Source organism: Adiantum capillus-veneris, chromosome 4 (assembly GCF_014529385.1).
Source record: "Adiantum capillus-veneris isolate H3 chromosome 4, ASM1452938v2, whole genome shotgun sequence".
Classification (NCBI taxonomy): domain Eukaryota; kingdom Viridiplantae; phylum Streptophyta; class Polypodiopsida; order Polypodiales; family Pteridaceae; genus Adiantum; species Adiantum capillus-veneris.
In genome coordinates, this window is record NC_140934.1 from 166,127,681 (window position 1) to 166,199,769 (window position 72,089).

At 43.7% G+C, this 72,089-nt stretch overlaps 1 protein-coding gene across 1 annotated transcript; it reads left to right on the forward strand.

Moving 5' to 3' along the window:
• The first annotated feature begins 12,740 nt into the window (after window positions 1–12,740).
• On the forward strand, window positions 12,741–55,154 carry LOC147460313 (uncharacterized). The gene is made up of 10 exons (XM_086511396.1): window positions 12,741–12,973; window positions 52,169–52,397; window positions 52,475–52,635; window positions 52,711–52,856; window positions 52,964–53,026; window positions 53,111–53,203; window positions 53,540–53,701; window positions 53,785–53,912; window positions 53,993–54,141; window positions 54,471–55,154. The coding sequence occupies exons 1-10, from the start codon at window positions 12,859–12,861 to the stop codon at window positions 54,803–54,805; spliced, it is 1,581 nt and encodes a 526-aa protein (XP_086367522.1). The 5' UTR covers window positions 12,741–12,858; the 3' UTR covers window positions 54,806–55,154.
• Window positions 55,155–72,089: the final 16,935 nt, after the last annotated feature.

Sequence of the window (72,089 nt, forward strand, 5' to 3'; positions counted from 1 at the left end):
GCTTTCCCGTGGACGTAGCCCACATTGGGTGAACCACGTATATCGTGTGTACTCTATCTCTCTCTCTCTCTCTCTCTACTCTATAATCTCGTGTATATAAATATGTCTCTCTCCATTAAGTAATCTACTCAATTATCTATTTAGCTACGTCTTATTTCCTAACAACTGGTATCAGAGCAAGGTTTGCTCGTAGCTAAATTATCTCAAGGAAAGGATTCCTTGAATTGAGTGGGAGTTATGGCGGAGGAAGGGAAGCTCAAGATTGAGAAGTTCAACGGCAAAAACTACCAACATTGGAAGATGCAGATTGAAGACTATCTCTACCAGAAGGACCTCTATTTGCCACTAGGCGGTCTTGCGAAGAAGCCCGCAGCAATGGCAGATGAAGCATGGATTGTCCTTGATCGAAAGGCACTGGGAACAATCCGGTTAAGCTTGGCGTCAACGGTGGCCTTCAATGTTTCGGAGATGAAGACCACGGAGGACTTGATGAAGTCACTTGACGACTTCTACGAGAAACCATCAGCATCCAATAAGGTATTTCTTATGAAGCGCTTGTTCAATCTAAAGATGGCAGAGAATGGTTCAGTTGCAGAACACCTAAATGACTTTAACACAAACATAAGTCAACTTCGATCAGTGAAAATCAATTTCGATGACGAAGTACGAGCTCTCCTTATTCTATCATCTCTACCGGATAGTTGGGACAGCCTTGTGATGGCTGTAAGTAATTCTATCTCTGGCACAAATACTCTTAAGTTTGATGGTGTTGTGGGTGTTCTCCTAAGCGAGGAAATGCGAAGGAGAAGCACAGGAGAATCATCAAGTGTTGCACTATCAGTGGAAACAAGAGGAAGGCTTAAGGAGAGGTTCAAAAACCAAAAGGGTCGTGATCGCTCAAGGCGGAGCAAGTCACGCACAAAGTCAGTTCTTGAATGTTGGAACTGCGGCAAGAAGGGCCACGTCAAGAAGGATTGCTGGTCCAAGAAGAAGAAGGAGACAGAGTCTCAAGACAACAAGCCAACATCGGAGGCCAATGTGGCAGGTAAAGTAGAGCAAGATGCTCTAATTCTCTCATTAGACAATGTGTCTAATTCCTGGATAGTAGATTCCGGGGCTTCATTCCATGCGACACCACACAAGCAACATTTCCAAGACTACACCAAAGGTAATTTTGGGTATGTATACTTGGGAGATGATGAAGCTTGTGAGATTGTCGGCAAAGGTACAGTTTCTGTCAAAACTGCTAACGGAAATGAATGGAAGCTTAAAGATGTTAGGCATGTTCCTTCTCTTCGCAAAAATTTGATCTCTACAGGACAATTGGACGATGAAGGTCACAACATTGCATTCGGAAACAAACGGTGGAAGATCTCAAAGGGATCTTTGGTGGTTGCCAAGGGTGAAAAATTCGGTACACTTTACTTGTGTACTGTTAGCATGCAACCTTCAGCTTGTGCAGCAACTACAGAAGTTGACAGTGCGGTGTGGCACTACCGACTTGGGCATATGAGTGCCAAAGGAATGCAAATCCTTCAAACAAAGAAGCTTCTACCAGGTTTGAAAGAAGTGGACTTAGAGTTCTGTGAAGATTGTGTTTATGGTAAAGAAAAGAGGGTAAAATTTCAAAAATCAGGAAATGAAAGAAAAAATAAAAAACTTGAGTTGGTTCATTCTGATGTTTGGGGTCCTGCAAGTACACCATCACTTGGTGGCTCATTGTACTATGTAACATTCATAGACGATGCGACTAGAAAAACATGGGTTTATGTCATGAAGAATAAATCCGATGTATTTTCCATATTTCAAAGGTGGAAAGCCTTTGTGGAGAATGAAACAGGTACCAAGGTTAAATGCCTCAGATCCGACAATGGAGGCGAATATTGCAGCCAAGCTTTTGAAAGCTTTTGTGCTAGCAATGGCATTCGGAGGCAAAGGACAACCCCAAGGACACCTCAACAAAATGGGATTTCGGAAAGGATGAATAGGACAATCATGGAACGAGCACGAAGCATGCGGTTACATGCAGGCCTACCGCTTGAGCTTTGGGCGGAAGCTGTAAGTACGTCTATGTACTTAATCAATCGGTCACCCTCAACGGCATTGGATGGGGGAGTTCCAAAAGAGGCATGGACAGGTAAACCGGTGAATTATGCATTTTTCAAAGTGTTTGGGTGTGAGGCTTTCATGCACATAGATAGAAGCCTAAGATCAAAGCTAGATGCAAAGTCCAAAAAGTGTTTCTTCATTGGCTATGGAGAAGGAGACTTTGGGTATCGCCTATGGAATCCTGAAGATGGTAAAATCTTAAGGAGTAGGGATGTAATTTTTAACGAACAAAATATGTACAAAGATTACTTGGAAAGAAAACAAACAAAAGAAACAGGTGATGAGTACATGGAGCTTGAGGACGGTGAAGACTCAAGGACTGCAAACGGTGACAATGTGCAACAACGTCAACCAAATGAAGAGCCTCAACCTATTCCCCGAAGATCTACAAGAGCAAGTAGACCTCCAGAAAGGTTTGTTCCTTCCTTCAACCATCTTTTGATCTTAGATTCTGGAGAGCCAGAATCATACGAAGAAGCTATGCAACATGAATCCAAAGAAGAATGGACGAAGAGCATGCAAGTGGAGATGGACTCAATACATCGCAACCAAACATGGGAGTTGGTTGAGTTGCCTAAAGGTAAGCGGGCACTTCAAAACAAATGGGTGTACAAGCTGAAGGAAGAAGAAGGTGGGAAGAAAAGGTACAAGTCTAGGCTTGTGGTAAAAGGTTTTTCTCAAAAGAAAGGTATTGACTTCAATGAAATATTTTCTCCTGTTGTAAAAATGAACTCAATTAGGCTTGTCTTAAGCCTTGTGGCTGCTCATGATCTAAATCTCGAGCAAATGGATGTAAATACGGCATTCCCCTAAAAGAGGAGCTGTCCAAATCTTTTTCAATGAAAGATTTAGGTGCTGCAAAGAGGATACTTGGTATGAAAATATCAAGGGACAGGACGAAGAAGACAATAAAGCTATCTCAAGAAGATTACATCAAGAAGGTACTAGAAAGGTTTGCAATGCAAAATGCAAAACCAGTTTCTACACCTTTGGCTGGTCATTTTAATCTAACGAAGGATATGTGTCCAAAGACACAAGAGGAGATAGCCTATATGTCTAAAGTTCCATATGCTGCAGCGGTAGGTTCTCTAATGTATGCTATGGTCTGGACAAGGCCAGACATTGCATATGCAGTGGGAGTTGTGAGTAGATTCATGGACAACCCAGGTAAAGAGCATTGGCAAGCTGTGAAGTGGATACTTAGGTATCTAAAAGGGACAACAACAAATGCTTTGTATTTTGGAGGAGCTGATATTTTTCTAGAAGGGTATGCTGATGAAAATATGGCAGGTGACAAAGATACTCGAAGGAGCACTACTGGCTATGTGTTCACGGTTGGAGGCACAGCAGTAAGCTGGGCTTCAAAGCTGCAGAAAGTGGTTTCACTTTCTACCACGGAAGCAGAGTATGTAGTAATGACGGAGGCAAGCAAAAAAATTCTGTGGCTTCACAGATTCTTAGAAGAGCTTGGATTCAAACAAGACAATTGTGTCTTGTACAGTGATAGCCAAAGCGCTATCCATCTTGCAAAGAACGCAGCCTTTCATTCAAGGACAAAGCACATTGAGGTGAGATATCACTTCATACGCACTCTTTTGGAAGAGGGACAGCTAAAGCTAGGAAAGGTGCATACAAGTGAAAATCCTGCAGACATGTTTACAAAGGTGGTCAACAAGGAGAAGTTGAGCTTTTGCTCATCTTCAATCGGCATTCAAGGATAAGAAGCCAGAATGGAAAGCAGTCACAGGTTTGGTTTGGAGATCAGTCTCCAAGTGGGAGATTGTTAAGTATGGAGCCTGATTTACCCTTGTAATTTTTTGTGGTAAAGACGCACATTTGTAAGGTCCCCATTATGAGGAGAAGCCATCGTGCGTGAAGGAAAATCACTCACCGGAAACCAAAATTTTCACGGACAAGAATCAGGGGCAACTTTAAAGACCTCGGGGGTGGAGGCCCCCGAGACTTTTTTTCGCCGGAATATTATGGCCGGACGACGGCCGGAAAGTGGTCGGAAAACAACCGGTCGGGTGGCCGGTGGTCGGAAGTCAATGGCCGGTGGCCGGTGGCCGAATTCAAAAGCGGACTTGTCTTCTCAAGGGCGGCCACACATGGGCGGATTGGAGGGTCCGATTTGGACTTATTCGCACAAGGGCGGCTACACATGGTTGTCTCTCATAAGAGAGGGCAGCCCTTTTGGCCTATAAAAGGAGGCCATTTCTACACACATTTTATAGTGTGAAGTTGATGCAACAAGGTGAGTGTGAGGTGGTGAGAGTGAAGCAAGGCGGGAGCTCCATTAAGGGTATAATCCCTTTGTAAACTACTTCTTGTTTTGAAGTACTAAAGCCATTGAGTGGCTGCTTTCCCGTGGACATAGCCCACATTGGGTGAACCACGTATATCGTGTGTACTCTCTCTCTCTCTCTACTCTATAATCTCGTGTATATAAATCTGTCTCTCTCCATTAAGTAATCTACTCAATTATCTATTTAGCTACGTCTTATTTCCTAACATCCAAGTAGGGAGCAAGAATGGTGCTCAGTATGCTATGGACCGCATAGTACCAGTGAATGCCCTACTTTTAAAGTAAAATTCAATGGGAATTGAAATGCCTGTGGGAGGTATGGTCATCAAGCTAAGGATGTCATAGTATTTAAGCGCGCGATGGCCAATAGACAACCTTAGCATGGACAAACACACCTTGAGTGCCTGCAGTGATGCCGACTCCACCTCTTGAACAAACGTCACAACACATGGTCCCTAGGGCCCAAAATGTTGTTCAAACAACACCCTTATCACCTCCTATGCTAGGACCTCAACCACCACATCCAAGAATCACTTCAGTGAATCAAGTGGGTTGTGAGTCATCCATTGCTTGTTTGGAAGGCTGTGAGGAAGATATAGACCCTAATATTGCCTATGGGATTGATGTGCTTGAAGAAAGTCCACACTACATGGAGGACTATTGGGGACAAGTCAAACCTGTTTATCAAGTAGCTGCTCTTGCTGCAAGAGGCCAAAATATCAATTACACTGCTAAGAGACCACCTCTTCGATGCTATGAGTGTGGAGGTCCACATCGTGTGGTTGAGTGTCATATTAGGCTACAAACGAATGCCACACTAATGCAAACCAATCAAGAGAGCACGTCTACAATGCCGATACTCATGTGTAATCGATGTGGCATAGATCATTTGATTGCCCAATGTCCAAATAATCCAAATACACCAAAGATCACTCCATTAAACTTGATTGAGGTTACCGAGGAGCCATCACAAAGTACACCTGTGGTACCAGTAAACGTACTCACACGATCGATGCTCCAAAAACAAAATTATATTCTTGAGGAAAGAGACACGTCATCAATTGTCCAATCTCAGAAAAAGAAGAAAACACGAAGGAAGAGATCGCAAAAAGTAGCGAAGTCAGACCCCAGTTCAAAGACCAACATAGGGACTGGTGACGACCTCGTATATATGAACGACACTGAAGAGGATTCTGATTCAGGTGAAACCATGGAGACCAAACCGACCACTAAGATAGAAACCAACAAGGAAGATCTTCATGAGCTACAATGGCCAGGATCTAAAAAGAAGATAGGAACTTATCCAAACCCTATGGAGTGACGGGAGCAAAGCGAACCCCGAACCCCCGACGGCCTCTAAAACACCGGGGACCGAATGGCGCGCCTCGAGCCTGTCATGGTAAAGCAAACAGGGGGCACCACCTAGCTTCAGCGGCTAGGACGCAAACAACACACCACCATTACAAAGTTTTCATCCAAGAGAGATGGATGCTTGGGAGTAATGATGAAGAGGAAAGGGAATGAGATCAAGTGAGAGAGAGAGAGAGAGAGAGAGAGAGAGAGAGAGAGTGAGGGAGGGGGTATAGCGGCTTAGTACTTAGGCACCACAAAAGGATGGCGAATCCGCACACCCTTCACACATACACAAGCTCACTCCAAAACACAAGACTAGGTGGCGATTCCGCACACCTCACATGGGCAAAACATTGCAAGAAAACATACTCACAAAACCTCAAGCTTTATTTAGAGAATTAGGCGATGAAATGGGGAGCATAGGGTAGGGGAATGAGAAGGGAGAGAGTGGTAGAGCACATGGCGGATAGGTGGGAGTTGATGGCGAAGACTCGCACGAGGATTATGGCCATCATCCTTCATTTAGTTGCCCTTCATCTTCTATAGCCAAGGGTGTAGAGGTCATGCTCAAGACAAGCATGGTGATTGCGGTGATGGTGATGGTGATGGTGTGGGTGTGTGTGTGCGCACTAGGCACACAAAGTGCATAGTGTGTTCTTTGGTGATGTTGTGTCCTTAGTGTGATGGTGACCCCTCTTTATATAGGGGAGGAGGGGGGAGAAATTCTAGAATTTAGAAATGAAGAAATCATTATCTACATAGGCCATGTGACTGTGGGCCCCACTTGTCTGGCTGTGTGTATATGTGCCAGAACAGCAGTCTCATGAGAGAGAGGCTAAGAGAGAGAGATGGGTTGATGAAAAAAAGTGAGAGGTGACATGGAGAATAAAGTAATTACAAGAGGGGAGAGAGGGGAGTGTGTTCAGAGGTGAATCTGTGTGCAGATGTGTGTGAACACAAGAAAAATCAGGTAACCACCGGGTGGGGATGGGTCTGTGGGCACCTTTTTCAGTGAAACTGAGTGTGTGTGAGTGTGGGGGAGGTTATTTAGCTACAAGACAAGAGACATGGCACCCTTTAGAGAGAGGGGGGGTTATTTGGGTCATGGGATATGATAGGAGAGAGAAAGAGGGGGTGGGGTATACTATTTTGGAAGATAGGGTAAGTTGCATGTGAGTTAGGGTGCATTATTGGTGAGTTATAATGCATTATTGGTGAGAGGTGGGGTAGCTTGAGGGGAGAGAGAAAGGAGAAAGGACAAGGGGAAGAGAGAGGGGGTTGACCTTTTGAGTGGAGGAGAGGAAAAGGGACACACGGCGGGGCAACAGTGAAGAAAAAGGAGGCAAGGTGGGGATGGGCTACCCCGCAGGCATGAGGTGGCCTATTTTACCTTTCTTATATATTTACATAATCATACTTTTTTTTTCTTACTTTTTTCAATGCTTTTTATCACTCCCTCCCTAAGAGGGGGTTTTCATGGGGTGGGGACGAGAGAAGAGGGGTATGGGAGCTTGGCTTGTGAAAAGCCCCCATCAGGAGGAGATTGAGCGAATCAAGCAATTAAGGAGTTTGATAGAAGATACCCAAAGGGATCTAGAGCCAACACCTAGGCATATCCAGATTATAGACACAGTGTTCCCTACGCGACAACAACCTCACCAAGTCGATAGACCCTTAGCCATACCTAGTATCGTTCAAGAAGAAAGTGACTTAAAGTCATGGGAAAGTGGGCGTACTCGCTTCTTGATGGAAAGAAAGTTTACAGAGGGACTACCTGATTCTATCGAAGAAATGGAGATCCCATCTTCCCCACGTCAAGGGACTGAAGCCGAAAAGGTGTCGTTAAACATTACCAAATTGATGGATTTCATGTCTTCAAAAGTTAGAACCACCATGATGTCCAAACTATATAAAGACCCCGAGCTAGTCTCAGCTCTTCGAGCCTTCCTCAATGGAGAACTTAAGTTTGGGCTACCACAATTTGCACAGATGGATGGAGCTGGGGAGATGCCAATAGAGGAGGAACACTTAGATCCACAAACCAACCTAGATGAGAACCTTGTGGTAGAAATACTTGTTAACAAGTTGGGACAATACTTTGGGGGTGATGAATCCAATGCGACCATACCAATCACTACTAAGGGATTAATTGTGAAAGGAATCCTTGATGGTGGCGCAAGGGCTAGCATTCTGACTAAAAATTGATGGGAAACTATGGGGAGACCACACCTTGGAACCACAACCATAGTAGTGAAGATGGCCAATGGGTCTATTGTTAAACCTATTGGGATGTTAGAAGATCTCAAGATCAAGGTCTTTGGACATAAAATAAGAATTACCTTCATTGTTATGGATTTCTCCAAGCACACTATGGCATTGGAGATGATCTTAGGACGTCCTTTCATGAGGGAAGCAAAAATGATGCATGACTGGTCTAAAAACCATGTCTACTTGCAGTTCCAAGATTCTGTCATTCAAGTGGATCTTGTAACTGGTCGAGCACATCCCCTAGGAAACAAGTTTTAATTGATCATAGATCTGACGCCACAGTTCACTCGATCCCATTGCAGTATTGTCACACGTGTAAAGCGCACTGATGTTGGGGAAGATTCTCCTTATATGGATGTACTACATGGGATGACCGAGTCAGAAAATGTGGATTGGATCCACCTAGCAGCAAGCATAGACACTTGGGGAAATAGGGGGATGACCTAGGTAACACCTGAGGGGGATGAAATGCCACCACTCGTATCCTTAAATATGTTAAGCAATGCAATAGCTTCTGACAAGACTCATCCTCATATAACAAAGAAAACATCCAAGTGGGTCCCTAAATCTTCTTTAGTGACCATGGTTGATGCTAAAAAACAGAATCCTTGAAAGAAATATCCACTCGCTCCAAGAAATGTAAGGAAATGTGGCATTGGATTCCTAAACGACTATTAGAAGCCCAAGGCTACCATCAAAGAAATGATCAAATCTGGGTGCCAAAACATAAATTGTGCTCTTACTTGTCACTTGGCCCATGTGAGCCCAATCCTGTGGCTCCAAAACGAATTGAAGATCGCAGAAAGGAAAAAATCACGGAATGCTACACACCCGCTCCAGAGCTAGTTTGGGTACCAAAGAAAGAACTATTTGTTCCACTTAGCTCAAGAACAGGGAAGTCAAATGAAGATTCTTGCTCTATATGTAGTTGCTATATGGATATAGAAGCTTTGACACAACCTCCACCCACCATTGTAGATATCCATACAAACAAGGAGGAGTTTGCACCTCCTGTTGTAAGTTCACCACCTACAACAACGTTGCGAATAAAATCATGGGAGAGTACCTTACCACCCTTGCAACTAGATGAAACGCATAGGGCGATCGAAAACTATTGGTTAAAGCCTTCACCCATAACAACTTGGAACAATTGGTTTCAAAATTGACGACATCTTTCCAAAAAGTATGATCTATCCAAGGAAGGGGGGAGTGTTTGCTGACATCCATCATTCACTTATTTCCCTTTTACCCTTCTTTCCCTGACCTCTCAATCACCAATCTTAGGGAATGTATATATAAAGCCTTATACTCACAAAAAAAAAGAGTAAAGAGCAAGAGCAATTAGCAAACGAGTATGCATAATAAAAGTCAAAACATTGACTCAGACCTACACATTCACATTTGGTACACTGAAACAAAAACCTATGTCATCAAACACCTTTGATTCTCATCACTCGAGTGATGGAGGGTAGGTAGGATTAGTACGATTAGGAGTGTTTCTGTTTTAGAGTTTAGTGATTAGCAAAGTTCTTTCTTCCCACTGATGGGCCTCCTAGAGGTATTCTTTGTGTTTCCTCGTGTGTACAGGAACATATTGTTGTTGTTAGGATTTGGACCTTCATGGGATCTTTCTCTCGTTCACTCTTCAAATCAACGCGACCATCAACACAAACATGTGTTTCTTGTCCATTAGCATTGCCCCTTATTTTATTTGCATCCATGTTTGTCTGCTTTAATTGTGATTGGTAGCATAATATTCAGCGCATTTGCTTAGTTATCAAACATTAAATTCAATGTAATTTTTTTGTCATAATCACTTGTCTAGGTTTAAAAATCAAGCAATCCGACTAAACTAGTTTGACCAAGTTAGGCATTAAAGATCTTCTCTTGATACCGTGGGGAATGCCTTCCTAATAATCAATGGCTACTTAGGTTCTTAATCCGATTTAGGCAGCATTGTGTGCAATGTACTAGGGCTTTCTAGTGGGCTTAGTCCCTATTGACCTTTAGCTTAAGTATTATAAAGGGAGTTTACTAATGTTATGAGCCTGAGGAGGGTAACAACGCTATATGAACCCCTAAAGTTACAACATTAAAATGCTGAAAACGAGCAAACAAAAAAATCAAAGTGCCACAATGTAAAATCTTAAGTTGGAAGAGAAATCTCAACTTGATTTGGTACTTCAGTCACATGTATCGCCTATGGTACTAGAGCCCTAGAGATTCCCAATGTGAGCGCTTTTCCTTGAAAAGCAAAAAACCCAAGGCATACAAAATAAGCACACACATCAAAATGGAATCACTGTGAAAAGACTTTGGGGGGTAAAAGAAAAGGAAATAAGTCAGGTGATGATTTCATGAGTAATTTCTTTTATCGTAGCTTAACTACAAGGTCTTCTAGGTATAGCCTCTAGTCAGCCCTTGGACATGAAATACTTGGCTCTCGCGGTTAAAAAACTTAATTGATCAGGGAAAATTGAGAAGCTTACCCATGGTATTAATAGTCGATCTTTAGTGCCTTTCGATCGTTAAATTAACGACTTTTACCTTTACAATTGTTTATGCGTTTGATTATATTACAATTTAATGTTTATTGCTGACAAATGGTTTAAAATTCTGTTACCAATCAATTTGTGTGACTACAACTGCAAATGATTTTTAATTGTATATGAGAATGCAATTATTGTGCCAATGTTGTTCGATTTTGCAGTGATTGAACAGCGCTAAGGACATTCATCTCAAATGCTCTTCCACCTCGACGACTGAGCTTCAACTCAATAGCTTCCTAGGACAAAATCTACATTAGGAAGGGGGGCATGTTAACCCTCATGCACATTCCTGTCACCTACGACAGACGCCGTATTATTTATTTGGTAGAGTCAGGGACCGGGCTTGTCGGTCCAATAGGAAAAGGGTAAGAGTGATCGCCGATGAGAGGCGCACTCTAACAGGAACATTCAAGGGTTGGTTGGCTAAGTATGGGCACCCAAGTGTGAATGGGGCGATCTCAAATAAAAGTCACCTAAACCTAAAAATCACTAATTCTCTCATTTGTGCAATTGAAGAGTGCTCTTGCTCCATCTCCATCTTCTTCTTCTTCATCTCCTTGTGTGTGTGTGTATGCGAGAGAGAGAGAGAGAGAGAGAGAGAGAGAGAGAGAGAGAGAGAGAGAGAGAGAGAGAGAGAGAGAGAGAGAGAGAGAGAGTGATTGAGCATTGCGACGACGGCAGCGAGGCGGTTGAGCGCGGCACGATGATAACTCCTTCTTCTTCGCGGTGAGGAATCTTCCACGAAGGCGAGCATAGGGCGGTGAGTGACACACCCTTGCTCTCTTGAGCTTGCTACATTAGTCTAGTTGTGTGCTTGGAGCCATTTGTGGCTCGTACACAGTGTATCGGCAAGTCCCTTGCATTGACACGTGCGACAGACGCGCACAACCCTCCTCGACAAGAATACTGCAAGTTAGGGGAATACGAGAAATTATTTCTCATGATGCAACCTCTAAGAAAGAATACAATAATTTAAAGGGACATCCACCTAGGTGCTCTAAATACTATTACTTAAAGTACCACCAAAAAAAAAAGTGTGTAGTCATTTGCTCTATTTGTTGTAGGGTAATTTCTCCAGCTTTTGATTCTACTATTTGTCGAACAATTTTTTGGCTCTCATGTATGTAATTTTTGAGAGTGTCCTTTCATTTTCTTATGTGGTCCACATCAATAACATCATCATACATTTACATTTAATAATTAAACAATTGCATTCATTGTTACACAAAGAATTCTAATTGCACACGTGCTTCTATAACATTTCGGAGATTAACATCAACACCTATGAAACTTGACGATCCATTCCACCATGCTACAATACTATTTGCCAACAGAACTCTAAATTCTCATACTCAAGAAATACATGTACTTATGGACAGAAGAACAAGCCTCACAACTTGGCAATAGTGATACATACTATCGTTACAATTGGTAGATCCCTTACTATGGTACGTAAAACTGAGCTAGTGCAAAGATACATATAAAGGTCAACCGTTTTTGTCATTGCCCCTCTGAAGGAACTTTCTATTGCATTTCACTACCTTCACTAGCATCCATATCCCCTTTCATTTATGTTCTGCATAGATAAATTTTTAGAAATTCCAACTTCTGGCTTCCACCTTGCATTTCCACAACAACGACTTCTTGCCACCTTTATTTTACCATTCATTGTCTTTGCTAACATCCATTCAATCCCAACCAATCAAGGCATACTAGTTTACCTTTTTAGGAGGTTCATGTGACAACTTATAATGAACACCCAATTTAAAACCACATCATCTCGTGTGACAACTTATAAGGCTATGGTCATGTGAGGTTTAGTTATCAGTTATTTGAACAAATAACTAAGCCTCATTCTTGGTCACACGCAAAAAGGAGCACTGAATGAGTTACTAAACCTACCCTTTGTAACTATGTCGATTTTGGCATAGTTGTGAAGTTCAAGGCATAGTTGGGAGGATGAATGAATAACTAAGCCTCGAGTGACCATGCACGAGGCTTAGTTATTCATTTAATGCTTTGTCTGGGCATAGTTGGCATAGTTATCAATAACTGAACTAAGCCTCGTGTGACCATGCTCTAATGAACACCCCGGTTTAAAACCACGCCACACAAAACAGGGCACTATATAAGGGGCTATTCGCACGAGAGGTAAGGCGGTTGGGCATTGCCCAAGGCTTCGGAATCTTTTCTTTTCATTCGTAAAAGAGACTCGCACACATGAGCTCGGGGCGCCTTGATCAAGCCTAACCAAGACGATAGAAGCTCGAAGGGATGGGTCATTATTGCACCCGTTTGCCTCTGTGGATTCTGTGGCTTCTTCTCTTCTTGGGGCCCGCTTACTCCCTTGCAGATTACCACTTTGCAGATTCTCCTCTCCCCATTCAAGGTTTGCCGGACATCCTGATTGATAGTGCATGAGCTTATTTCTTTCACAGTGCTTCATGAGTAGAACTAATGCAGACGTTGAAACTTGTGTTTATGTGTTTTGTGTGGTGAATGTGATGTTGCCTCTACTTTGTCACATTCGTTTTACCGTTAATTTGGGAAGCTTGAAACTGATTGCCACTTCACAAAGAGGCTTTTGAGAATTGGAAAAACTTCAAACAACACTTTATCTGCAAATACTTATCTTTGAACAACACCTACAAGAGGCAAGGGAGGTGTAGTTCCTCCTTGGGTAGGCACCCGTGGAGGTAGTTCTTTCTTTTTCTAGTCTTTGAGATGGTTACAACGGCTTTCTGCTCGAATAGGCCACCCAATCTGGTTTTACAACTGACAATATGGCCACACTTTTATAGCTTTTGATGGACCAGCAACAACTAAAAGCACGTGTTTTTCAATACGACTCTCCAAAAATGTTCCACGTCGGTTAATCACTGCAATTAAAAAACAACTGAAAATATGTGTTACAAAGAAGATTTTGTGCTGTTGATGGAGAGAGATTTGTGGGGAGGTTGCTGTAATATAGTTGACGTAGATTAACTCATTGGCATCTTGGGGATCCACCTTGATGCACGGGGATGAGTGTTCGTGGCTGTAATGGTTGATTGGTAAGAGAAGGTTGTGTCTTTCTTGGGTGTCCTTGCACAATTGGAGCAAAGCCAGCAGAGCACTGAAATCTGGCACCGAAATCCTAGCCCAGGTTTTGTAGATTCACAGTAATTTGTGGGCTGTATGGTTGCTGATGTTATGGCAAGATGTACGGGCCTGTTGACGTGGCAGTATTCGTGCTTTGGGAATAGTTCTATTGCAAGTGCTTGTAGAAAAATATTTTTTAAATAGCAGAGCTTTTTATCTGCTTTTGGGCAAAAAAATAGGTTCGGTGTGCCAATATAGCCCAGCCTAGACAATATGCAACAACATACCCTCTATGAGATGCATAGGGTGGTCAACCAGGTGTACACTAGCCATATACAAGTATGCCCTATCCTAGGTGAAGCAGCACAGTAGTGTAACTCCAACAGTAAGGAGAGAGAAGGAGAGAGCTTGAGCTTTTGCAAGCACACATGTGTACAATCAAGAGAGCACAGACAATCAAGATGGAGGACTGTTTCTTGTTTACTATTCAAGCGGGTGATAAATTCTACAAAACATTAGTGGGAAATACAACGTATGAAGAACTATGCACAACAGTCAATGTGAAATTATAAGTGAGTGAGTTGGCAAGATAAGTTGCCATCACTCCCGGTAGGTAGACCATGTCGGTGAAGTCCAATTGTATTACTAGTGGCGATGAGCCTAGTGTTCGCTTTCTCGTGCTGGTGATAATTGTAGGCACGAAGTCATCCAGGGGTACCATGTGTAGAGCTTGATATCTCAACACTCCCTCTCAAGCTCAACACCATCTCTCATACTCCAAGCATAGCTTGAATCACCTTAGCTTCTTTGCTCTTAGGGCCTTCGTGAAGATATCTACTATAACGGGAGGGCACCATGTGCCAATAATAAAGAATGAGAGAGCAAACTTTTAAGCACTTCAATAACAATTGAACTGAAAGAGAATGCACGACACACCAGGCGTAGTGACTGAGTTCCACCCCAAGAGAGCACTTGTAAGGTGCAGTGGAAGTGAATGTTGAACTTTGCTCAAGATTAGTGCTCCGAACTGTGCTCAAGGTTCCTTTTACTTACGGAAGGGAGAGCCTTCTGTTCTTTAATGAGAGAGTGCAATGGACACAAACAAAGTGAATGGACGCTGTGAGTGAAGGTGCTGAGACTGAGAGATAGAGAGAGAAGAGAATACGACACCGGAAATTTGTCAAACCCTCCTCTGAGGGCCCCACTCTCGATAGCGAGAGTGGTCTACTATTGATAGCACAATCTGATACAAGGTTTTGATGCAAGTCGGGAGACTATGACCATGACGCAAGGTAGATCTAACTTGAAGACGATGGCGACGACGACGGCTGAAAGGGCTATCTGTTGCGATTTCTATCTGCTGAATTCTACTGCTGCAATCGCTGACTTGCTGCTGTACCAAAACGCTGGTATGCTGCTGCTGAAAACGCTGTCTTATGGTGCTGAAAAACTGCCCAAAAAAACGTTGTCTTGCTGCTGTGATACTGTTGCAGAAAACGCCAATGCAGTGGCTGCAAAACGCTAAGTGCACGCTAAGTGCAGAGGTTCTTTCTTGCTGAATTTTCTGGCTGAAAACGCTGGCCTGAGATCGCCAAGGGCAGGGCTGAAATCACTGAGTTTCCCTTGCTGAAAACGCCAGGTCCCTTGTGTTGGTCTTACTTGAGAAGTTGCCTGTTGAGCAATGCTCCTGTTGCCTCTTCTGCCAGAAAGTGCTAACTCTGGTTTGCTTTTATATTATCTTAGCGAAATTGCCCTACCTAGTTCCCAACAAAAGTCACTTAATAAAGAAGTGAAAAATGTCAAAAATAGAGAAAATAGGTTTAATGCACTGGAAAATTTGCCTGATGGATTTTGATGGTAATGTTGACGATCATGCTGTGTGCAACCGGAGGATATGCATCTAATCTAAGTGTTTGGTCATGCACGGTCTACGAACAAACTCACAAAAGTGCCAGATCAATTCCTATTCTAGACTGACTTGACTGAACTAAACCCTTGTCATGCTGTAGCTTGTCCACGGACACATAGGGTTGGATGTGTCACGTGACATCCCCTCCTTTTCAAAGTGAGGTACTGATACCGAACTGTACGGCGTCGAGGGAGATCGCCAATTGTATCCCGAATTCTAGAAAGGTGTAAGGTGCAGCGAAATGAATGTTCTTCTTTCTCAAGATGAGTGCTCCATAATGTGCTCAAGGTTCCTTTTTGTTCTTATGGAAGGGAGAGCCTTCCGTTCTTTTTTTTTTTTCGAGAAAAAGATCCTTCTATTAGTTACTGAAACTGCCCATAGGGCTACAACCACCTCTTCAAGGGAGGGCTACAACAACCATGATGGGAGACTCTCCCAATGAAAAAACCAGTATATGTACAATGGGGCTGAATCAAGAAATGGGGGGAGGGAAGAACCACACAGGTGGTCGGTACTGCCATCGGAGTACACCCTGGACCATGGTGTAAAAAGGCCCAGGACGCCAGAGTCGAAGGAAAGCCTCTTGGTGCTCCAGCATGCGGTCGGAGCTGCCCTGTAGTCCCTCAAGCTCTCCTCTTAGAGTATGGATCAACTCTAGCCAAAAATCGCGAACAGTCTCTGCTGGTGGCACAGGGCGAGCCTCAAAGATGTGGAAGCAACGGGCCCACCAGATGAACCAGAGTGTCAGGCCACTGATGAGCTCCCAACACTCCTCTCTCTCACTGCACCACTCTTGTGGAGTAAGCTTTGTAGTAGCAGGCTTGAGTGTAGGTTGCCCCTCCTGCATCACTATCATCCTGCTAGTGGAAGATAGCTCAGACTGAAGTGCCGGGCCCGTGAGGGTGGACCAAGCCGCTGCTCCCCAAGTGTACTGTCGAGCCGTGGAGAGAGCAGGCACCAGTCGAAGAACTCGTAGCCACACCTGCTGGGCCGAGGGACAGTCCCAAAGACAGTGACGTTGACTCTCCACCAGATGGTCACAAGCTGCACATGCGGCCGAGAGACCACTACGCACTAGCCAGCTCCCAACTGCTGTAGCTCTGTGTGCGATCAGCCACTGAAACAAGGTGACTCGCCTCGGCTGTCTGGAGTCCCACAACCTCTCCCAGAAGGCTGCCAAGAACTCAGCTGTGAGACCCTCCTCCTGCCAATGAGGTGCTACAGCGGGGGGGGCCTCTCTCTGTGCTGCTAGTATATGACATCCCAGTCGAACAGTGCACTGAAAGAACGAGACTCCTGGGTGGTCTGCAGAAGAGAAGGGATCCCTTGGTGGTCTGCAGAAGAGAAGGGATCCCTGCAGAGCCACTCACCAGGATCCCACTGTACTCGTGCCAATGGACAACACTCCCAAGCCCACAGTCTCCAGTGTCCAGTCTGAAGAGTTGTTAGGTCAGGATCTATGACACAAGTCCTCCCACAGATGCCCAACCACTTGGATCCTCTGAAAACAGCACTCTGCGACCTGCGGGGCCTCTACTGCAACTCGCTGTAGGCGTCCCCCACCCTGAAGCTCGAAGAAAAGGGATGGAACAGTCTCTGAGCAGGCCCTGACTGAGATGAGAACCTCTAGTCGTGTGAAGGCTCCCATCCACCTAGGTGCTACTGGCTCGAGAGGCGTGAGCCACTCAGCTGGAACTGCCTTTGAGATGTCCTGGCACATGCTCTGCACCCCTCTCATGCTCTGTAGCTGGAAACCCTGCACCTCCTCTGACAAACCTGTGAACTCTAACCAGTCACCTAAAGAGCGCGCTGGACCGCTGCCATGAGACCCCAGGAAACATGAGGCCGACTACCAACCAAGTGGCCTCTGTGAGTGCTAACCATGGGGTTCCAGACAAGGGGCTACTGTAGGCGCTCCTCCGTGCAAGTAGGCTGTCTCTGCTCTAGGCCTCGCCGCAAGAGCTCCCAAGATCGAAGCAAACTCACAGCGAAGCGGTCCTCCCGTCTCCTGCTCAAACCAACTCTGCGCATCTCTGTAAAGATCCATCTGGTCGAAGGTTGCCAAGGGCCTCCTGCCTGAAACACCCTAGCACGAATCCGCTGTAGCAAGAACTCCTTCCAGGGCTCCTCACCTGGAAGAAGTCCTCTGACGATGAACTTCCCAAGAAGGGCTCTGTTGTGCTGTGCTGGGTCAATGATCCCAAGCCCTCCCTGTGAACAAGGAAGAGTGATGACCTGCCAAGCCACTTTGGCTCGGGCTATCTGAGTGTCACGTCCTGACCAAAGGAAGTTCCTGATCAGTCTCTCTACCTGGCTGATACAAGAACTTGAGAAGATCCAGCAAGAAGTGATGTACCACATAGCTGCCAACAACACCTGGTTGGCCACTACTACTCTGCCATCCAAAGAAAGTCGTGTTGAGCTCGAATGTAACAACTTTCTCCTGATAGATAGTAGAAGGGGAGTGTTACAAAGTGATGACGTGGCGAACAACAGAAACCCTAATTTCTGCCAGAAACCCTAATTTTCAAAAATCGCGGAGGCTGAAAATTTAAAAACAATAAAAATAAAAAAATTTTAAATGATGAGCGATGCAAATTTTTCTTTTTTTTATAAAAAAAGAGAAAAGACTCTCTAAGAGAGAGAGAACTGATGCTTTTTATTTTAAAAGCTTTTGGGGCTCTGCTTTTGGGCATCCCTTGTATCTTTAAATAAGTGGTGAGCGCTTCACTTCTCAGAGCATCTGGACGCAGAGTCTGAGAGTGAAACCCTAGCCACTCTCTTGTACTTTGATCCGATTAATATAAAAAGAAATACCGAAAGGGGCACTAGTCTTTGGGGCCAATATCTCTAGGCACGGAACTCTGCCGGGCTAGTGCAAATCTATTGTGATCTGTGAATTGTTTTGAAGTGGTTATTTGGTGCTGTCGCGGTTGATTCTTGACTTGGAGTGTCCAAGTCTGTTACAGTGGTATCAGAGCACGGCCGATTTCTCTTCTACGGGAAATCCGATCCCCAAATTTTTTTTCCGTGGCACCTATGGCTTCAGGCAATGATTAGTCGACTCCGTTTGCATGTGGAGATGCGGGCTAGGATCACAACGAAGATTCAGATAGAGAGTATGGCCCGCCTCGGCCTACTCAGGTGGAGCAAAGAGAGACGAAGCGTCGTCAATTGATTGGCGATGCAACAAAGATGATGCTCAATTTTTCCAAGGACCCGTAGATGGCAAAATATATGAACCAGACCTCTTTGGAAGAGGTACAGATGGAGTGGCAAAGAACCACAACACCACTCCCGAAACCCGCTCTCAAGAAACCTTTTGTCTCCAAGAAATATACGGAGAAGGAACTGGAGAACGTGGTTGATGCACGGATTGCTCAGCTTTTCGACATGCAAAAGAAAGGCAAAAAGCACGGCAAAAAGCAGAAGACAGGCACTGACTTCCCGGGATATTTGGGTCGTAGGCACGGAACTCCGCCGGGCCAGTGCAAATCTATTGTGATCTATTTTGAAGTGGTTATTTGGTGCTGTCGCGGTTGATTCTTGACTTGGAGTGTCCAAGTCTGTTACAGGGAACAATCTGCTGCTCGGGAGACAAGTCCAAACCAACCTGACAGCCCAAGTACCGGATTGCAGGCCCTGGGGGAATCCACCTAAAACCCTCTCTTGGCATCCAATCGGGCACAGGAGCACTACCAACCGAGAAAGCCACTGCCTTTCTCCAGTTGATCAGTTCGCCCGATGCACAACAGAAGGTCTCTAGAACCTGCTCACACCTGTGAAGGTTTGCCTCCTGGCCATCTAAGTACAAGGCTGAGTCGTCGGCAAACTCAGCGTCCAGAAGCTCATCTCCCCGAATAGAAAGTGCTAAGCCCCGTAGACCAACCTGCTGCGACACCAAAAACCTGCTCATCGCCTCAGCATAGAATAGAAAGAGGAAGGGGGCAAGAGGACAGCCCTGTCTGACCGAGCGTGTGAGCATGAAGCGATCACCTCTACCTCCTGCCAAAAGTACTTGACTGTGAGCCTGTCTGTACAAAGCTTACACCCCTCTGATCCAAGCATCTGAGAAGCCCATCCTGCGTAGAGTGCCCTCTAGATAGTGCCAGTCAACTCTGTCGTATGCCTTATCAAAATCGAGAAGAAGAATCACTAGGTCCTCACCACGGAGCCGTGCCAAGTGCCAAGGCAGAAGCCTCCCAAAAAGTAAAGATGTTGTCAAGGATACTGCGTTCCTTGACAAAACCTGTCTGAGTCCCATGTATAAGGCTCTCTAGAAGCGGTGAATCCTCAAACTCAGAGCCTTGGCAAGAATTTTGTAGGCTGAGTTGAGGATGGTGATGGGGCGCCACTGTCGAATCTCATCCAAGGAGCCACCCTCCTTGGGAATGAGGTAGATCAGGCCCTCACTCATGCTGTCAGGCATCACTCCTGTGTGCAAAATGTACTGAAAAGCACTACAGAGATCTGGGCCAAGCAGGTCCCAGTACTCCAAGAAAAAACTGGGAGTCAGCCCATCCTCACCTGGACAGCTACCACTGGGGAGGGCCCTAAGAGCCGTGTGCAGCTCCTCAAGCTGAAGTGGTAGCTTAAGCCTCTGACGCATCTCCTCAGTCACAAGACAAGGCATGTGTGTCCAAACCTGCTCCCTGCATGCATCCTGACGCTTTGATTGGGACTTTGCAGATAGTAACTCACGGTAAAAGTCAGTAGCAACTGCACGCATATCCTCGGGCTCAGAAGCAACTGACCCGTCGGGCCTCCTCAACTGACTGACCTTGGCAAGCGAATGCTGAGGTCCCACTGCCTCAAAGAAAGCACCAGTCACTCTGTCGCCCACCTGGGTCCACTGAGATGCCTGTCGGTGGCAGGCAAACTCATGTCGCCTCTCCTCTGTGCTAACAAGCTCCTGTCGAGCCTGCTGTAGCTGCTCCTCCAACCAAGGACTGTCTGGATGCTGCTCCTGCATCCTCTGTAACGAAGCAATACCCCGTCTGAGACACTGCTCCTCCTCTCTCGCTGCAGCCCGGTGAGCCAGAGACTCCTGGAGAAAAAAACGGCTAATCTGAGCGAGGCCTGAGGCCACTCTGTTAGCAGGAGAATCCTGCCTATCCAAGCTCTCTGTCCAGATAGCCTCTACCCGCTCTCTGAGTGCTGAGTCCAACAAGACCCTCTCTGGGATGCGAAGCATCGTGCTCCCACTCCTCTGCCTGTCTGCCCCACTGTGAGGATCACTGGTGCATGGTCTGAGAAGGAAGTCCTTGCCAGAATGCCCACTGTCCTTCCCAAGTCACTAAAATGGTCACTAGTGTAGAAACGATCTATCCGCGATAGATTCACTCCTCCCACTATGCGGTCCGAACGAGAGAAGGCAAGGTTGTCTGGGGGCCTCACAAAACCAGAGTGCTGCCAAACATCCGAGACCCTTAGAGTCATACAAAACCTCTCCCAAGCTGCCAGCTCAACTCCATGCACAGTAGCATGGCTACCACCAATCCTGTTAGAAGGGTCCTCCAACATGTTGAAGTCCCCTCCTATGCTCCTATGCACCAGTGTTCTGCCTGCGGCAGAGACTCAACTATCTGTGACCAAAACTTTGCTCGAGCACTCGCGACATTGGGCGTATAGATGTTCATGAAGCCCACTAGGCAACCCTGAACCTGCATAGTAATCCACTGAGCCCTGCCTAGCACAATAATCCGTTTGCCCACAATGGCGTGCTGCTGCAAAGAGTTTGCAATAGTCATACATACCCCACCCTGGACGCCTCCAAGTCCAAAAGCAGCTGACCAAAAAGTATCATATTGTCCGTGCAAGAGCTGACTACAACATCTAATGTGCCTCTCACACAGATGGTACTCCTGAAGCATAAGGAGATCAATCTCTCCTCCCACAAGGAAGCGCTGAAGCTCCTGACGCAGTCGGCTCCGCTGACGTTGAAACTGGGGCCCATCTAGTCCCTGCACATTCCATGAGACAATCCTCATGGGGAGCGAGAGAACAGATGCTGCCGTAGCAGCTAGACGGGCTATCTTTGAGGCCGGCTTGGATGGGGAGTAATTCGCATCCGAACGTCCTCTAGATAGGCGTGACTGCAACGAGTGCCTAGCCCAAGCCCAAGCAAAGCGAGCCGTACGTAAAGCAACCTACTCTGTCCCGGAGTCCTCATGAATGTATACATAGCATGGCAAGCACTGTGTATCGGCAAGAAGTAAACCACAATGTGTCTACATCTTGTTGAATTTGGAGGTGTCGCCGCAAACTTGGCCAGTGGCCACAAAGTCTGAAGCATGTCTGTAACTCCTAGTTCTCCCATGTGGTGAGAGAACTCTAGGACCTGTGTGTGCAACCATCCCAACAGTGAGTTGAGAGTCTACTCTGTCTGGTCCCTGCCGCAAAGGGGAAAGGAGAAGCCAACTACTGAGTCCAAGGCCTGTGTCCCCCTAGCTGCAAGGAATAGAACATGGACCCTGAAGCAGGCTGCCTCATGGTCTGGTGAGGGGTCGCGGAGAAAATGAGTGAAGTCATAGTCGAAGAAGTCCCATCGGCGCCGGATGTCAATGCTCGTCAGACCACGAGGGATAGCTGCAAGGGGAGACGTCTGTACCTGCAGAGGGGCCGCAAGAAAGGCTGTCCCTCTCTCGCTAAGCGACTCTTGGCAGAGGAGATCTCCTAGCAGCCGGAGAAGGCCTTGCCCCCTGGGTCGACTGTGGAACTGAACCAGGAGGGGGGGGAGAAGGAGCAGGGGGAAGCGGTGGAAAAGAGAGGCGGGAGCAGCGGCAGAGGTAGAGGGGCGGGGGGAAGAGGTGGCGGGGGGAAGGATGAGGAAGAGGGGGGGAACTCTGGGGGGGGAGGGGCTGTCGAGGGTGAAGCTGAGGTGGAGGCTGGAGCAGGGACCTCATCCTGCTCAAGAGGACCAAACCGGTTCCTCGTGGGAACCCATTGCTGCTGAGTAGGCGCCTGAGGACCACTCTGAGTGCCAGGCTGTCGCTGTGGCCCTTGTTGTCCTCAACCACGGGCCTGCTGCCATCCCTCCTCCGCTGGAGCCCCAGGCTTAGAGGGTGGCTTTGCATGTGTGCGCTGTCTCTGTCTGTGTCTGCTGGCCAGCCCTTGCAGGCCGGGGCTGAGGCTGTGGTGTAGGTCGAGGCCTCCTCCATGGACAGGCCTTCGCTAGATGACCCATCTGTCGACAAATGACGCACTGGTTTGGGAGGCCCGAATACTCCACACTCTGTCTAAACCAACCCCCACTCACCCGAGGCAGAAGAATAACCTTTGGGAGCGTGTGAGTGTCTCTGACCAAAACGCGAACTGAGGGAATGCCAGCCGCCTTGGCAGCTACTGAGGCTGCCGTGCGAGGTGTCTCCTGGACAGTCCCAATGGCTGAGCCGATCCTGGACAAAAGTGGTAAGTACTCCCTCCGCAAACCTGGAAAGCAGACGAAGATGGGGATGCTTGCCTCCTCTACTAGAATATCCGAAGCAGGGTCGAAACCATGTCTCCACTGTCGAAAGTGGGTTCGTGTTGCTCGGATGGTCAATGGACTCATGGCGATGACCTTGGATGCCATCTCGGAGGTCTCAAACTTGATCTGATAGTAACCTCGTTCGAGTATCTGCCGTCCAAGATCTTGCCCACCTCTGCGAGAAGGCGGGCTTGGAGAAGGTCACGCAGCTCTCCTCTGCTAGGTTGGGTGCCGAGAATCTTGCAGATGATAGAAGTCGCCTGCAAAAGCGCTCTACCTCTGCGGCTAGGCTCGCTTGCTCTGTCGGCGAAAGAGCAAGTCGAATGGTGGGCTCAGCGGGGTCGAGCGAGGGGGCTTCGGACGAGTCCCTCTGTCGCGGAGCTGGAGCCTCCATCTGTGTCTACTGCTGTGGCGAAGAAGCGGGCGGTGAAGAGACTCTGCAACCGAGCGCGCCGAGCACTGCCCAAAGAAACAGTGCTACTAGAGCCAATTGCAGGAAGCTTCAGGAAAGAAGAAGACCGGGGGGGGGGGGAGCGGATAAGGCGGGCAATGTGCGGGTTCTCAAGAGGCAGCGGTTGGGGGGGGGGGGGGGGGGGGGGGGGGAATGGCGGTGCGAGAGGGAGGCAGCGGGCGGGCTGGGGGGCAGCGCGAAATGGGGGCAGCGGGCGGGTACGCGTAGCAGGGGGTTTTGCTTTCAAGTTTTGACTCTCTGTGAGAGAGAGAGAGAGCAATTGCTTTTGATTCGAAGATTTTGGGGCTCTGCTTTTGGGCATCCCTTGTAACCTTTAAATTAGTGGTGAGGGCCTCACTTCTCAGAGCATCTGGACACGGAGTCTGAGAGTGAATCCCGACCCACTCTCTTGTACTTTGAACTGATCAATATAAAAAGAAATACCGAAAGGGGCGCCAGTCTTTGGGGCCAATATCTCTAGGCACGGAACTCCGCCGGGCCAGTGCAAATCTATTGTGATTTGTGAATTGTTTTGAAGTGGTTATTTGGTGCTGTCGCGTTTGATTCTTGACTTGGAGTGTCCAAGTCTGTTACAGTGGTATCAGAGCACGGCCGATTTCTCTTCTAGGGGAAATCCGATCCCCAAATTTTTTTTCGCGGCACCTATGGCTTCACGCAAGGATCAGTCGACTCCCCCTGCATCTGGAGATGCGGTCTAGGATCACAACAAAGATTCAGACAGAGAGTAGGTCCGCCTCTGCCTACTCAAGCAGAGCAAAGAGAGATGAAGCGTCGTCAATTGATCGGCGATGCAACAAAGATGATGCTCAGTTTTGCGAAGGATCCGAAATTGGCAAAATGTATGAGCGAGACTTCTTTTCAGGAAGTGCATGCACAGTGGCAGAAAACCACTACACCCACTCTCAAGAAACCTTCTGCTCACAAGAAATATTCAGAGAAGGAACTAGAAGAGGTGGTTGATGCACGGATTGCTCATCTTTTTGACGCACATAAGAAAGCCAAAAAGCACGGCAAAAAGCAGAAGAAAAACACTGACTTTCTAGGTTATTTGGGTCGTCAGTCGACTTTTGACAAGGCAAAGAAGCAGAAGAAGCGTGTTTGATTTGAAGGAGTACCCAGTTCTTCTTCTTCTTCTTCTTCTGACAGTTCTTCTAGCTCCTCGGATTCGAGCAAAGAAGACAAAAAAGATAAAAAGCGAAGCAAGAAGCAACGCTTCGGAAAGGGCAAGAGAAAGGCAAAGAAGGCTAAATCTCGCCCAGAGACTGACAGTTCTACTGAGGACTCGTCTACAGACAGCTCAGATTCTGATCATGGAAACTTTTATGCGAACAAGAAGAATTTTTACAAAGCCAACGAGTATGACTTTCTCGAAGATAAAAGCAAGAACGTCCGAGAGTTTAAGGAAGGTGGCCACTCGATCAAGTTTGATACTTTTTCAGGATACTCAGATGCTTCGAAGGCTTTGTCTTTTATACAGCAGTTTGACATCGCTTTCGCGGGAGGACGCTATTCAGAGCAGTCCAAGATTTGGAGAGCTACCTCTTACCTTAAGGGGAATGCTCGTACTTGGTGGTCCACGCTTCTTTTAAACAAGAGTGCGCCAGTTAAATGGCTGAAATTTAAAAAGCTTTTTATTTCTTCTTGGTTGACGCAAGAATATGAACGAGATATACGAGCTGCTTGGAACCATCTTCGGATGACCAAGAAAGATACAATCAATGCTTATTGTGAAAGATTCTGGAGCTCTTTTCTACCCGCCTCTTCATTCAAGAAGATCTCGTTCAGAGAACAGATTGAGCGGTTCACCTCGGGTCTACCTATAGAGATCTGAGATCACTGCTTGGAACAGAAGTCAGCTTCTATTCAGGAGTTGATGAGTCATGCGAAGCGGGGCTTTGCCATTCACTCTGGCAGTCTGACCTACCCCACAGATGAAGCCATGACACAACGAGCCGAACAAACTTCTGGGAATGAAAGTAGAAGTAAAAAGAGCAACCCAGAGAAGAAGGATGCACGACCCAAGCTTACTCCTCTGGAGAAAGCTCGCTTCATTAGAGAGGGGAAGTGCTTTGGATGCGGGGAACATGGACATATCTCCGCGAAGTGCCCTAAAAAGGCACAGAAAGAACAAAATGATAAGAACGACGACAGGCCTGAGAGTTCGAGAGCAGCTGAGGAACGTGGCAGAAAAGGCAGATAGAAAAGCAGAACTGGTACCACATGGCGTGGGACGTGCACCGAATCTAATGAATGGAAGTACAAACTTTGCCGCTTTTGGGGCAAAGTGAAGGATCAGGAAGCTCTTTTGAAGGAGCCAAGGCCAACTTCTTTTCACTTGGAATTGGCGGCTCGATTTGGAATTACGCCCGACAGACTGACGCCACAGGCGGAGGTAGTTCGACTGGCACCCGGATGGGATGTTGCCATTACACCGAGCATTGGCAAACTTCGTCTGCAATGACAGGGGTGTTCAGGGCACGCGAGTGACGTTCTACTCGGAATCCCTTGGTACCACCAGAACTACGCCGTGGTTGACTACCGGGCCGAGAAAGCGACTTTGACAAATGAAGGGCTGAGAGATTGTACTTGATGAACTTAAGTTTCTTTACTCATTCTTTTGGGAGAGAACTGAACGATGGATAAAGGTTGAATATGTTTTGACCTGATCAAAAGAACGCCAAGATTTTTCTCCACACTCATGCCGATTGCTTTTTTAGAGGGCGTGAAGATGAGACCATTGACCTGATATCTGGAAGCACGTCACCGAACCGGCCACCTTACCGTGTGAGCCGAGTACAGATTGAAAAGATTATGAACCAAGTGAAAGACCTCTTGGAAAAGGGTCTTGTCAAGCCAAGTACTTCACCGTACTGCTCTTCACTGTTGTTGGATTTGAAGAAAGACGGATCTTGGAGAATGTACATTGATTATAGAGCTCTCAACAAAATCACCATCAAGAACAGATTTCCGATTCCTAGGATCGATGATATACTCGACAGGTTATAGGGATCCTTGTGCTTTAGCAAGATTGACTTGAAGAATGGATATCATCAGATCCGAATCGCGCCGGAAGACGTCTACAAGACAGCTTTTCGGACGACTTTTGGGTTATTTGAGTTTTTTGGTGATGCCTTTTGGTTTAACCAATGCTCTTGCGACATTTAACTGGATGATGGACAGGATTTTTCGAGAGTACATGCTATTTGTTGGCACTTTCTTTGATGATATCATTGTTTTCTCCAAGAATGAGGCAGAACACAGAGATCATCTGCTTCAGAGATACACTTTTTGGGACACTTTTTCTCAGCAGGAGTGCAAGTGGATTCGGCCAAGATAGAGACTATACGTGATTGGCCCGATTGGAAGAATGTCCATGAAGCTGGAAGCTTCTTGGGACTGTATTCGTACTACAGGCGGTTCATACGAAAGTTTGCAGAGGTCGCTTCCCCTTTGCATATCTTGACACAGAAAGGAGTCCCTTTCTCATGGGGATCTACAGAAGTGACTGCCTTTCAGACATTGAAAGAGAAAAGATACACTTTTTGGGACACTTTTTCTCAGCAGCAGGAGTGCAAGTGGATTCGGCCAAGATAGAGACTATACGTGATTGGCCCGATTGGAAGAATGTCCATGAAGTTGGAAGCTTCTTGGGACTGTGTTCGTACTGCAGGCGGTTCATACAAAAGTTTGCAGAGGTTGCTTCCCCTTTGCATATCTTGACACAGAAAGGAGTCCCTTTCTTGTGGGGATCCACAGAAGTGACTGCCTTTCAGACATTGAAAGAGAAATTGACTAAGGGACCATTTTTGACTTTGTCGGACTTGCAAAAGTCATTTGAAGTATATTGTGATGCTTGTGGTCGTAGTCTGGGTGCGGTCTTGATGCAAGAAGGCCATGTCATTGCTTACGAGAGCCGATTGTTCTCTAGGCCCGAGATGACAGCACAGATATATGAGAAAGAGCTTTTGGCAGTGATCCATCCTCTTACTCAGTGGCGGCACTACCTACTCGGAGCGGATTTTACTGTCTTTACAGACCATCAGAGTTTGCGCTACTTCTTGTCACAAAAGCAACTTTCGGAAAAGCAGATGCGGTGGGCGAACATCTTGTCACAGTTTCACTTCCAAATTGTCCATGAGCAAGGACAGAAGAATGTGGTGGTAGATGCTTTGTCTCGGAAGCCGTTGGATTTGGCTATTTCCGCGATACATCATAGGAGCTTCGAGGATATGGTCGATCAGTATACCACAGATACGTATTTTGCAAATATTTTCACACAGATACGGGATGGGGAGACAGTAGCTGGATACTCCCTTCGGGAAGGCTACTTGATGAAAAAGACTATGTTGTGCGTTACACAACCGTTGAGGGAAAAGGTTATGACTGAATGCCACTGTCCACCTTTTACGAGTCACGGCGGCATTGCTACCACCATGAAGGGGTAGAGAGATACTTCTTTTGGTCGAGACTCACCTGAATACTTCTCCCCTCCGTGTACGTGTAAACATACAGGTTTTTACGGTCATTGAGTTCCTTGATGCGGGGTTCGTCACATCTGTAATAGAGTATTTGTTCTCCATTATTGAACTTATATAGCCCCACATACGTGTTGTCTGTATTAAGGCGCTTTGTCTCATTAGTGCGTTTGAGTACCGCGTTTTGATTCTCCATTTTGGGTGGCTCATTGGCCAGCTCGTTATCTACCTTGTTCTTGGTGCCAGTCATTCCCCATTTATCCACAATAAAAGGGTTATGAACCACTAGATACATCATTCCCTCTCGGTTGAAATATCTATCCCCGTCATAATCAACATCTAAAAGGTCTCTGAACTCGCTCGGCTTATTTTCCAACTTAACACAGTATGCCAGAAGGTCAAGTTTGACTGGCATAAGGCACAGGAATTGTTACAGCCTTTACCCATACCCACCCAACCCTGGAAAAGTATTGAAATGGATTTCATTTTTGATCTCCCGAGAACACAGAATAATCACGATGATTTTCCGATTACATAGCACGTCTGAGACGATTGTCTCCGACAGAGACCCCAAATTTATGAGTTTGTTTTGGAAGGCAATTTGGGAGAACATTGGCACGCAGTTGCAGTTCTCGTCATCGTTCCACTTGCAGACTGACGGGCAATTTGAGATTGCCAATTCAGTGATTTTAGATTTATTGAAGTCTTGTATCTCGGATCAGAAGACTCAATGGGAAAAGAACTTACCTTTGGTGGAATTTGCCTACAATAACAGGATATACTCTTCGACGGGGAAGACGCTATGTGAGATTGTTGAAAGTGCTGCGAAGGTTCCATCCTTCCTGAGCACGAAAGATTAGATATTTGAAGCGGATGAATATTCGCGAGATTTGGATACGGCTTTTGCCAAGGTTCGCGAGACTTTGCAGGAGTCTCAAGAACGACAGAAAAAGGCAGCGGATCGCCATCGTCGCGACTTGAAATTGAAGGAGGATGATTGGGTGCTCTTACGTTTTGAGAAGGCACGCCTACGAAAGAAAAAGGGAAAGGAGAAGCTTTTTCCAAAGCTTAGTATGCAATACTACGGACCTTTCCAGATCACTGACAAGATAAATGATGTCTCCTTTCGATTGAAACTGCCAGATACTTGGAGGATTCACAATGCATTGCATGTGAGTCTCTTGAAACCTGTTAAGGGTGATGTGCCTGATGATGGGGAGCCTGATGAGCAATCCGAAGTGGAAGAAAACGAGGAGATCCTTGTTTCTGAACAGATTTTGGCACATAACGATACGAAGAAAGGTAAAGTCCGAAGGCGGTTCTTGGTTAAGTTCAAGAACTTTCCTGCATTTGATGCGAAGTGGATGGAGGAGGAGGACCTAGCAGATACTCCTCGGATTGTGAAAACTTTACCTCGATGTTTTTGTTTAGCATAGTCTACTCTAAACGGAACCCAGAATTTCAGCTTGGCCGAAGATCTGGTGCAGTGGGATGCACAAGAGGGGAGTTACTCCGCTCCTTTGTCAACAGATGCCTTGATTTTGATTCTAAAGTCACTGATGTCTCTTTGAGCTTCAGGGATATTGAGAGCTGACAGTATTCTGCTAGATGACTTTATGAAATGGAATTCCTGATAATGATACTGATTTGTTCTTGACTTCTTTTGAGTGCAGGAACTGATAGCCGAAATGATTGCAACATTTTGGTCTGATTGATCTCGAATAGACATGGTTGCAATAGGGGTTAGTCAATCGGACATCGATGAGGTCCCGATTGGACTTAGATGTGATTGCTAGCTACATTGCCGATAAATCATGGTCTAAGATCCGAATGAATGTTGAATGTCTGGTGATGTCCTGTGATGTGACTGTCGATTTTGTACATGTGCTAGATGTGTGTTCCTAGTACGTAGGTACTAACAGTCAGTGTCTGCTAAGACGGTTTATGGCTTTTGTCGGTTTTGTAGGCGTAATCGCGGTCGATTACAATGCTTTGAAGAGGGGGATATGTCACAAAGTGATGACGTAGCGGACAACAGAAACCCTAAAATTCCTGCAAACCCCAATGTTTGCCAGAAACCCTAATTTCCGAAAATCGTGAAGGGTGAAAAAAAAAAGAAAAAGAGAAGCGACGCAAATTTTGCTTTTTCTCTACGCAATGAGAAAGAGAGAAAGAGTGCTTTTGCTTTCAAGTTTTGACTCTCTCTGAGAGAGAGAGAGCAATTGCTTTTGATTTGAAGCTTTTGGGGCTCTGCTTTTGGGCATCCCTTGTAACCTTTAAGTTAGTGGTGAGGGCTTCACTTCTCAGAGCATCTGGACGCAGAGTCTGAGAGTGAATCCCGACCCACTCTCTTGTACTTTGAACTGATTAATATAAAAAGAAATACCAAAAGGGGCGCCAGTCTTTGGGACCAATGTCTCTAGGCACGGAACTCCGCCGGGCCAGTGCAAATCTATTGTGATCTGTGAATTGTTTTGAAGTGGTTATTTGGTGCTGTCGCGGTTGATTCTTAACTTGGAGTGTCCAAGTCTGTTACAGCAATGATCGTAACAAGTGAATGGACACTGTGCGTGCAAGTGTATGAGACAGAGATAGAGAGAGAAGAGAAATACGACACCAAGATGTTGTAAAACCGTCCTCCGAAGGCCCCACTCTCGTCGGCGAGAGTGGTCTACTATTGATTGCACAAACTGGTACAAATTGAATGCATGTGACTGATGCAAGTCTAGGCTAGGTCGATGTTGACGACGGGGATGACGAGACCGACGCTATGGCTAAAATTTGCTACCCTTTATCTTCTGTCCTAAAAATGCTATTGCTGAAATCTGAGGCTGAATGGCTGAATGGCTGCTGTCCTAAAAAACGCTAATGGCTGAAATGATCTGACACCAAAAACGCTGATGTGGGCAGGTTCTTAATGGCTGAAAACTGCAGGTCTTTAGGGCTGAAAACTGATGGTCTTCATTTGCTGAAAATCGCCATGGCTGATGCTGCAAATTTGAAAACGCTAGGGCTCTGGAAAAGGCCAGGGGGCTGAGGTTGTCTTGCGGTGTAGCCTTGATGAAAAACGCTAGATGGGGGATCTTGCTAGGAGAAGAAAATGCCACCAAGGTTCTTGCTGAGAAGTTGCCTGTTGAGCAGTGGTGCTCCTGCTGCCTCTTCTACCAATTAGTGCTAGTCTAGGTTTGCTTACATACAAACTTACTCAATTTGCCCTACCTACTTTCCAACAAAAGTCACTTAAAAATAATAAGTGAAAAATGTCAAAAATAGGGAAAATAGGCTAAATGCACTGGAAAAATTCCCCTGAAGGATTTTGATGGAAATGCTTATGATCATGCTGTGTGCAACCAGAGGATATGCATCTACACTAAGTGACTGGACATGCACGGTCTACGAACGGACTCACAAAATTGCCAGATCACTTCCTATTCGAGACTGACTTGACTGAAGTGAACCCTTGTCATGCTGTAACTTGTCCACGGACACATAGGGTTGGATGTGTCATGTGACATCCCCTCCTTTTCAAACTGAGGTATTGGTACCGAACTGTATGGCGTCGAGGGAGATCACCAACAACATCTGGAATCCTTGAAAGGACTCCTCGCCGGCTCACTCTGAGGTGTGGGTCGTGCGATACTTGAACTTCATAAAGGTTGCAATGCTTGCTTCTTTGGACCGCGCCGAAAGCGACAAAATTCTACTTCGTCGAGTCATATTTCCTTCTTCCTCAAGAATCTACATGGCTGAAAATTCCTGAAACCACTTCCAACACAAAAACATGAACATACCCATTCCATGTAAAGTGACTGGAAAAAATCCGGTCGTCCTAATAGAGTGTGCATGCAATGTAGATAAACAAAGAGATGGAGTGCCAAACCGTTCACCACACACACACAAACAATGAGATCAAATCTTCTCTTATGATCTAAAGCAATCAACTGTGGCAATTCACATCGGAAATACTCATGCTTGGTGCTCATACTTTCATGTGCTCTTTCTACAAATGTGTCATGCCAAGGAAGAGACATGGAATGTGACTTCCTTGAATGCATACTTTTCAGCTTTTCATGAACAATCCGCATACATTCGTGCTCATTCATGAGTGAAACGTGCTCAACGTACAATATGTCATGCCTAGGAAAAGGGATCACATAAAGACGCTGACGAAAATATAGGAACCGATCACGAATGAAACACTCGAACAATGCGTGCGTATGAATCATGCGAACACATAATACTTCCTGTGAGGGTTCTTTGGACCGAGGCTTGAGAGCCAAGATCGGTTCTTCCTGAGGGGTCGAATCTTCTTATGGGGGTTCTGTGGACCTCGACTCGAGAGTCAAGATCGGGTTTGCGTGATTGATCGAATCTGCAGTGAGGTTAGCTTCACTAGAAGAAGTATCCACTAACTCATCCTTCTTGGGAAGAATCACATCTTCTTCATGCAAATCATCATGCTTGTGAGATCATGCAAATCATCATGCTTATCATTATCATTCAAATCATCATGCTTATCATTATCATTCAAATCCTTATGCTTATCATCATGTAAATCCTGTGTATCATGCTGTGGAGAAGAAGAGACGGAGAGAGTCTCCTTTTCCCGAATCTCTTCCATCTGTGCCTGCACAATAGAAAAGAGTCGCCACAACTCTTTCATGTTTTGGTCGCCCTTCTCTTGTCTTGCTTTGTTCTCGCGGTTATATTCTGCTTGTCGTTCCTTGTTCTCGCGATCCAATTTGGCTTGACTTTCTTTGGCTTCCAAGGCGTACTTACGCTCTATGGCTGCCACGCTTTCTTTGTAGTCACGATGTATGGCTGCCATTTCTTCTTCGTAGGCCTCTCTTTCTGCTTCTCTTTCTTCGCGTTCTAACTTTCTTTACAGAAACAACTGCTTCGAAGCCTCCATAGGAGTTAGTGCAATCCTTGGCGTTGATGGGGAAGAGGGGGGGGGGTCGGAAAAACCTCGTGGTGAGGAAAATTCTTCTTCGCCTCTCTCATGCTCATCACCTCTAAGCGAAGTATCCATTTTGCTTCGAGTGATGACCATCCACTGAAGTCTTGGGTTCTTGTGGTCTTGGGTTCTTAAGTTCACGAGGAAGTTGGGTTCTTGGGAGTCTTGGTTCTTGGGGTTCTTGAGTTCTTGAGGTTCTTGCGGGTCTTGAGGTTCTTCTTTCGCTTGCAATCTGTGTTAGAGAAGGATCTTCTCTTCACCCTAGTTCTGCTCTTTTCCGCGGGCGCACCCCTTGGCGGCCTTGCGCTCACATCAAGGTTGCTTTTTCCCACCTCACGTTGATTGGCCGGCCGCTAAGTGCACGGTCCGCTCTCAATGAGTGAAAAGAGGCACAAGGGGAGGCTGGACAAGCCCTTCTTTCCTGGGATTCCTGTCACTCTTCAAAAACATGATTAGGAATCGACACGCCCAAGTGAACTTGGATTCGTGCGACCTCAACAAGCAAAAAAAAGTTCTTGTGATTCTTGTGGTTCTTTCCTTGAGTGATACAGAACACTTCCAAAGCTCTGATACCAATGTAATGTGCAGCGGAATGAATGTTGTTCTTTCTCAAGATGAGTGCTCCATAATGTGCTCAAGGTTCCTTTTTGTTCTTATGGAAGGGAGAGCCTTCCGTTCTTAATGAGAGAGTGCAATGATCATAACAAAGTGAATGGACACTGTGCGTGCAAGTGTATGAGACTGAGAGATAGATAGAGAAGAGAAATACGACACCAAGACGTTGTAAACCCCTCCTCGAAGGCCCCACTCTCGTCGGCGAGAGTGGTCTACTATTGATTGCACAAACTGGTACAAACTGAATGCATGTGACTGATGCAAGTCTAGGCTAGGTCGATGTTGACGACGGGGATGCCGAGACCGACGCTATGGTTGAAATCTGCTACTCTTTATCTGCTGTCCTAGAAACGCTATTGTTGAAATCTGAGGCTGAATGGCTGCTGTCCTCAATTCTTAATGGCTGAAAACTACAGGTCTTTAGGGCTGAAAACTGATGGTCTTCATCTGCTGAAAATCGCCATGGCTGAGGCTGCAAATCTGCAAACTCTAGGGCTCTAGAAAACGCCAGGGGGCTGAGGTTGTCTTGCGGTGTAGCCTTGATGAAAAACGTTGATGTTGAAGTCTTCTGGCGACGCAATCTGTGATGAAAAACGCTAGGAGATGGGGGATCTTGCTTGGAGGAGAAAACGCCACCAAGGTTCTTGTTGAGAAGTTGCCTGTTGAGCAATGGTGCTCTTGCTGCCTCTTCTGCCAATTAGTGCTAGTCTAGGTTTGCTTATATACAAACTTACTCAATTTGCCCTACCTACTTTCCAACAAAAGTCATTAAAAAATAATAGGTGAAAAATGTCAAAAATAGGGAAAATAGGCTAAATGCACTGAAAAATTTCCCTAAAGGATTCTGATGGGAATGCTTATGATCATGCTGTGTGCAACCAGAGGATATTAATCTACACTAAGTGACTGGACATGCACGGTCTACGAACAGACTCACAAAATTGCCAGATCACTTCCTATTCTAGACTGACTTGACTGAACTGAACCCTTGTCATGCTGTAGCTTGTCCACGGACACATAGGGTTGGATGTGTCACATGACAAAAGGACTCTTCGCCGGCCCACTCTGATGTGTGGGTCGTGCGATACTCAAACTTCATAAAGGTCTGCAACGCTTGCTTCTTTGGGCCGCCCGGAAAGCGACAAAGTCTTCTGTGGCTCCTTCGATGCTTCAACTTCGTCGATAGTCAGGCGTCTACCTTCTTCAAGAATCTCTGAGGTTGAAAATTCCTGAAACCACTTCCAACACAAAAACATGAACATACCGATTCCATGTAAAGTGACTGGAAAAATTCTACTCCTTCGAAAAAACTGTGCATGCAATGCAGATGAACATATAGACGGAGTGCCAAACCGTTCATCACCCAAACAATGGGGTCGAATCATGACTTTCTGATCTAAGTCAATCAATTGTGGCAAATCACAATGGAAATGCCGATGCTTGATGCTCAATCCTTCTTGTGCTCTTTCGGAAACTGTCATGCCAAGGAAGAGACATGGAATGTGACTTACTTGAATGCATACTTTTCAGCTTTTCATGAATAATCCGCATACATCCGTGCTCATTCATGAGTGAAACGTGCTCAACGTACGATATGTCATGCCTAGGAAAAGGGATCACATAAAGACGCTGACTAGAATACAGGAAACGATCACGAATGAAACACTCGTACAATGCATGCTGACTGACCATTCGAACACATAATACTTCCTGTGATTGTTCTTTGGACCTAGGCTCGAGAGCGAAGATCGGTTCCTCGTGTTTGATCGAATCTGCCTAGGGGGGTGCTGTGGACATCGACTCGAAAGCCAAGATCGATTCTTCGTGATTGTCTGAATCTGTAGCGAGGTTAGCTTCGCTAGAAAAAGTATCTACTAATACATCATCCTTGTGAACAATCACATCATCTTCATGCAAATCATCATGCTCGTGAGAAATCACATCTTGATCATCATGCTTGTGAGAAATCACATCGTGATCATCATGCAAATCATCATGCTTGTCATTCAAATTATCATGCGAATCCTGTGTGTCATGCTTGGGAGGAGAAGAGACTAAGAGAGTCTCCTTTTCCCGAATCTCTTCAATCTTCGCCTGCACATTAGAAATGAGAGAGGAAGAATGAACAACGTTCTTGCAATCCAATTCTGTTTTTCTTTCTGCGTACTTGCGATCAAATTCCTTGGCCTCCAAGCGTAATTGCTCGCGCTCACGCTCCATGGCTTCCATCCTTGCTTCGTGCCACGTTGTCATCATGTCCATCATCGTCTTGCACCAAGCCTCCATAGGATCTGGTGTAATCCTTGGCGTAGATGGGGAAGGGGGAGGGTCAGAAAAACCTCCTGGGTGGGAAAATTCTTCTTTGCCTCTCTCATGCTCATCACCTCCAAGCGAAGTATCCATTCCCCTTCGAGTGATGACCATCCACTCAAGTCGAGGATTCTTGTGGGTTCGTGTGGTCTTGGGTTCTTAAGTTCACGAGGAACTTGGGTTCTTGGGGTCTTGGTTCTTGGGGTTCTTGAGTTCTTGAGGTTCTTGCGGGTCTTGAGGTTCTTCTTTCTCTTGCAATCTGTGTTAGAGAAGGATCTTCTCTTCACCCGAGTTCTGCTCTTTTCCGTGGGTGCACCCCTTGGCGGCCTTGCGCTCACACCAAGGTTGCTTTTTCCCACCTCACGTCGATTGGCCGGTCGCTAAGTGCACGGTTCGCTCTCAATGAGTGAAAAGAGACACAAGGGGAGGCTGGACAAGCCCTTCTTTCTTGGGTTTCCTGTCACTCTTCAAAAACACGATTAGGAATCGACACGCCCAAGAGGTCTTGGGTTACGTGCGACCGCAACAAGCAAAAAAAATTATGTGGTTCTTGTGATTCTTTCCTTGAGTGATACAGAACACTGCCAAAGCTCTGATACCAATGTAACGTGCAGCGGAAGTGAATGTTGAACTTTGCTCAAGATGAGTGCTATGAACTGTGCTCAAGGTTCCTTTTACTTATGGAAGGGAGAGCCTTCCGTTCTTTAATGAGAGAGTGCAATGGACACAAACAAAGTGAACGGACACTGTGAGTGAAGGTGCTGAGACTGAGACTGTGCTCAAGGTTCCTTTTACTTATGGAAGGGAGAGCCTTCCGTTCTTTAATGAGAGAGTGCAATGGACACAAACAAAGTGAACGGACACTGTGAGTGAAGGTGCTGAGACTGAGAGATAGAGAGAGAAGAGAATACGACTGTGCTCCGAACTATGCTCAAGGTTCCTTTTGTTCTTATGGAAGGGAGAGCCTTCTGTTCTTAATGAGAGAATGCTATGATCACAAACAAAGTGAATGGACACTGTGCGTGCAAGTGTATGAGACTGAGAGATAGAGAGAGAAGAGAGATACGACACCAGAGACTCTTGTAAAGCCCTCCTCCCAAGGCCCCATCTCGTCGGCGAGAGTGGTCTACTTATGATTGCACAAACTGGTACAATGGGGATGCATATGACTGATGCAATTCTAGGCTATGTCGGCGATGACGACGGTGATGACGAGACCGACCTAAGGGTTGAAATCTGCAATCTTTTATCTGCTGTCCAAACACGCTATGGGCTGAAATCTGCGACTAGTCCAAAAACGCTGATTCTGGGGGCTGATTTTGTAGGGCTTTGACGTTGAAAATCTGCAGGTGTTAGGCTGAAAACTGATGGTCTTTCCGGGCTGAATCTGCTACTTCTTTAGGGCTGAATTTGCAAGTCTTTCATTGCTGAAAACACTGCAAAGTGTCTGCTGAAAAACGCCATGCTTACACCTGTCAAAAACGCTAGGTCAATGGTCTTCAAAAACGCTAGCTTGCTGGGTTCTGCTGGCGATGATGTTGATGCAAAACGCTAGGTTTGAGCTTGCTTCCGTCGCGGTGATCTGCTGATGAGAAAACGCTAGGGGATGGGAGGTATGGCGATGACCACTTTGATGGAAATGCCAAGGTGCTGAGTCCTTTGCTTGGAGGGGAGACCACCGAGTTCTTGTTGAGAAGTTGCCTGTTGAGCTTGGCTCCTGTTGCCTCTTCTACCATTTAGTGCTAACTTTGGTTTGCTTATGTATTTTCTTACCCAAATTGCCCTACCTACTTTTGTTGGAAAGTCACTTAAAAATAATAAGTGAAAAGTGTCAAAAATAGGGAAAATAGGCTAAATGCACTGGAAAATTCCCTTGAAGGATTCTGATGGTAATACTGATGATCATGCTGTGTGCAACCAGAGGATATGCATCTACACTAAGTGACTGGACATGCACGGTCTACGAATAGACTCACAAAAGTGCCAGATCACTTCTAATCTAGACTGACTTGACTGATTGAACCCCGATCATGCTGTAGCTTGTCCACGGACACATAGGGTTGGATGTGTCACGTGACAGTTTTGGCTACAGATCAGCCTAGCGTTTTCAGCAGATAGCAGATCAGCCTTGGCATTTTGCTCCGGATCTCTTGGCGTTTTTCAATTGCAGACCTTGCCTAGTGTTTGCAGTTTCCGGCTTCAGATCATCAGTGTTTCAATTTTCAGCACTTAGCCTCGCAGAATCAGCCCTTAGCCTCGTAGATCTCACCTACCTACAGCAGATCCTCGTCGTGCGGTCAGATCAGCCCACTGTCCGCAGATTTCAGCATTTCAGCGCGTCGTCACCATCGCCGTCCTCGCCGACAGAGTGTCAGTATACAACAAAAGTCAGTGTTTTTGCTTGCAGATCTCAGCCCTAGCGTTTTCAGATTTCAGCCCGTCCTCGTCGCCGTCATCATTGTCGTCGACATAGTCGGCAATTCTATTGAATTTAGACCATTGTACCAGATTTGTGCAACCAATAACATAGACCTCTCTCGCCATAGAGAGGGGGGCCCTTGGAGGAGGGTTTGAGAACCGTTTGGTGTCGTTTTCTTCTCTCTCTCTCTCTCTCTCTCTCTCTCTCTCTCAGCACCTTCATTCACAGTGTCATTCACTTTGTTTGTGATCATTGCACTCTCTCACTAAAGGAACGGAAGGCCCTCCCCTTCGTAAGTAAAAGGAATCCTTGAGCACAGTTTGGAGGACTCATCTTGAGCAAAGTTCAACATTCACTTCCGTTGCACCTTACATCCAAAAGCTTATGCCCAAAAGCTGACAGAACGATTTGCGGAAATCTGTACACTTTTGCCATGTCAGTAGCGTGAAACGCTGGCGTCTATATAGTGTGCCACGGTAGCATGTCAGTGTGTTTTCGTGGTGGTCCGTACAACTGCCTCGTCGTCAGTTTTTACGCAAGGGGTTCTCTCTGTGTGTGTCTTGCTTTATTTCTAATAATTTGGGCCCCATCGAACGGGCAGACTTGGACACTCCAAGTCAAGAATCAATCGCGACAGCACCAAATAACCACTTCAAAACAATTCATAGATCACAATAGATTTGCACTGGCCCGGCGGAGTTCCGTGCCTAGAGATATTGGCCCCAAAGACTGGTGCCCCTTTCGGTATTTCTTTTTATATTAATCAGATCAAAGTACAAGAGAGTGGCTAGGGTTTCACTCTCAGACTCTGCGTCCAAATGCTCTGAGAAGTGAGGCCCTCACCACTAATATAAAGGTTACAAGGGATGCCCAAAAGCAGAGCCCCAAAAGCTTGAAAGCAAAAACAGAATTCTCTCTCTCTCAATGAGAGTCAATAAAAAGCAAGTTCTCTTTTTCTCTTTCTTTCTCCCAAATCAAAGCGAAAAGCTGAGATCTGCGTCGCTCAAAATTTTCCAAATTTAAAAAAAAAATAAATTTTTTTAATAATAATCCGTCTCCGCGATTTCCGGAAATTAGGGTTTTTGGTAGAAATTAGGGTTTGCAGGAATTTTAGGGTTTCTGGCAGAAATTAGGGTTTTTGCTATCCGCCACGTCATCACTTTGTGACGTACCCCCTCTTGAAAGCATTGTAATCGACCGCGATTACGCCTGCAAAACCGACAAAGCCATAAACCGTCTTAGCAGACACTGACTATTAGTACCTACGTACTAGGAACACACATCTAGCACATGTACAAAATCGACAGTCACATCACACGACATCACAGGACATCACCAGACATCACAGGACATCACATGACATTCAACATTCATTCGGATCTTAGACCATGATTTATCGGCAATGTAGCTAGCAATCACATCTAGGTCCAATCGAGACCTCATCGATGTCTGATTGACTAACCCCTATTGCAACCATGTCTATTCGAGATCAATCAGACCAAAATGGTGCAGTCATTTCGGCTATCAGTTCCTGCACTCAAAAGAAGTCAAGAACAAATCAGTATCATTATCAGGAATTCCATTTCATAAAGTCATCTAGCAGAATACTGTCAGCTCTCAGTATCCCTGAAGCTCAAAGAGACATCAGTGACTTTAGTATCAAAATCAAGGCATCTGTTGACAAAGGAGCGGAGTAACTTCCCTCTTGTGCATCCCGCTGCACCAGATCTTCGGCCAAGCTGAAATTCTGGGTTCCGTTTGGAGTAGACTATGCTAAACAAAAACATCGAGGTAAAGTTTCACAATCCGAGGAGTATCTGCTAGGTCCTCCTCCTCCATCCACTTCGCATCAAATGCAGGAAAGTTCTTGAACTTAACCAAGAACCGCCTTCGGACTTTACCTTTCTTCGTATCGTTATGTGCCAAAATCTGTTCAGGAACAAGGATCTCCTCGTTTTCTTCCACTTTGGATTGCTCATCAGGCTCCCCATCATCAGGCACATCACCCTTAACAGGTTTCAAGAGACTCACATGCAATGCATTGTGAATCCTCCAAGTATATGGCAGTTTCAATCGAAAGGAGGCATCATTTATCTTGTCAGCGATCTGGAAAGGTTCGTAGTATCGCATACTAAGCTTTGGAAAAAGCTTCTCCTTTCCCTTTTTCTTTCGTAGGCGTGCCTTCTCAAAACGTAAGAGCACCCAATCATCCTCCTTCAATTTCAAGTCGCGACGATGGCGATCCGCTCCCTTTTTCTGTCGTTCTTGAGACTCCTGCAAAGTCTCGCGAACCTTGGCAAAAGCCGTATCCAAATCTCGCGAATATTCATCCGCTTCCAATATCTAATCTTTCGTGCTCAGGAAGGATGGAACCTTCGCAGCACTTTCAACAATCTCACATGGCGTCTTCCCCGTCGAAGAGTGTATCGTGTTACTGTAGGCAAATTCCACCAAAGATAGGTTCTTTTCCCATTGAGTCTTCTGATCCGAGATACAAGACTTCAATAAATCTAAAATCACTGAATTGGCAATCTCGAATTGCCCGTCAGTCTGCAAGTGGAACGATGACGAGAACTGCAAATGCGTGCCAATGTTCTCCCAAATTGCCTTCCAAAACAAACTCATAAATCTGGGGTCTCTGTCGGAGACAATCGTCTCAGACGTGCCATGTAATCGGAAAATCATCGTGATCATTCTGTGTTCTCGGGAGATAAAAAATGAAATCCATTGCAATACTTTCCCAGGGGTGGGTGGGTATGGGTAAAGGCTGTAACAATCCCTGTGCCTTATGCTTGTCAAACTTGACCTTCTGGCATACCAAGCAACTGCGCACAAACTCTTCCACATTCTTTTTGAGTCTCGGCCCAAAGAAGTATCTCTCTACCCCCTTCATGGTGGTAGCAATGCCGCGGTGACCCGTAAAAGGTGGACAGTGGCATTCAGTCATAACCTTATCCCTCAACGGCTGTGTAACGCACAACATAGTCTTTTTCATCAAGTAGACTTCCCGAAGGGAGTATCTAGCTACTGTCTCCCCATCCCGTATCCGTGTGAAAATATCTGCAAAATCTGTATCTGTGGCATACTGATCGACCATATCCTCGAAGCTCCTATGATGTATCGTGGAAATAGCCAGAACCAACGGTTTCCGAGACAAAGCATCTGCCACCACATTCTTCTGTCCCTGCACATGGACAATCTGGAAGTGGAACTGTGACAAGATGTTCGCCCACCGCATCTGCTTTTCCGAAAGCTGCTTCTGTGACAAGAAGTAGCGCAAACTCTGATGGTCTGTAAAGACAGTAAAATTCGCTCCGAGTAGGTACTGCCGCCACTGAGTAAGAGCATGGATAACCGCCAAAAGCTCTTTCTCATAGAATTGTGCTATCATCTCCGGCCTAGAGAACAAACGGCTCTCGTAAGCTATGACATGGCCTTCTTGCATCAAGACCGCACCCAGACTACGACCACAAGCATCACAATATACTTCAAATGACTTTTGTAAGTCCGGCAAAGTCAAAATAGGTCCTGTAGTCAATTTCTCTTTCAATGTCCGAAAGGCAGTCACCTCTGTGGGTCCCCACGAAAAAGGTACTCCTTTCTGTGTCAAGGTATGCAAAGGGGAAGCAACCTTTGCAAACTTTCGTATGAACCGCCTGTAGTACGAACACAGTCCCAAGAAGCTTCTAACTTCATGGACATTCCTCAAATCGGGCCAATCACGGATAGTCTCTATCTTGGCCGGGTCCATTTGCACTCCTGCTGCTGCTGACACAATTTGTCCCAAAAAAGTGTATCTCTGGTAGGAAAAATTCACTTTTCTTTTTGCATTAATCACTAACGTGTGATCTCGTAATGCCTGAAAGACTTGAAGCAGATGATCTCTGTGTTCTGCCTCATTCTTGGAGAAAACAATGATGTCGTCAAAGAAAGTGCCAACAAATAGCTTGTACTCTCGAAAAATCCTGTCCATTATCCGATTAAATGTCGCAGGAGCATTGGTTAAGCCAAAAGGCATCACCAAAAACTCAAATAACCCAAAGGTCGTCTGAAAAGCAGTCTTGTAGACATCTCCTGGCGCTATCCTGATCTGATGATATCCACTCTTCAAGTCAATCTTGCTGAAGCACGAGGATCCCTGTAACTTGTCGAGTATATCATCGATCCTAGGAATCGGAAATCTGTTCTTGATGGTGATTTCGTTGAGAGTGCTATAATCGATGCACATTCTCCAAGATCTGTCTTTCTTCAAAACCAACAACACTGGAGAGCAATACGGTGAAGTACTAGGTTGGACAAGACCCTTTTCCAAGAGGTCTTTCACTGGGTTCATAATCTTTTCATTTTGTACTCGGCTCACACGGTAAGGTGGCCGATTCGGTGGCGTGCTTCTAGGTATCAGATCAATGGTTTGATCTTCAGGCCCTTTGAAAAGCAATCGGCATGAGTGTGGAGAAAAATCTTGGCGTTCTTTTGATCAGGTCAAAACATATTCAACCTTTATCCATCGTTCAGTTCTCTTCCAAAAGAATGAGTAAGAAACTGAAGTTCATCAAGTACAATCTCTAAGCCCTTCATTTATCAAAGCCGCTTTCTCGGCCCGGTAGTCAACCACGGCATAGTTCTTGTGGTACCAAGGGATCCTGAGTAGAACGTCACTCGCGTGCCCTGAACACCCCTGTCATTGCAAACGAAGTTTGCCAATGATCGGTGTAATGGCAACATCCCATCCGGGTGCCAGTCGAACTACCTCCGCCTGTGGCGTCAGTCTGTTGGGCGTAATTTCCAAATCCAGCCGCCAATTCCAAGTGAAAAGAAGTTGGCCTTGGCTCCTTCAAAAGAGCTTCCTGATCCTTCACTTTGCCCCAAAAAGCGGCAAAGTTTGTACTTCCATTCATTTGATTCGGTGCAAGTCCCACGCCATGTGGTACCAATTCTGCTTTTCTATCTGCCTTTTTTGCCACATTCCTCAGCTGCTCTCGAACTCTCAGGCCTGTCGTCGTCTTTATCATTCTGTTCTTTCTGTGTCTTTTTAGGACACTTCGCGGAGATATGTCCATGTTCCCCGCATCCAAAGCACTTCCCCTCTCTGATGAAGCGAGCTCTCTCCTTAGGAGTAAGCTTGGTCGTGCATCCTTTTTCTTTGGGTTGCTCTTTTTCTTTTTACTTTCATTCCGAGAAGTCTGTTCGGCTCGTTGTGTCATGGCCTTATCTGTGGGGTAGGTCAAACTGCCAGAGTGAATGGCAAAGCCCCGCTTCGCATGACTCATCAACTCCTGAATAGAAGCTGACTTCTGTTCCAAGCAGTGATCTCGGATTTCTGTAGGTAGACCCAAGGTAAACCGCTCAATCTGTTCTCTGAACGAGATCTTCTTGAATGAAGAGGCGGGTAGAAAAGAGCTCCAGAATCTTTCACAGTAAGTATTTATTGTATCGCTCTTGGTCATCCGAAGATGGTTCCAAGCAGCTCTTATATCTCGTTCATATTCTTGCGTCAACCAAGAAGAAATAAAAAGCCTCTTAAATTTCAGCCATGTAACTGGCGCAGTCTTGTTTAAAAGAAGCGTGGACCACCAAGTACGAGCATTCCCCTTAAAATAAGAGGCAGCTCTCCGAATCTTGGAGTGCTCTGAATAGCGTCCTCTCTCGAAAGCGATGTCAAACTGCTGTATAAAAGACAAAGCCTTCGAAGCATCTGAGTATCCTGAAAAGTATCAAACTTGATCGAGTGGCCACCTTCCTTAAACTCTCGGACTTTCTTGCTTTTATCTTCGAGAAAGTCATACTGGTTGGCTTTGTAAAAATTCTTCTTGTTCGCATAAAAGTTTCCCTCATCGGAATCTGAGTTGTCTGTAGACGAGTCCTCAGTAGAACTGTCATTCTCTTGGCGAGATGTAGCCTTCTTCTTGTCCTTTCCGAAGCTTTGTTTCTTGCTTCGCTTTTTACCTTTTCTGTCTTCTTTGCTCGAATCTGAAGAGCTAGAAGCACTGTCAGAAGAAGAAGAAGAAGAAGAAGAAGAAGAAGAAGAAGAACTGGGTACTCCTTCAAATCGAACACGCTTCTTCTGTTTCTTTGCCTTGTCAAATGTCGACCGACGACCCAAATATCCCGGGAAGTCAGTGCCTTTCTTCTGCTTTTAGCCATGCTTTTTGCATTTCTTTTGCACGTCGAAAAGCTAAGCAATCCATGCATCAACCACGTTCTCCAGTTCCTTCTCCGTATATTTCTTGGAGGCAAAAGGTTTCTTGAGAGCGGGTTTCGGGAGTGGTGTTGTGGTTCTTTGCCACTCCATCTGTACCTCTTTCAAAGAGGTCTGGTTCATATATTTTGCCATCTTCGGGTCCTTGGCAAAATTGAGCATCATCTTTGTTGCATCGCCGATCAACTGGCGACGCTCCATCTCTCGCCGCTCCGCCTGAGTAGGCCAAGGCGGGCCATACTCTCTGCCGGAATCTTCGTTGTGATTCCTGCTCGCATCTCTAGATGCAGAGGGAGTCTACTGATCCTTGCGTGAAGCCATAGGTGCCGCGGAAAAAAAAAATTTCGGGGATCGGATTTCTCGTAGAAGAGAAATCGGCCGTGCTCTGATACCACTGTAACAGACTTGGACACTCCAAGTCAAGAATCAATCGCGATAGCATCAAATAACCACTTCAAAACAATTCACAGATCACAATAGATTTGCACTGGCCCGGCGGAGTTCCGTGCCTAGAGACATTGGCCCCAAAGACTGGCGTCCCTTTCGGTATTTCTTTTTATATTAATCAGATCAAAGTACAAGAGAGTGGCTAGGGTTTCACTCTCAGACTCTGCGTCCAGATGTTCTGAGAAGTGAGGCCCTCACCACTAATTTAAAGGTTACAAGGGATGCCCAAAAGCAGAGCCCCAAAAGCTTGAAAGCAAAAGCAGATTCTCTCTCTCTCAATGAGAGTCAGTAAAAAGCAAGTTCTCTTTTTCTCTTTCTTTCTCCCAAATCAAAGCGAAAAGCTGAGATTTGCGTCGCTCAAAATTTCCCAAAAAAAAATAAAAAAAAATAAAAATTTATAATAATCCGCCTCCGCGATTTCCGGAAATTAGGGTTTCTGGCAGAAATTAGGGTTTGCAGGAATTTTAGGGTTTCTGGCAGAAATTAGGGTTTCTGCTATCTGCCACGTCATCACTTTGTGACACGGGGTCCCATAAGTTGGCTGGGGGTTAGGGTTTTAATTCTAACCCTTTCTTTAATAATTGGGCCACTCGGCGAGGATCAGTAAGTTGGTAAAGACTTCTTCTTCTTTTGCTAGGGTTTAGGCCCCTCAGCCGAGATATGCAGGTTGGCTAGGATTAGGCTCGGGGAGCCCTAACCCACCAGGTCTTCGGTGGCTTGATACTCAGCAGCTCGTGACATCAAGCACCTACGTAGGGACACATAATTTAGATAAGACACTCTTTATCGGCATAAAATTTTTGAGCAGTCAGGTTTTATTGAAATGACATCAAAGATCAGCAAGTCCACAACCACCCCAAAAACCAGCAAATCCACAACCTGGCACACATAATTGAAACACAAATCTGCCTCTTACGCATTCTCTCAATGAAATCCATACACGTCACCGTCATGTCAAAGATTATTAATAGCTTCAATGAGAAATCAAATGCATCTAAAAGAGGCCCTTCAATGAGAAATCAAATGCATCTAAAAGAGGCCCTTCAATCGAGATGCCAATAGGAACATCTAAGTTACTTGTTTCCAACCTGTTGCAAAGGTTCCTCTTGATAATGTTGTGCACATTGAAAGCCCCTTTCACATATGGCGGTACTACAACATTGAAGCATTGCTATTTGAGGAAGGCACCAAAGATCAAGATACTTTTCTTTCCAATAATCACTTTTTCCTATCAAACACCATGTATTTCTCTGGGGTTTTGCCCTTCCAATCAGAAGCTCCTTGAATATTAAACATATGAAACTCTCTTTGTTGTGACCTTTCATTTACAAGAGGGCCTACTTGCATATCACCAGTTAGGACATGAGATTGTGCAAAATGCTTAACAAGAGCATCCATTTGAGACCCTTCATAGTTTTCAATTCTTTGCTGCATGGAAACATGACCGGAGATAAAGTTTCAAAATTTTGCATTAAAGAAGCATTACCAAACGTGAAGAGAATCTGCAAGATTTTTGTCCTGATCACACATCTTCGAGTACACATGCTATAGTACATATCTCCCTTCGTTTTTTTTTTTCCCGAGAAAAAGATCCTTCCATTAGTCAATAAAAGTGTCCATAGGGCTACAACCAATTAGAGAGGGCTACATCAACAAAAGGGGAGACTCTCCGAGTGAGAAAACAAAATATGTACAATGGGGGCTAGATCACGAGATGGGAGGAGGAAAGAGCCACACAGGTAGACAATAGTGCCATCTGGGTGCCCCATGGACCATGGTGAAGAAAGGCCCTGGGTGCCAGAGTTGCAGGAAAGCCTCTCTACACTCCCGCATGCGGTCGGAATTGCCTTGGAGTTGCCCTTGAGAGAGTGAATGAGCTCCGACCGAAAATCACAAATAGTCTCTACCGGTGGGACAGGGCGAGCCTCAAAGATGCGGAAGCAACGGACCCGCCGAGTGTCAGGCCACAGACGAGCTCCCAACACACCTCTCTCTCATTGCACCAATCCTAGCGGGTAAGCTTCGTGGCAAGCTGAAGTGTAGGTCGGCCCCCCTTGGTCACTATTATCCTGCTGGTGGAAGCCATCTTTAAATGGAGCGCAGGGCCCGTGAGAGTGGACTAGGCTACTGTCACGTGCACATCTAACCCTATGTGCATGTGGGCAAGCTACTTCAGGTCAGCTTAGGAAGTGTTGTGACACCTTTGTGAGCCTGTAAGCAGGCCCTGCATGTTTAGGCACTTAGAGTAGTTGCATATCCTCTGGTTGCACACAGCATGATCATCAATATAACAGTCAATACCCATCATGAGCTTTTTACAGTGCACAGAACCCATTTTCCCTATTTATCCATTTTTTACTTATTATTTAATAAGTGACTTTTGTTGGAAAACTGGGTAGGGCAATTTTGCTTAGTCAGTATATAAGAAACCTGGCGCTAGCACGTTCTGGCAGAAGAGGTAGCAGAAGTTCCAGCAACTTGCAGTGCACCTTCTCAGCAAGACTGGCAGGAGACTTACGTTTTCAGCCATAAGACAAGCCTAGCGTTTTTGGACTTCCCAGATCAGCCAGCGTTTCCAGATCCCAGCACTTGACGCCAGCAGATTGCAGATTAGGCCTAGTGTTTTTGCATCTTGCAGATACCTCTAGCGTTTTGCAGTTTCCGGCGACAGATCAGCCCATTGCATCAACGTTTTCAGTTTTCAGCACTTGGACACTGCAGAATCAGCCCCTAGCCTCGCAGATCTCACCTACCCGCAACAGATCCTCGCCATACCGTCAGATCAGCCAGGGTTTTCAGTTTCAGCCCGCTGTCCGCAGATTTCAGCATCTGCGTTTTCAGCGCATCGTCGTCGCGGCGTAGCCATCGCCGTCCTCGCCGACACAGTGTCAGTATTCAGCAGTTAGCAGATTTGCAGATTTCAGCCCTAGCGTTATCAGATATCAGCCCGTCCTTGTCGTCGTCATCATTGTCGTCGACATCTACGGCAAGTCCATTGCATCTAGTCCATTGTACCTGATTTGTGTAATCAATAGCATAGACCTTTCTCGCCATAGACAGGGGGGCCCTTGGAGGAGAGTACCGTTTGGTGTCGTATTCTTCCCTCTCTCTCTCTCTCTCTCTCTTAGCACCTTCATTCACAGTGTCATTCACTTTGTTGTGATCATTGCACTCTCTCACTAAAGGAACGGAAGGCTCTCCCTTCCGTAAGTAAAAGGAACCCTCGAGCACAGTTCGGAGCACTCATCTTGAGCAAAGTTCAACATTCACTTCCGTTGCACCTTACAGCTGCAACACCTCAAGTGTACTATCTAGCTGTGGAAAGAGCCGGCATCAGTTGAAGAACCTGAAGCCAAACATGTTGTGCCATGGGACAGTCCCACAGACTGTATCGCTGACTCTCCAAAGGATGGCCACAAGCTGCATAGACTGCCAAAAAGCTTGTAACAAACTTGGGCACCCCAAGTCTAGATTCTTTTGTGACACAAGAGAGATTCACTTAAAACACTTAACTATTTGATTGAGTCAACACGGCCCGGCGTAGTTCCGTGCCAAGAGAGATTGGCCCCAAAAACTTGGCACACCTTTCGGTATTACTTTGTTATATTAATGCTTGAGCAAAGTACAACTTTTGAAGGGGTCCTCTGCTCTCAGACTCTACGGCTAGACTCTAGATGCTCTGAAAATTGAGGCCCTTGGGCTCCTTTTATTCTTACAAGGGATGCCAAAAGCAGAGCCCCAAAAGCAGTAAACTCAAAAGCAACTGGTTCCAAAAGCTGCCATAAAAAGACACCAGTGAAAAAAGCGGATTTCCGTACAGTTCTGCCACGTCAGCATACAGTCAGCGCGTTTTTTGGGTTGCCACATCATTAGCCCATCAGCGCCATTTACAGGCATCCGTATTGTTGCCATGTCATCAGATTGCCGTACTGTCTATCCACAACAACAGCTCTACCGCAGGTGGTCATCTCGGGCAGGATTGCCATGTCATCATTTTGTGACAAAGCCACTGTGGACTAGTGCTGTAGCTCTGTGTGCAACTAGCCACTGGAACAAAGTGACTCTCCTCGGCTGTTTGGAGTCCCACAACCGCTCCCAGAAACCTGACGAACTCAGCTGTGAGACCCTCCTCCTACCAATGAAGTGCTGCATCAAGACAAGCCTCGCTCCCTGTTGCCAGTATGTGGCGCCCCAATCGAACTGTATACTGAAAGAATGGGATCCCAGGGTGATCCACTGAAGAGAAGGGGTCTCTCCAGAACCACTCTCCAGGATTCCACTGCACTTGTGCCAGGGCATCTCTCCCAAGCCCAAAGCTGCTAGTGGCCTGTCTCCATATCTCCCTTCTTTGCGTAACGTCCATAACCATCCATTTTCGACACCATACTCAAGAAACCAGAGCCATTGTGGCCGTGCAAGTTCATACCAAATTCCTCCATTGGACCTGTAAACTCCATTTGCATTTTAGTGACAGTAGATGATATCAAGCTGCGTATGCTAGTCACATCGACAAAAGACTTCTGGAGGGTTAAGCTTAGAGATGCAAGATGTTCCACAATATTAACTAAAAAGTGGAGGACATAAACAAACTTGAAATTTTCTGCCTTATTATATAGGACAACATTTTCTTCCTGCAAAAAACCTAGGAGTGGCTTAAGCTCCTCAAAAACTTTCACCAAGGCTTTGTAGCAGCAGGCTTTGTAGCGGCTCAACTATCTAAGCTTATGGATCCTTTCCATTTTCAATGGAGGACAGTCATAAGCTTCTTGCAATTCAGCTAGTCTTGCGGAGTGCTTAGATGATTTTTTGAACATTGCACCAAGCTCATTAAGAACTCCAACATAAATTGCAATTTCATTACCTTGAAATGCATTTGAGACGTATAAATGGGTTCGATGGGCTATGCAGTGAATTGGTATCATGTAGGAACTTCTCTTCTCTAAGAGTGAGGCTCGCCCGTTGCGCACACCCACCATCACAGATGCTCCATCTGAGCAAAAGCTCACCCACCATCTTCTTCTCATCAAGCCCATAAGTTTTAAACAAAGAGACCAATGCATTTTCTAACCCCTTTGAAGTCCGATCTTTGACTTCTACTAGTTCCAAGAAAGACATGTCTGGTTCATTATCATACATGTGGTTCATTATCATACATGTAAGTGGCATACACAATCAAATGCTCATTAGTAGAAATGTTAGTAGATTCTAAATTCCCAAAGAAAGGAGAAGAGGTCAACTTTTGCAAAATCCTGTTAAAGATAGACTCACTAATGTATGAAGCAAAACTTGCAGCAGCCTTATCATTATGATATAAGGATAATGGGCTCAATCCACATGCATCAATTAATTCTAACAAAGCTGGAAACTTAACAAACGCAAGGTCTTCCTTTGGGATCTAATAAGCACACTGACGAAGATTCAAAATCCCTACATCCATATTCCCTCTGATCTTCTCAATGCCATGTTGCAAGGCTTTTTAACCATAGGCCTTAGAGTAAGAAGCCCATTTATGTTACCTTGATGCGGCATGACACCTAATTGCACTAAGCTGACTATTCACGGAGCCCCACGTCTTAAATTCACTACGACATTTTTTCATGCATTCACAGATTTTGCAAAACATTCGCGCTTTCACTGCATCAAAATATACCCAATCAAATGAGACAGCCCAAGCATCATTCCATGCTTAACATGCATTTTTTTTTCTTTCTAGTTCGTAAAAATTTGAGGTACTGGAAGATATCGCATTTTCAGAAGACAAATCAACAGTTCTAGCGTTTGAATGCTCATTTGAGCTATGTATCTTAAACTTTTTAATGGAGGGGATTTGAATCCGAGTGAAATTATGCATAGTCAACAGGGATGATTGCTTGTTAGCCATTTTGGATTGCTCGTGCGACATCTTAGTGGCCTGAATACCCTGCATCAACAAATATTCAATGCCAAAAAATAAGCTCTTCATAATCTGCAATAAATCCCTTTTCAATGCCGAACAATAAACTCTTCATAATCTGCCATAAATCCCTCTTCATAATTTGACTAAAATTCATTCTACAAGGCAAGACACGAAACCCATTGTCTATCCCAAAGATTAGAAAATGATCCATGACAATGGTGCTAAACAGAAATCATATTAACTATGATGCAAACCGACTGTCTACCCCAAAGATGAGAAAATGACCCATGACAGTGGTGTTAAACAGAAATCATATTAACTATGATGCAAACCACTGGCAGAACAGCACATGAGAAAAGTTTATACCTTTTACTGGGTCCAATGTAGTTTTTCGGTTTTGAAGAATACCATACTTGCAATAGCACATACCCCTTACTACAGCTTGCAAATTTGTACTATGATACCACACTTATCTCATGCAATCACTCAGGAGTGAAAACGCAGCTCGCAATTAAGTCTTGCAGATGTCACATGTGAGCCACTAAGCTACTCTGGCAACTCAAAGCAGGCAGCACAGGGAGCCAATGCAACATAACTCAAGTTGATAGGCAGACCTTAAGAGGATTGAGGACCCAGTGCAACACAACTCACGTCAAAGGGCAGAACTTGCGATGACTTTACCTGCTGGAGCCATCATGCGATCACTCAGAGTCAATTCGAAGCAGCAGGTCACTGATGTCCCATTAGGGGGCTGGGCAAGTGGTACACCACCTGTAAGGGCAGTTGAGTGCGCCATATTGCGCTGGCAAGGGTCTACCCTACACGCAAGCAACGGCCAACACACTGGCTGCGATGAGCAACACATGCACGCATCATGCATGGGGACCCAACCTGCTCGCAATCAAATGCAGTGCACACTCATCCTTGTGCCCCTGGCGGGCATGATGGCACGGCCTCTTTACCTGCTTGGCAGTCGGTTACTGAGTGCAATAGGTTAGAGGTCACAGTCTCACAGAACTACCAAATCGAAATGCTAATCTTAGCCTACTAATATAAATGGTGGGGGTGTGTGCATAAAATTGCAATGCTTTTGTCAATAAAATTAAAAGAACATATCAACCATTACGCATTGTATCTGAAAGTTGGCTCACTTTGCCAGCATTTATATTCAAGCTTGAACATTTTGAACTTACTTTGTGTACAACACATACTGACTGTTTGTATACGTTTCATGATCTTGGTTTGGTGCAATAGGTTGATGTGACTGATAGGGCATTTTACATGCTTTTTTCCTGTATATTGTTACCTAAAAGCATTTATCTGTAATCTTCACCAGATGTGACAGTTGGCAGGCCCATAACTGTGAGGCGCTCCTCTGGGTCATTTATTGAGACATCTCCTGGAATAAAGCATGGAGACCTGATTTCAAGCGTTCGGTTACGAATTCCAAGTGTCTCCAGAATTCGAAACATAAATAAATATGCAAATTCTTTTTGCGTCAAGGTTGAGTTAATAGAGAAAAATACTTTGCATGCTTCTCAAAAAGCCGATGTTTGCTTCCATGGGTACGGGCTATCAGTATCTTAAGCTGCTTGTTGCAAATTTGTGACTTTTCCTAAATGACAGCATCGATATTTGTTAGAAACGAGTCACTTGGATTGGGGCAGTGCTGCAAGGAAAGCTGGCAAGCCCTTGAAAAGGATTCCTGGAATGGAATTGCATCTCCCTTTGAGACAAAGTACCTTGATTTGAGGATACGTGACTCACTCACTGATGTGCGCTTGACGGTATCAGTGGAAGAAGGTATAACTTTTAAAGGCTTTAGAGTGTAATTGGTGATTGTTCACCTGAATTTTGCAATGTTTCATGTTTTTGCAGAGTTTTGGCCTTTTAGGCTGGTCTTCTTGACTTGTGGGCTAATTCTTCTACTTGTTGCTCCCATCGTGAGCAGTTGGGTGCCTTTCTACTACAGCAGTGCAATGGTGCTTGGAATCTTTTTGATTGTGATAATACTTTTGTTTCAGGTAAGACGGTTGAGTACATTGCACAGAGTTTTTCTGAATTAAGTTCTTCATGTGCATGTTTTGCAGATTACTGCATTTTCTGCTAACAATTCTTTATGTTTACTTAGGGTATGAAGCTGCTGCCTACAGGGCGGAAAAGCACTCTTTACATTGTCTTGTATGGCTCTGTGGTACGATATTCTATCTCAATTCTTTTCAAGATTCTATATGATGAGGTTAAAAGGAGATTTTACCCTCACTACGGTGTTTTGCAGGTAGGCTTAGGAACTGTGATTTTACATTACTTCAGCGGGCTGGTTGCATCTATTTCGAAAGAGCTTGGAATTAGCAGTCAAGCATATAATCCTGTACTGTTTGTACACTTTCTTTTAGTGGTAGTTTTTGTTGAAAACTTTGCTGTGATTTGGATGCATTGTAAAAACTTTCTTGCTATGTACTTAGACTGCTTAAGGGTTGGCTGTGGAAGCTCACCTTTAACCCTTGTCAACGAGGCAGGACCTTGTTTTTTTGCAGTCCCAACATTTAGGCGAGCCCAGAGCAGCCCTCCATTAGCTTGCACATTAGATAGTATTTTCCTTTATTAGGACCGGCATTGAGTTTCAAACAGCATGTAGAGGTGTTGCTTTGATCTGGCTTTGTAGTCAGGGAGTGAACAGCTGTTTTGGCTAACTTGCTTTTGATAGGTTGCAATTTTTGTAGTATTGGGGATTGGACTCATGGGCTCATGGTTGGGCTATTGGGGAGTGCGCAAAATGGTACTGCTGGAAGATGGCTCTGTTGACGGTGGAACAGCTAATTTTGTCAAGTGGGCTATTTACATCGTTGGATCTGTAATGATATTGCAGGTGTGTTTAACGTGTCTAGTTATTTGCAGTGTCCGAGCTTGTCGTAGTAACTGATGCATTCTTTGCCCTTTATGTTGGAACAGAGCTCCCATGACCCTTTACTGGCTGTTTTGGCTCTTCTTACAAGTTGGATAATCTGTTGGACAGTTAAGAAGGTGCATCTGCAAGATCTCGTGGATACCTGGGATCTTACATTGTCTTTCTGGAGAGAGTAAGCTTATTCTCTACGAGTAGCTACTGAATTTGTCATTTGATGTGTCATGTTAGGAATTTATTTTTGGTTGAGTGCAGGCGATTCTTTCATAAGATCGTGTATAATATTCAAAGCAAGAGAGCAGTTACTCAACAAAGTCCAAAAACGGAGTTTCTACCAAAGAATGACACGGCTTTCTTGAGATCTCGAAGGGGATCATTACATCAGGCATCTCCTTTGGCTTCAAGTAAGAATTCAAAAGACTCGGGAAGTGTAATGTCTGTGTTACATTGTCTGAGATGCACAGGGCTTCAAGTTGTTACTATGGACATGTAGATAATGAAATTCTTTTTCAGTATTCTCTGAATGGAAAGCTTGTTTATGTATCCTCCTTCATGTAACCACGAAGGTGATTCATCAAATAAAATAAGTTTATTGGTGAAGACAAAAAGTTTTCTTAGAGATTGTATACTTGGCCTTATATTGTTGTGCTTCCTTTGATTTCCACTGGATGTATAGCTATGCTTTGCTCTCTCCGTCAGCAAACTCTGAGGATTAATGTTTGTGGATTTCTAGAGAGATTACAAGGCAGCCCTGTTCCGAGTTCCAACGGAGACATTACTGAGCAAGAGTACCTCTCGACCTTTCACAAAACACCGACAAGGCGTGGAATGAGCCAAAGTGAATGGACTCAAGTGACAAAACAGCATACACAAGTGGCCATTCAAGAGCTGGCAGCATCCCCAAAGTTTACTGACTGGTTTGCAAAGAATGCAGAGAGGGTGATGATTGTTCCAAATGAGCATAGAGAAGACAGGTCGCTGGAGGAGGTTCAAACAACTGCGTATTTGCCACAAGTTGATGAAGGTGTTGCAAGTGGTAGGTCACGATGCTGGGGATTTTTATTCTGATTCAGAGCATCTCTTGTACAGATTAGATTTTAGTCTTTTCTAAGAGCTCAACAGCAACTTGTATACTGTTTATGGCCACGAATCATTCGCTACAGAAGTTCAAAGTCGTGTTGCTTGCTGTTTTTGATATGCAAGGGCTACGTCAACTTCTGTCATTGAAAATGTCTAATTTTTTCCATCACCACCATTTAGCGAAATGGTGTGTGACCAAAGAGTCAGAACTAAATAGTGTGCCCTTATTCATGACAATTGTGACGTTGTACAGACCTGTGACGATCATTGCCACCCTTTTTATCATATTTGTAAGTATGCACAAAGCTAAATAGAATTTTATCTTTGCTTTTGTGTATACTCAGATTTCATTTGGCATCAACTTCTTTGTGAAGTTGTTCTCATCTTCTTGTTTCGTGGGACAGTGGCAACGGAAGGGGGATCACAAGTGGCTTTTTGGGGTGGAGGGTGTAGTTTTACGTTTGGAGGCAAATGTCCATGTTATCTTGAGCTGACATGTATGCTAAAGCTAGCGTCGAACCTTGAGTAAAAGTTTCTCCTCTCATGCATCAAGTAAGGATGATGTTTAATCTCAAGAGTCATGACAGAAACTCAGTACGCTGAACTTTGTGTTGATGTATGCTCATGTGTGTGCATGTGGTGTGTGTTGTGTTGGGGAGCATATGTTAGTACCTAGTTCTACACCCACTATTGGGCACTGACGACGTTAGTGGGGATGTCGTGGTATTTAGTCAATGCTATGCATGATGGAGCTGATGGTTATATCGTCTTGTGGGTGACTACCATGGGTCTATACCTTGCACTTTCCTTCAAGGGTGAATCTGGGCTTATCCTGGATTCATCTAGGTATATGATGTTTAAGCTTGGTAAGTTGGCAGAGTAGCAGAGGCTTACAGGATGCCCTTGGTATATGTGCATTATAAGATAGTTCTGTGAGCAAGTGGGTTTTTGTGACTTGCCAAGCGCGAGATGGTTGATTGCTCAAAATAACAAAATGTTTGAACATTGTTTTGCTTGAGGGAAGTCATTGTTGCCTCTTCTCCTGTTGTGAAAGAGAGCACAATCCCTTAATACTTCATGAAGTAGCTTCCTAGAGAAGCCCCCTTGTTTTGTGTGTAGGTGGTGGATCCCCATGGACCTGAATCATTTTGCATTTTCTGTAGTCGGTTGTTCTTTGTAGGTATTTGATGAGAGCATATAAGGCTTCGAGGCTCTCCCTTAGACCTGCTAAAGGTGCTCTTAGGGGCCCCTCTAAAAAAATAATGCGGGATGAATAGGCTGCTTTTTAAAATAAAGAGCTCTTCAACTAGACCTTCTCGACAGCAATATTGAGTGGTTCCTCAACCACCCCCTAGATGAGAAAAACATAGAAGGTGTGTGTGTACTTTGAACTCAGTAAAAGTAGCTTAGTAGACGAGAAACGTGTTTTTACTGGAGTACACGGGCCCACAAGAGAGACGCGTTACGGCCCCCCACACTTAAGCGGGTGACTTGTTGTTTGTAGGTACCGTACAAGCTTGAACGTTTGTTGCTTCTCCTTTTATGAACCATGGTGGGGTTACTTAAAATTTCAAAGGGCTTTAAGCCTGTTGCACCTTGCGCTACTGTTGAACCACGGTGGAGCTTTGGCATGTTAGCATTTGTCTTGAGATATTTGATATTTTGCACTGCGACCCGGGCTTGGGTTTGGCTATATTTTCCATCCTCTACCCGAGTTTGTGGTTTTGGCCTGTAGTGAGGGTGCAGGGTGCACTAGTGACGTGGAAGACACTAATGGTGCTTGAGATGCCCCCTCAAAAGGGGCATTGCCATGCCATTTGTGGCATTGGGACCATGGAGCATAGGTAGCATATGCGGATGGTTGCATAGAGCACACCACAGTTGCATAGAGTTTAGGGATGCAGTCCATGATAGGGCTAGATGGCCACATCGGATATTAGGACGCCTAGGACGGCCACATAGTTGTAGAGTCACATGCTTGGTCATGTTTGGCCAATGTACGGCCGGGCAGGATTATATAAGCATGTGACTCCTATAGTTGGGGTGGATAGTTATGAGTAGTGCTCTTACGCTAGAAGCTTGTGGGGAGAGCTCCTCTTGGAGGTTTTACGAGAGGAGAAGATAAGAGAGTAGGGGGCGATCTTGGGTTACCCTTGCAATAGCCCAAGTGTAAACTCTGAAGGCAAAAGCTTGGCAACCAATCAAGAGCTCAATGTAATTCTTAAGGAAAGGGAGAGGAATCATTTTGATCTTTAAATGGACTTTCAAACTTGATATTATTTACGAGGATGACACTCATAATCTACGGTGAGTATTCTTAAAGGGAGAAAAAAAAGTTAATAAGGTGACACTGAGTGACATTTGCCTAAGCAAGAAAGTGAGTGTATTATAGATACATACATGGAAACTAGCACTAGGTACGAGTGCAATTAAGCCCGTTGTAACTAACTCACTTGGGATGTGGAAGCAAAGCAAGGTCTATAACTTAGACCCTCGGTCAAGACGTTAGAGTTAGAACGCCCATTGGGACATTTTAAGGTACTTTGGTAACAAATTAAAGGTAGCTATGGTTACCTAAGGGTATGATATAAATTTTGGTTAAAAGGTGGATTGTGCACATGACCACTTTGGTCCCTTTGTAGGCTCACATGTAGGAGACAATTATACAGCCACCCATCTAAGTTAGTCCCCAATTAGGCCCTCGCTTATGAACACTCAGATGATGGATGCGTTTTAGATTGTCGTCTTAGGGCGAGCTTGGCTCTATATTAAATAAAATTACCAATAAAGAATCTTAGCACAAATGTATATGCTACCAAGTTTTAATTGCTTGGGATACTAGTCTCAATGAATAGGATCTCTGATCCTCAAAAGACTTTGTCAATAAAGACAACTTGAAAAAGGCCATAGGGTATGGGACACATGGTTTCATTTGAGACTCCTTTGTATATATTATTGTGCTTAGCTTCCAACATAGAGGTAGAAAGTGAAGTCCAAGAGGTTGCTACACATGACAATGAAGTTCTATTTGAGGACAGAAAATGTCCTTAAGGGAGAAAGAGTAAAAAGATAAGAGAGTAAGGGAAGCTCTTGAGTTACCCTTGTAGTAGCCTAAGTGTAAATTCTTAAGGCTAAAGGTTGGCAACCAATCGTGAGCTGAATGTAAGTGTTAAGGGAAGACGTTACTCTACCTATTGACACATTGTAAAAGTGAGAGACTTATAGATATAAATTCCCAACTAAAAAGAGAGCTCATTTGTGCAAAAAAGGAAGACTATTGGCTTGGAAAGACGAGAAAGTTTATGGGTAGATGACCACAGATGCCAAGTCAACAATAGTGACGTTTTGAGCAAGCGTTCTATAATCTTTGGAGGTCTCACCTGCAATGTTTTAAGATCTCTAAAGCTAAGTAGATGAAAATTACCAAAGAGGGGACATATATCGTCCAGCCAAGTAGTATGGAATGCTTGGGTTATGTCTTTACGGCACTATAGTGCCAAAGGTAGTTGTGTGTCTCTAAGAACCTAAGAAGTTAGGGGTTGCCATCAAAATCTGAGAGTAGGTTTGCAACACCAAACTCTCAAGATAACTAGGAGTTTTCAATGACAAAACTTACTTGAAGAGGGAGTTCTAAGTTGAGCTCAGTTTGGGAGAGCCTTTCACCTTATGGTTTTCCCTCCTTAGGGTCTAAGGATGTTTACAAGGATGCTAAATTTTCTTCAAGAGACGCAATATCACATCATGTATAGCATCGAGAACATGGAGCACAAATGACATACATAGACAGGTGCATAGAGCACATGAAGGATGCATACAGTTTATGGGTGGAGTCCATGATAAGACTATATGAACACACGAGATATTAAGAGCCTTAGGATGGCCCCACAAGTGTGCAGACCACAACCTTGGACAAGTGTGAACAGCCAAGACATGATTATATAAGCATGAAACTCTTATTGTTGGTGATTAGTATTATTGTAGTGCTCTTATGCAGAGAGCTAGCTCCTCTCAAAGAGCTTACCTGGGAGGTGTATGATGTCTATGTTTCAAAAGCTTTGTCATATCTACAACTCAGGAACCCGAATCTAAAGTAGCATCCTCACTATGGGTTTGATCTTGTTTTTTTTTTTAACTCACAACTATTGATGAGGTTTGCATTGTGCATGTTGTGAAGTGTTTTTGCAAAGGGGTGCGGACCACATAAAAGACTTTTGGAGGCATTTTTCAATGATTCTGGGGTTCAAATTTGTAAATAAAGAATGCTTGTACAAAGTGTACAGAAGCGGTGTGTGCCAATTGTCTCTATGCGTGCATGACAATTGCGCGAGGTGTATAGTTATGCTACTTTGTGCATAGAGTATAGGGAATTGAAAACATGACCCAAGTATTTCAACATTTGATCAATACTTGGTTGTGATCGAGGTGGGGATTTAAAGGAAGAAGAATTACCATTTAGAATCCTTAATTGTTACGAACGGCTGTTATGATATTGCTCACCCTTCGTCACATTGTATTGCATGTGGTTAGCATCAACATCTTTAAGGGATAGTTAGGATTTTTTAATGGTTAAATTTTATTGCTGCATTGACGAATATTACTAACTTCTTAGATTGATGTCGAAAATTTGGACCAATTTTTTTTTCTAATTATTTCAACTTTTCTATTAAAGGGCTGATTTACAAGAAAGTTTATTTAATGCTCTCAAAACTGCCAAACTAATGTATCAATTTTATATCACAAAACCATTCTTTGTTGTTGCTATTCCTAGTGCAGGTAAAAAAGATATCAGTTTAGTTCTCATGCAAGATATCCATCCACTCTTAGGTGAAATGCATAAATTTAGATTTTTTGAGTCACAATAAAATAACATGACAAAAAATTCCCTGTTTTGGTATATTCATTGAAAATCTAGGGTCTATACAAAAGCTATATACTCATAAAAGTCACTAAAATAGAGCAACACAAAGACTTCACATTTCCCATGGCTAGATGATCTACCCACTAGAAGAGGATATGTACGTCCTCTCAAAGCTAGCTAAATTGCTAACCTTGAGTGCATTGATTCAAGAGTACCCACGGCCTAGTGTCATCTTTGAGAAGAGATTTAAGAAAGAGAGTGCAAAAGAAGAATATAGGACACGAGTATCATGAGAAGATGACATAGTCTTTCAATTATCCCAATGAAAAAATACATTGCATTTAAACACAATCAAAATACTAAGCATACAAAAGTGTATCTACTTGAGTAGTGGAGCTCTTAACCATTTAAGGATCAACTAATGTTGGGGTTCGACAACACATGAAGAAAAACAAGCTAAACAGTCCTCATAAGGCTAAATACAAGAATCAGACTCAACAGAATAACACAGAGACAAGATCAGATAGAGCAAAGAGGAGAGATTAGGGTAAACTCAGAACTAGTATTCATCTTCAAGAAAGGCTTACAGCTCGAGAGATCATCTCCCCAAGTCGTCCTCTAAGCCCATGAATTATCCAACACGAAACAGTTGTAATTGCCCAAAAGAAGTTCTTGGCCAAATATCTGACTAAGCAAAAATCCGACTCAGTATAAATCTGACTTCAGATAATATTAGACTCAACAGTATCTGATTCAGCAGTAATCCAGAATCCAACGCAGCAACATCTGACTGACCAGAATCCGACTGACCAACATCTGACTGACCAGAATTCGACTGACTAGCAAAACAGATTTGACTGACCACTAAATTGTCATACCGATGTGCCTGTCAACATATGGCACGTCTCGGTGGTGGATTTCTCAGAAATCCGACTCGGATCCACACATCCCTTGATCAGAGTCAAATGCCTTATCCCAAAATACCTTATATGATGCAAAGTGTAGTGCCTGGAGCTTAATCCAAGATACACAACATACACCATACAAAACAACTAGACACCGCCCAATAATTCCCAAAAAACTTACATTGATATCCCAAAGTATTGCGCAGTACCTCACTAGATCAAGTGAATTACTTGTGCACCAATATATAGCAACATGCCAATACTACTCCATCATCATATACAAACACATCTAATCCTCCTCATACAAGATAAACTTGTAAAACCAATAATCAACAATCATACTGAATCTTCTTGAAAATAAATTCAGCTTCAAGAGTGTCTTCATCTCTGCAAATTCTGATATCTTTATCAAAAATTCAGAATTCTGATATTTCATCCAAAATATTGTATCCATCTGAAAATCTGCAATATCTGCTTCATAAAAACTTTGCAAATAGACAAAACTCTTCCAACATTGAGTTAGAATTGTCTCCAAATATGAAATAAAGACCTCCTCGTCAAAATCAAGAATTTTAGGTAAATCAGAGATAGAACAACTCCTTCCATAGGAATCAATCATTCCGTTCAGCAAACTCTATAATTTTGTCATGAAAAACATCCAAAATATCATATCCCTTTAATTTCCATGTGACTTTTGCAAAATCAAGGAAAAAATTGTTTCTGCTTGATCATCAATCTGCAAATTCTGTTTTAAACAATATGAAATATGGATCATTGAGTCATCAGCCTCAACATTGTGAATCTGCAAAATATGATTTGCATAATACCATAATCTTTAAACATGGCCATAACTTGCTCCCACCTTAATAGTACCAGTTAATTTGGGTACTTCTAGAGCATACCAAACATAACTTGGAGGAAATCCATTGTGAATTAATCATAATCATAATAAAATTACTCAAGTCTAAATAATTATAGCTTTCATACTCTATCTAAGCGATTTTGCATAACAAAATATGAATCTGATGCAATACTATGCGACAAACTTATGGTATGGTAATCCCCAACTAGCAACTCATCTAGTTTTTTGAAGATGGTATTTGAGAGATGCACAAATTTCTAATTTTAAGCAAAAGAACATAACCATACAAGCATAATCATTTTTTAATAAGTTAAATAAATTTAGCATGCGAATGGTTGTTGAGTACTCAAAATTGAATCTTCATACGAACACAAGAGAATTGCTCATATGGTTTATGTATGGGATCAAAGAAGAGCATGCAATATGAATTTTTGGCTCTACATGATAACAATCAAAATTTTAAATGTTGATGCGGAATTACAAAAAATGAGGTCAGACAATAAAATAAAGTAAACAAAATTATATGCATCTCTCATTGACTTTAAATTTATTATAGTTACCAATTATCATTTATTTAAGGTTTAACAAGAGTGAACTACTCTACATGAGTAAAATTTTCATATTTGTGCATGATCAAGACCTTAACTAAAGCAAGATTTAGCACTTGAATTTCATCACAATCAAAACATAAAATTATAGAAAAAAATGAACACAAACATGTATACCAAACACATACATATCATATCAATGTGCACTCCACTATCTCTTTATACGTCTTTATATGAACACAAAAAGTCTTTTGACTTTCCATTTTCATGGGTCCTTTCATTTCCTAAACTCACCCTTCATTTATGCACTTAAGATGTTTTAAAAAGTTGACATGGCTTTTCATTTTCTTGAGATTGGGGATACCTAATCACATGAGTTTAAACTTGAGAAACTGCTTGTATGTTGAGATGTCAAGCTCAACATGTACTACTCAAGGATGACTATCACCGACAACCATAATCACTGGCACACTTCGGTGGGTACTCATATCTTTGCCAATGATACTAAAACTGGACTACATCAACTTGGTCTAGCTGCTCGAGTGATGGCACACTTATCCATCTAGCTCACTCACTAATGGTTCACACTAGACCATTGTACTAGTTTCCCCTTATGTTGTGCTTTCCCTTTTATGCTTTGTAGACTTCTTATCTTGAGTAAGTGAAGGAGAAGAAGCAGAAATTTTTGCCTCTGTGTGTGTGTGTGTGTGTACAAGAGCTCAAGCTCTCTCCTTTTCTATCTCTTAACATGGTATGAGAGTCTGGTTATGTCTGAAAAGCTTGGAGCAACAAGTGAGAGCAACAGAAGAAGCGATGTCAGGATTCTCGAGAGCCATCATAAAAAAATCTATGATTGAGGTTCTTCTTTTTGGAGATTGTGTGTCTCGAGTTTGTGTGTAGTCCTTTTGAATTCAATTGTGTAGCCACATTTTCATTTCGAGCATGTTATGGTGCATGTTTTGAAGTTAAAGTGCATTCGCATGCAAAAACACTAAGATTTGGGATTCTACATATCTACATGTTGGTGATGCAAAGAGAGCTGTTTTGGATGCAGTGTTAATAGATACTGTTTACTACTGTGAAACAGATAATATGGTTACAAGTGATAATTGACTACTTTTAGCAGGTTGCTAAGAGACTTGATGAAGTGTTGGAAATAGTCGTCCAACAATGATGGACTTAACCAGATTGTTAGCGAGACGCTGTAAAGAACAACTTCCATGCTTGAAAGTTTAGAATGACCAATTTCCTTATGGGTAAAGATAATTGGGAGTACATTGATGGAGAGCAGGAGACAACATCAACATTACAAGAGGAAGGCGCAACTGTTGTACCGATAAATATGTGTAAAGATTGGAACCAGGGAGCCTAGAAGGTCATTTATTGGCTTTCTGTGAGTGTGTATAACACAATGATTGAGCACATACAAGATGCTCACACCCCTAAGAAGGATTGGGACACTTTACTATTGCTGGATGTGACCAACACAAAAGCAAGGAAGTTGCAGTTGATGAATAAGTTGAATATAGTGCAAAAGAAAAACTTGTCTCTATCAATGAGTATTCGTTGAAAATAACGAACATATGTGAGTCCCTTGCATCAATTGGTGTTATAGTTAATGATGATGATAAGGTGGAAGTATATTTGAGAGGTTTAGGTCTAGAATAAAAATATTTTAATGCTGGTATCCATCTTCAAGAAAAATTTCTCACATTTAGGGATTTGGTATCCGTAGTAATTGTGGAAGAGAAGGAACTTGAGGGTTATGGTAATGTGCAATGTAACAATACAAGTCAACATGGGAATATTGTACGCTGGGGTTGTGGGAGACATGGTCACTTTGAACGTGACTTTTCAAGCAACAAAATAACTATGCAACCACTAGCAAGAATGTAGATGAGCCTCAGAGGCTATTCGTGGTGCAACACATGTTAAATACTATGTAGCTGTGGTAAAATTTGGTAATAATGTTTGGAATGTGGATTCGGGTGTGTGTCAAATAAATGAGCTTGAGAGGCTACTTGTGGTGCAACACATGTTAAATATTATGTTTGTAAATGTAGTAAAATTTGGTATAATGTTTGGAATGTGGATTCGGGTGTGTCAAATCACATAACTAGTCATGGTGAATAGTTCAAGAAAATGCATACTTTGTAGAGTCATGGTTATGTAGAGACTGAGGATGATACTGCACATCCCTTTTGTATACTGGAAATGTACCATTTTCTATGACAGATGGTAAATTATCTAGCTAATGTAGTACATGTACCTAATATCACAAAGAATTTGGCTTCTATTAGACAAATAATTGAGCAGGGTTTGCAGGCCAGATTTAACTCTGGTGGTCTCTTTGTCGAAGAGCATAAGAAGGATGGAAAGTTGGTTACAAAAGAAAAGAAAGTGGGAAGAATGTTTACTTTGAATGTAAACATGTCTAAGGTGAGTGTTGCTATGTTTGCACAAGGTGTAGGAGTTGTTGTAGATATTGAGGTCTACATAAACATTAGAAGATTTCAGAGATCATTTCGAGGGCCTTTTGGAACAGAGAAAAATAAGCGTGTCAAATCACTAAAAACCGCTATGTTACGTAGAAAATGCAAAAAAAAAAGACTAAAATTTCAACCTACTCATTCAATATAGAAGTACTTTTTCAAAATGGCCACCTTTTCATTCAATGCAAGTTTCTTTTTCATACGATAGATGTCAATCACTTGATAAGATATACGTCATGAATTAGTTTTTTTAGAATCATAGAACTATCATTTGAAAGTGAAATTTGCTGATTTAATGCCACCAATGCGTTTGAAATGCCCAAAAACCTAAGAAACAACTATCTATTTTTCTCAATCACACACCTAGAGAGGTTAAAAAGGCCAAAAAACGTCTCTAAGAGGGCTTTTTCCTCATGGCACGGAGAGGGCTTTTGGCTAAGAGGGCCAAAAGTCTTTGGTGAGCGATGAGGAGTCAGCCTCCTAAGAGGTTCAATCAGACATGTGGAGAGGTAAAAAAAGGTCAAAAAACACATCAATTGGACACTGGGAGAGTTGAAAAAGGTCAAAGAAGGAAAGCCTCTCGAGAGGCTCAATCGAACATTTGGAGGGGTAAAAAAGGCCAAAAAATGCATCAATCGGATTCTAGGAGGAGAGGTGAAAAAGGCCAAAGAAGGCCTATAAAAGGTGCATAGAGGGATTTTGGCCCTCAACCAAAAGCCCTCTACACGCCATGAGGAGAAATCCCTCTTAGAGACATTTTTTGCATTTTTGAGCTCTTCATGTGTCCAATCGAGGCAAGTAGACAACTGTTTCTTAGGTTTTCGGACCTTTCAAATTCACTTGTGGTGTTAGAATTATCAAATTTTGCCTCCAAATGATAGTTCTATGATTGCATACTAACATCACTCCTTTTTGAAATGTTAAAACTACATGATGTCAGATTCACCTTTCAAAGTGTCTAGTTGTCCTTTTGGACGTAAATAAATGCACGTATCTTTTATCAAAATTTTCTAGACAGAGAAATAGAATTTCTTACAAGGTCCTCTAAATAATCTCCAAAGGTTGTTAATACGTATTAGCCATGTAAATTTGCAAAGGTTGAAGACGATGCAAACTAAATAGATAGTTACACATCTGCCAACCTTTAAAGTTGTTGAAACACATAAAATTTGTGAGGTTTTTCAGTTTGTGAAGCAAGAAAAAGCATGGTTTCCTCATGACAAGCATGTAAGCAAAAATGCATTGGATTTAGTACATACAAATGTATGGGGTCCAACAAAGACTGCATCTATGGGTGGATGCAGGTACTATGTGAGCTTTATTGATGACCATACAAGGAAGGTATGGGTCTATTTCAAGGAGAAAAAAAAGTGAGGTGTTTATGCATTTATAGAATTTGACGGCTATGGTTGAAAAAAAAAGTTAGGAACCATGTAAAGTGCTTGAGGTAGATGGAGGGGGATAATACTTCTTCAATGAGTTCAATGGTTGAAACACATGGAATTAAGAGGTAGTTTTCATGCAAGTATACTCTGTAGCAAAACAGTGTTCTTGAGCAAAAGAACATGCACATAGTGGAAGTTTCTAGAGTGTTGATGAGCCTCATTGTTATTACTGGGCTGAGGCTGTTGCTAAAGATGTAGTTTGATTCTTTTAGCCTTAATCTGTTGGCACGAGAGAGATTGTTTCACATAGTGAAGAATAGCTCCTTTCATACGTGACCAAAAGTAGCTTTTCTCACAGCATTTAAGGTTTTTGCATACCCACTGTGTCGTGAAATTGGGCTATCATGAGCCTCAAATAAGATTCCTTTCTTTATTTCCCAATCCTCAGGTACATAAATCCTTTATAAAAAATAGGGATATCTCCCTTGAACATAATAAAGAGATATCCCCCTTGAACAGAATAATCCTAAGGTGATGCCTTGCTGAATTAACAATTGTTGATACTCTGTCTCTCAAGGATGATTCCTTGATTTTCTCCTAGATAGGATTATTAGGTATAGAGATTTCATTAAGAAGGATTTGCGATTAAGTCCATCTGCAACCACATTATCCTTCTCAGGTCTATATTTTATGTCGAATTCATATTCTTGAAGCAATCCACCTCCTTTGCCTCATATTGAGGTTGGGATGTGTAAAGATCCACTTCAAGATTTTGTGATCAGTGATTAATTGAAATTTGCAACTGAGAAGATAATGCCTCCATACCTTTAATGCATGGTTGATCACTAGGAGTTTGAATTCATGGGTAGGGTAATTCTTCTCATGATATATGATATTTCAAGAAGTATAGGCCATAGGTTTTCCATCTTGAGTAAGAACTCCTCCTAAGGAAAATTTACTGGCATCAATTACTACTTCAAACTCTATGCTAAAATTTGGAAGCTTATGATAGGGGTTGATACTAGGTAATTTTTCAGTTTAGCTGGCCTCGTGATCTTCTCTCCATACAATTCTCGTCCCTTTCTTTAATAACTCTGTTAAAGGTGTTGTGATAAGAGCATATTCCTTGACAAAAATCCTGTACCATCCTATAATTCCAAGAAATCCCCTTATTTGACTGACGATGGTAGGTTGGGGCCATTCCACAATGTCTTTGACTTTGTAGGGATTGATTGAAATACATGTAGAAGATATAATAAAACCAAGATAGTGACTTTGGGAGAACAGAAGGTACATTTACTTTCCTTAGCATATAGTTGATGCTGGCGTAAGAGTTCTAAGATTTTACAAATGTGGTATCATGATCTATCTCATCTTTAAAATAGATCAAGATATCATCAAAGACAACTAGAACAAAATCATCTAAGTAAGCTCTAAAAATATCTTGCATCAATCAATGGAAGCTTGCCAGAGTGTTGGTAAGATCAAAAGAAATTACTGTGAACTACTAATGTCCATACCGGGTGTTGAAAACTATCTTTGGAATTTCTAATTCTTTGATCCTTATATGATATTATCTAGATTGAAGATCAATATTTGGGAATATTTTAGCCCCATGTAGCTTGTCTCTAGCAACTCATCAATTCTAGGAATGGGTTACTAATTTTCAACAGTGACTTGATTAAGCTCGCGATAGTCTATACAAAGTCGCAATGAAGCCTCCTTCTTCTTTTGGAAAAGGACTGGAGCACCTCAAGGCAAAGTGCTCAGTCGTTTAAATCCTTGCTCAATGAGTTGTCTGAGCTGCTCTTTGAGGTCAATACCTTCAGAGTGACATCTTATAAAATATCTTTGACACGGGTTTGCAACCTGGGATAGTTACAATTTCATGATTGGCTTCCCTAGGCGGTGAAAGACTTGTAAGATCCTCAAGGAACACATGTGAATACTCTCTCAACCAATCAGGTCAAGAGTTTGAGTTTGATTCATCTACTTTTTTGATTTTAATTGCATAAATTTTTTGACCTTCTATAAACCCTTAAGAAGTCTGCTAAGCTTGACTGATTGAGCTTTATGTTTCCCATTCTTTTCTTGAACTAAAAGCTCTTTCCCTAGTTCATATGTAAAGGTAAAATTCCCTTGTCCACAATGAATGTGAGCTTAGTTTCGTTTCAATCAACCCATCCCTAATATCCCATCATAAATCCCAAGAGGTAAAGTGGGAACGTGAGCGGAAGTAAAGTATTTCATTACTTAAAATTCTACCTGACCTACTGTATGCTGAGTTAGGACTTCTTTCCCATTTTCTATCTCTACAATTAATTTCTTTGCAGTGCATCGGTTTAGCTTTAGATATCTCATGCATTTAGGAGAGAGAAATGAGCGTGTGCTTCCATCTAGTCAATTTAGAATTCAACTTTTTTCACCTTGGCAAGTTCTTGGTGCTTGGATAATTGCGTATTGTTGTCTTGCCCCCGGATTGTTGATTGCAGCATGTAGAGTTGTTCTCTCATCGGCTTGGTCTCCTATTGTTGGCTCTTCCATAATAATGGCATGAGCTCAAGCCACAACTCCTCTTCCATGACGTTTTCCTACATTCCTTCCTCCATGTAGAGTTGCTCGCTCGTCAGCTTGGTATCCTACTATTGGCTCTTATATAATAATGACATGAGCTTAAGCCATAACTCCTCTTCCATGACCTTTTCTTGCATTCCTTCCTCCACGACAAACACGTTGACCTCTACCATTGGAATTGCATTTGTAGTTGTTGCTACATTTCTTCTAAGACACTAGTTCTTGTAGTGACCTAGCTTATTACACTCATAGCAATGGACATCTAGATGCTTGGGTTGAGTTATTATAGTTTTTGTTGCTACAGGGCTACATGATGATGTTGATAAGCGTGATTAATATTTCTAGTGTTCCAATTTTTGGGCCTACCACTTTGATTTCTAAAGTTTTCTCTCCTTCCCTTGATTCCTGGCCATTTCTTTAGCCAAAGGTGTTTCCCTTTAAAGAGAATCCTTGAGTGATATGGATCTCATTGCTTCGAGATGGGTATCCAAGGGTAGATTTAATATTTTACAGAATCTAGCTACCTATTGCTCAAAGGACATCTTGGGGGCATATTTTCGTAGGGTAACAAATTTGGACTAGTCCTCCCCCATAGATAAGGACAATTGTTTCAAAGCAAAGAACTCATTAATCTTGATGGCATGATGAGCTGGTGGAAGATAACACTATGTAACTACTCCATTAATATCCTCCATCCTAGAATACCCAAGTCCTTGCAATGCTGCTTCCACCATATCTACGCATCACTAGCCAGAAAAAACATTATAAGCATAGTTTGAATTTTAGGTTGGGTCCCCATAGCTTCAAAATAGTTTTTCGTAGCCTCATCTCAAGATTTTTCATATGGACTCCCTCGCCTTTGAATATGGGAGGTTGGGCTTCTTTCAAGAGATTGTTGGTCAGGGGATGTGGAGAAAGATGTGGTGCTTGGTAGTTCTCAAATTGATATGTATGCCAAAAGGTGATTTCATGTGGAGCCACACTTCCCATATGCTAGAAACAACCCACCATGTTCTTGTTGAGCGTATCTTGAAATTAACGCACTTCCTAACCCTGTCCACATTGAGCATATCCTGCAATTGATGCTCAATAAGAACGACATCTCGGACAGGAAGGACCAAAACGCTAACAAGCATGACAATTTTCTCCAACAATAGTAAACCACTATTTGAGAAGCTTGGAATCTATCCTACTGACTTGGTACTAATCCGTCTTCTGAGCACAAGATTTTAGTCTATACATAAAGGGGAAACTTGAGATGCTCTTCCCCTGGATTTGTGTAGTGAATAATTCTTCACTTGTGTAGAGAATAATGGTTCTATCCTGGATTTTTTGCCATTCTGTGGACAGGGTATGGCAACAACCACGCTATCAAATCCAAATGACTACACTTGACATGAAGCTCTTGAAGACACTTATGTACTTTTGTGAGGATGTTGCATTTGTCATACATGTTGTACCACCAATCAAGACAGCAAGAACTATTGAGAACAACCAACATCTTCTTTGCAATGCCACATGCCTTCAATGCGTAGGCATAGGTGAATGCATATGGAGACAAACCAGTCACTTTGCATCAACTGAAATAGTGTTGCGCTTCTTTACCGAAGTCGTGAAGGGCATATGTTTCAATCAAATTATTCGAAGAGACATTTTGTGCCACCATGATGTTGGGTATATCCTTAATTCTTTGACCCATGTTGATGAAATGTGCTACATCATAGACATTGAAGGTCCAAGCGCATATGGTGATCACGTTAAGAAGTATGTCTTCATTCATATCCGCTCCTAAAAACAACCCATAGCTTCCTTGCCACAGCCATGTTGGGCATATCCTCCAGATTTCAATGTGCTCCAAGTGATGATATCCCGAGTAAAAAGATGAATATTTTGTTTTTACTTAGAATGGTGAATTTGGCATACATGTCCAAAGTAATGCCAAGCCCATATGAATCAGCAAAAATCCAAACATATCACCATCTCTCTACTCTGGCAAGTCCTACTCATTAACTTGAGGTTAGAAGCTGGACACACCCTATGAAAACTGACTGCTCGACAGATTATCATTTTTTGTAATTATTCATTTATTGAGAAAACCTGACATTTCACCTTGTAAATATTGGGGCTTACAGAAGTTTCTAGATTGTATCCTAGTTTTGACATTTAAATTGAGTAGATGGTTAATTTGGAACTTTAGGGTTTGAGAATCGTAAGGTATTTATACCACTTTTTGACCTTAATGAAAGACCTTTTGTCATTTTAAAAAGTTTTTGAAGAGTGTGAGTGAGCGTACTGTGTACGAGAGAGAGTGTGAGCTTCATCTTGATGCTACATGTGCACCGGTGGTCGGAATTGAGTGCTAAGAAGTGCAGCGTGTTGCCCCTGACGAGAGCTACGCGCCGATACCTGCATTGCGTGCGTACGGTCCGGTTTTGCGAGCTCCATCTACGAGCTGCATCTGGTGATTCGGTGAGTATACGTTGTCCGATTTTGCATTGCAGCATATCCACGCGTTCACATTGAGTAGAGCTACACATTAGGCACTTTAGATTTCAGAAATGAAGACCTGAAAATTTCGGCCAGACATCCTACGTGATTTTGCACCGGGTGTTTTGGGTTGGGGTTTTGGTTCATAGACCTTAGGGAGAGCGACCTATTGGTGTTAGTAGGGTCTCCTTTAAGTTTTGTGGTGTTTCGAGATTGTTTGATGGGTGTTTGGCTCTAGAAAGCGTTGTAGGAAGTTTCCTCTTATGCACTCCTGAAGGCTCTGACTTAGACATTGGGTAGAGACCTTTGTAGGAATTAGTTAGGAGTCGATCGAGTGTAGGTTGACACCCTATGCTTGCTTCCACGCGCCTGCGGGTCGAGCTTCGCCCTTAGCTGACAAATCTTGTTAGATGAGTTCTCACTGTGCTGACGTCCGTCTCGTGGCGTATCCGTCCAACATTGGCGCCACTGCCGGGACGAAAACCTTAGGTAGGTGACCGAGACTAGTCCTTGAGGATAGGGATTTTTGGCTTGCCAAGAGTCTCATTTTACATTTAAATAGGATCAGAGGGTGGAGGACTCTCTAGGTCTTAGAGGGAGTCTAGGGAGCGTGTGTCTGACTTAGATCCTTCGACTTAGGTAGATTTAGGTAGACTGAGATAGTTTTAGATATTAGTTGAGTTCTTGAGTAGGAGTTGGAGTGGTAGAAGCGGTGAGAGGAGAGCTTGAGAGTCCGAGAGGCCAGAGAGCAACCAAAACATCATTATCACCATTTCACATGATGAGTAGGAGTAGAGTAAGTAGGACATCATGATTCAGGATCTAGAGCACTTCATGCATGTATACTTGCTTGGTAGATTCATCACAAAGTTGTAAAAGACGCAAAAGTATGTTTGAAAGCTGAAGTGAAGTCCAAAAGTTACTGTGAGTGTTTCTGATAGAGCTGCAGAGCATTAGGAGCATTTCTGTCAGGAAAAAAATTAATTTTAAGCCAGGAGACATCCTACACGTAGGATGTCTACAAGCTAATATGGTGGGAAGTTTGGAATTTTGAGTAGACCAGTGTGTTCAGAAGGTGGGGTTTACCCTATTTTCACCTGGAAAGTAGAAATTTGACCATATCTTGACAGGATAAGGCCAGATAGACTGAAATTGCTTGAC

Coding starts and splice junctions, on each gene's coding strand:
- LOC147460313 (XM_086511396.1), top strand. CDS start 12,859: ATGGGTCATTATTGCACCCGTTTGCCTCTGTGGATTCTGTGGCTTCTT. Junction 53,027..53,110: donor TTGTCTTGTATGGCTCTGTG/GTACGATATTCT, acceptor GGTGTTTTGCAG/GTAGGCTTAGGAACTGTGAT. Junction 53,913..53,992: donor ACATTGTCTTTCTGGAGAGA/GTAAGCTTATTC, acceptor GGTTGAGTGCAG/GCGATTCTTTCATAAGATCG.